General features: G+C 45.3%; 2 protein-coding genes across 5 annotated transcripts in view; both read left to right on the top strand.

Annotated features, from left to right (window-relative positions):
- The window catches only part of SPRED2 (sprouty related EVH1 domain containing 2), a 162,143-nt gene extending 154,355 nt beyond the window's left edge, over positions 1 to 7,788 (top strand). For 3 of the 4 annotated variants that reach the window (XM_068132070.2, XM_068132068.2, XM_068132071.2), the window contains one exon: positions 2,139 to 7,788. In XM_068132070.2, coding sequence (XP_067988171.1) covers positions 2,139 to 2,792 — 654 coding nt within the window. In that variant the 3' untranslated portion in view covers positions 2,793 to 7,788. The remainder of the gene's footprint in view (positions 1 to 2,138) is intronic. The other variant, XM_068132069.2, reaches the window with a different exon arrangement.
- A 20,086-nt stretch (positions 7,789 to 27,874) lies between these two features.
- Positions 27,875 to 49,674, top strand: AP2S1 (adaptor related protein complex 2 subunit sigma 1). Its single transcript, XM_068132072.2, has 5 exons — positions 27,875 to 28,024; positions 29,463 to 29,612; positions 46,077 to 46,190; positions 46,296 to 46,355; positions 48,229 to 49,674. The coding sequence occupies exons 1-5, from the start codon at positions 28,022 to 28,024 to the stop codon at positions 48,328 to 48,330; spliced, it is 429 nt and encodes a 142-aa protein (XP_067988173.1). The 5' UTR covers positions 27,875 to 28,021; the 3' UTR covers positions 48,331 to 49,674.
- The last annotated feature ends 22,415 nt before the right edge of the window (positions 49,675 to 72,089 follow it).

Here is a 72,089-nt window from a genome sequence, read left to right on the forward strand (position 1 = left end):
AATGTTATGCGGGAGTCCAAACCTGAGAATGCTGGAGACCAAAGCTGAAATTGGGAAAACTAAATAGCCTATTTTACTCCTGGAGATCCCAGGATTACCCACCCAAAATATCTTTGCGATCGGTTCAGCAGTTTTTACGGTACCTTCGAACGGACAGACGGACGGACATTTGGTGAATTATAGTAAGATAATCTAAAGTAATTGTTATTCCTGGATTTAATCTTGAGTCATTGTTCTCATCATCAATGTACAATATCATTCTCTTGACAGAAGACTAATGTAGCTGAAGCAATCACTTGAGAAGGGTTATTTAATGGGTGGTTTGCCGTTTCCTTCCCAACTGTCAGTCATGGGAGGAATTTGTAATTTGATGGGGGTGCCGGTGTTAACTCGCCTACTCTTCACGAAATACACTGTGCGACCCTTAATGACGATTGACCAGTGCAGAGCACACATTGTTGAATTGCCTTGAATGCGAAACACCAAGCTGAGCGTTTATAGCTGGGTCGGAGTCAAACCCAGGCAAGACGACCCAAAGGTGAGTATAAATACCTCTGGGCCATCCTGCCAGCGTAGACTTATACATTTTTTAGGACATCTCATCTTGATTATCGAAGACATTAACTCATAGAATTGGTTGTGATGTCTGGATATATCGTCCGGTTGTCCGTAAGTCTGTCCCTTGACGTTTTTGCAATTTTTGCTGCTCCTCCCTTATCAATCAGCTGATTGTTCTGAAACTTGACCAATGAACACAAGATAGTAGCCCGCACAATCGCTCAGGCTTCGAATTTTCGATTTTGGATCATGCGGGCTCCAATGGGGGGAGGGGGCTACCCCACAAAGGCTCCCTAAATGATCATGGGGGGTGGGGGGGACTACCCCCCAAAATTTGGATCGCTACTTCTCCTTATTTACCAACCGATTGCTCCGAAACCTGATACAGTTCTTATACTCGATGGCCTGCGCAATGATCCAGGCTTCGATTTTTCGATTTCGGACCAAGGCGGGATTGGGGGTGAGAGGGTGTTAAGGGGGGGTGGGGGTCGGTTGGTTATGACCTGAAACTTCGGGTCCCCACTTGTTCCTTATTTATGAACTGATTGCTCTGAAACCCAATTGAGCTCTTCCACTCGATGGTCCACAGGATCGCTCAGTCTTATATATATTTTTTTGGACCAGGGGGACTCTCAGGGGATCAGGGGATCCCCCCAATCAGTAGAGGTCTGAACTACAACCACAAGAGATGACCGTCAGCCCTCTTGGGTCTATTTGATTTAATATTTTGGCATCCCAAGATGACGAATATGCAGTGAGTGTGGGGGATGTTTTTGCTTGTTTGTTTATTAATTTTTTAAAGAGTGATTTAGCGCTGATGGTAGAACCTTGTACATTCATCATTTGCAAGTTTTAACATTTATTCCAGGTACAGGGAAGAGCTTCAACATAAATGACACACAGGACAAAGGCATCAGTAAACATCAGTGTACTTTAACATGGATTGCAAAGTCATTTGTCGAGAATGATGTCAATTATATACTATTCTTGCAAATACACATGGGATTTGAACCTGGGTTCCCAATATCATGATCAATTTGTTCCATTGGGAATACTACACTGGCCAACCCAAACATTATTAGATAATGGGGGATGGGATCATTTTGAGGTGACTGTCGACCTTTGTGTTTGGATTGATAAGCTTTAATTTTGCTGTCGATCAGTTTATCAGGCTTGTGGACTTCACGTTCTGATCTACCAAAGACACTTTACCAACTTTCTCTTGGACAAAGGCTCTGGTGGGGGACGGTGGAGTGTGGGAGGGTATACGATGGGCCTAGGAAGGAGGCTTGCTGTCGTATCGACTGTTGCTCTTGCACATCCTTGATTGTACATTTACTTGATTGTACTCTTCACTGTCATCATTGTTGGCTCTGGAGTCATGTGATGTGATGACCGAGGGCATCGCGTTGCACTAATTCCCGGTTGTTATTCCCCTATGATCAGTGTATACACTTGTACCTTTCTTTTCAATTCATTAATCAACACATTTGCAAAGACTCCACGTGCACGAATACATGTCTTATTATTGTGAAGGTAACAGCATTTTTATGTTGATCGTAATTTTTATTGTCACACAGAAGGTCGTGAGTTTTGAAGAGCATGTGGAGCGTATGAATCCTCTTGAAGAACGGTGGCTGCGACGTGGCTATGAAGACTATCGGCACACGGCGCCTTGTAGGCAGGAACTCGAAACCGACGATGGAGGCTCCTACGGTGACTTTGAGAAGACGCAGGACCACAGCTCAGGACCTGCGCACGGCACGGTAGTCAAAAAGCACGAGTATACGTACCCTTACGCAACACGGCAAGAAGACAAGGACGACCTGAGTGGACGGTCAAGACACCATTCACCGAGTCCTGAGGATTCGGTACCCCTGCCTCGTACGCGCTGTGTTTACTGCGGGGAGCTTTTCGACCCAGTGCGACCAGGCCGCCGCAGGCGCTGCTCAGACGCACCTGACCCTGTGTATCGGTGCATCGAGCGTGCGAGCTGCATTTTGTGCGCAGAAACTGTCCTGTACCATTGCATGTCAGATCCCGAGGGCGAGTATACGGACCCTTGCTCGTGTGACGGTGGCGAGGCGGGCGACGGGCGAGCCTGCCAGCGTTGGTTTGTGCTGGCCGCACTTTCCCTCATAGCACCCTGTATGTGTTGCTACCTCCCACTACGCGCCTGCTATAGCTGTGGGGTACGTTGTGGATGCTGTGGTGGCTTACACAAGGCCATGTGAAAGGGTACCAAGAAAAGGTGAACTGGGGCTTTTTAACCCTCCTCTGACTCTTGCACATCGTTCCTAGGCAAGTGGAACATTGTATTATCTTTGTTATCTCTTGTATTTGTTTGCTTTCAGTTATTTTCTTGCATCTGTTTTACAATTTGTTCATGTCTTCATCCAGTAACATATAGTAATGTTATTTCATAGCGTATGCACAGTGGAGCTCTGACAAAACGACCTCCTCCAAGTCGGGATACATTTGTTGTTTAAATACTTTGATTACAGTGTTGGAAAGTTCTCAAGCTCAACCACAGTACTACCTGACAAGGTTACGAACATGCTAATTGCAAGTATCGAGGGTCACAGTGTGTTTTTACATCTAACACAACTGCCTTTTCTGTATCAGCTCATTTAATTTGCAATTTGCTCAATTCAAACTGAAACAAAAGTTAAACAATGTGACATTAGTAATATGGTCGGAATACGATGACGTAAAACTAATGGAGGGTTACCCCAAAAGGAATGGCTCTTTTGACATAATCACGTGGTTTCGGATAAAACCGAAGTCTGTGTGTTTGTTTGCACATTCTGCTACTTCCTTGTTATTGCCATTAAATTTCGATAGGTGGCAGCACCGAGACGGTTCAAAATGGCCGTGAGGCTCGCATTTAGACGCTCACCATTTAGCCCTTTCAACGATTGCCTTTTACACCGCAGAACGACATTTGAGGACGAGGACACCTTTCACTACTGTTTTTGTAACACTAATAAATCATTCCATCAAGTTATGTACCCTCACTTCTCCCTGGCACAGATGCAGAGAGAAAGAATGGAACTTTGCAAAAGGAATGACATCGTATTCCTATTGCATATACTCATCTGTACAAGTTTTTTGAAATGAAAATCAAAGCTGTTTAGCAAAAAAAATGCATCGAGAGTTGGGGTGCAAGCATCACGATCGCGGTTGTGGTGTCGGCATCACGTTTATATTTCCTCGGGAAAGTGGGTACCTTCCGAACGGAATTCCCAGGTGATATGTGGAAAAGAAAACACTTAATACCTGCTAAACCCGAGCTCGTTTAGATGCCTCATCCTCTGGCACTTGCTTTACGTTCATCCGATAACTTGTACGTATTTTGATCGGTAAGCCGGCGTAACGTGGAATTGCAGGTACGGACCTAACGTGTACATGCGCCATAATATGCATTGTATTTATTTTGTATTTCCATTTATTTATTTTGCTTATTTGTGTATTTATTATGCGATTTACGTTTTGATTTTGCATTATTTGACGATGTACTGTATATTGGTTTGTTTTTGTTTGTTTTTTTGATGTAGGTACTGATCGGATGAAAACTGTCATGGTTCGTGTCTTGTCCAACATCGAGGATTTACTTTTTCTTTCGATTTTTTAATTGTATTGATCTTTCCACAAGTAACACTTGCACCGATGAGTATAAACGATGGGAATATGATGTCATATTTTTGGACACTCGTCGTGATGGAAAGGTAGCCGTCTAATTGTGGGTATCGTTAAAAGTAGTTCCACTACATTGTTGCCCTTGAGTTGTCTTCTTTTGAACCTTGAGGTTTGCGAATTGTAAATGTTTCCATCTCAAGAAAGCACTGAATATGACACCTGCCCACCCAACCCGTACCCATCTCCCACCATCATTGGTACCACACCTTCACGCTGATGCAAAGTTCAACTCGGCACTTTAGAAATGCCATCGTTTCCCCGATTCCTCCCGAGTAATCTTTGCAGGTGAACACCACGGCAGTTATTCTTCATTTCCACCTTGGCTACCTCCTCGGGCATCGTGCACGTGCTTGCCAAACTGTGGAAATATTTTTTGGAAAAGCCCATTTTGTACGTCCTCACTTGCTTTGAAAGCAGAGCTCAACGTGGTTAAGAAATCGGTATTTTTGAACAGTATAAAGAATCTGTTGAAGACGCTAGGTAGGTGCGGGAAGGCGTCTTCTCGAGGCAGCTAACGTCCAGGATCACCTTTTCAAACCTGTTAAAACGAGGCACACGTTCTGCTTCCTTAATGTAAATAAAGAATGCACTGATTTTGTTCAAATTGCTCATGAATTTGCAAAAACATCATTTTAGACGCAAATTTAATCAACAAATGCTTTAGTTTTGAGCTCGTGGTTGTCGGCCCATGCGTTTTGAGTTTTTGTTTTTAATTGTCTGACTCATTGTCTATTTTGTCTTTTTTTGTAATCTTTCCATAGTTTATGTAGCATTTGTGGCTACATACCATGGTTTTCCTTCTGGTGCTGCTAATACATTCTGCATTCATTCTTTATGAACTTTGACCTTAGAAGTGCTACGCATTTTGTGTAACTTTTCTACATCCACGATGTTATATTTTCGGATTATTTTTTTTAAGGTCAGGTGTTATTTCTTGCCGTTCTTGCGAGTCTTCTTGTGAAATCCAATCGAGCAAGTCTGTACAAGTGCTGGGAGCAAATAGGGTAATTTCATCCTTTTTATATTTTTCCACCTTGACTTGGGCAGCTACAGGTGATGAAGTGATTCAAAGTGTCCGGACCATCCCCTGCCGTCCTGCTTCAGGATGCCCCCGGTGCTTGGGCGGGGGTTTCGTGGGCAAATGGGACCAATTGTAACCACGTCCAAAACGTCCATGTAATTGCCGTGGATCGAGTGCATGCCGGAGCGTTCTGAAATTATCGTTTCGCCGGCAGGGTATTCCCTCAATTATTGCTTAGTTACACCGGTTAATGAAATATGGCATTATTACCTCCGCCACCAAAGTCCGGAGGTTATGTTTTCACCCCTGTCTGTCTGTCTGTCTGTCTGTCCGTTTGTGAAGAAAATATCTCAGAAAGTTATGGACGGATTCGGACGAAATTTGGCAGAGATGTAGCGTATGTCACAAGGACGAAATGATTAGATTTTGGTGAATATCCGGATTCGGATTTGGCTACTAGAATTTTTAAAAATTAATTCTTCACCATTGGGAGATCGGGCCAAAAACGATACATAGCAGGATATCTCAAAAAGTTGTGCATGGATTTGGACGAAATTTGGTGGAGAGGTTGGGTGTCTGACAAAGACGATTCGATTCAATATTGGTGAAGATTCGGATCCAGCTAGTATAATTTTAAAAAGTGATTCTTCACCATTGATTGATATGGCCAACCAGGCGGAGGTATGCTCTTTACCGAGTGCCGTTCTAGTTTTGGAGTTTGGTTTTTGTTTTTCTACCAAAAGCCTATACCGTCTCGCTATTAAGATTATGTTTCGATCATCTGGTATTGTACTAAAACCAAAACTGTGGTGGAAAACAAATGAGTTTTCTCGTGTCGACGCATTGCCTCCTTAAAATATATATAAATAGAGGGATATTTTAAGATAATGTTTTGTCATGTGTTCTAGCTAATCAATAAAGCACGACGAAATTGGTTCAATAGCAACTGATCATTTCCAAATGTTCTCCTTTTCGATCTGTTTTGTAATCTCGGCATTTTTTGTGACTCCTGTTTCTAGTATGGACTCGAGATGTTTTGCCATTCAGTAATTGCAACAGCTGAACGTTCTGGCTAATGTCTCGTCTTGATAAAGTTATAAATTGCTAATTGTAACGTCGGTCTTGATTTGACTGATGAACACGTGTTATTCTGGTACTATATGAGGGTTCTCTGTTTGATGCTAACCCCATGGATCGGCCTTGCGATCGATTGACTCAAACACATGATTTGTCGTCGTCGTTTTACTTTTTTGCATCTTGGAACTTTTACGTTTACATATGTGCTGGAGGAAAGAGTCCATCTATATATTGGTATGAAAAGGGGATGCAATTGTGAAAGGGCGTAACAATTTGTCAAGTTTCGTGCACAATATGTGGATAACCCCAACAGTTGATGATCCATGTTGAAAGCCTTTGGGGGCACCATCTGTGGATCTTGGCATCTGGAATTACAGTTATTGGTGAAATTGTCGACATTTCTGCTTTTACCTGTCATTCGGTAAAACAAGTGCAACAACCTTCGACGCTATTTAACCGATCAATTTTCAGAAAGGATCAATCTCGCGGCCATATTTTACAAACTATGCCAATTCCTTTGCATATTTCTTCTAAATGTCAAATGTAACTTCTTTCAACCTCTAACAATCGCACTCTAAACCCGGTTTAATGCTCTGAGCATTACTGGCTCATTCTTTTTATTCTTCATTGTTGAGTCTTTCTCACCCTTTCTGATGTCAGGTACATTAAAAAAAAAAAAAATACTCATCGCATATTTATATATTGGATTTTTTGAACTGCAGATGTTTTGTACACGAGCCGTGACACGTGTCTTTTATCCATGATTTTGTCCCGCCGTACTGAGGAGGTAATTAAACAAGATGCAGTTTGCATCTCCGAGTATAATATTATCACGCCATTCCAGCATTTTTGGTCGGTATTCTTGAGCGTTTATTTTCAAAGTCCGCTGACATTTTGATCATGTAATCGTCACATGACGAGCGATGCACGTTTGTATAATTCAAGGTATATTTTTGTATCGAGTTCAAGTCGTTTCTTTTCATTGCTCGTAAGAAATGGTGACCAACATCCGCGGTGGAAATCTGGGAGTGGACAACCCTAAAACGAATTTTGTGCATGATCAAAAGTACAAGCACAATAAGTATTTGAGTAATAGTACGTGACATATATGTAGCTTTTGTACAATGCATCCCATTTTTGTCTCGTGTCCATAACGGTTGTACATACGATCGTTGAACCTGTGTCTGTCCATGCAAGCTGCTTTTGGATACAGATGTGTCCACACATTAGCTTTATGGTGCTGTATGCAAATCCGTATTAAGGAATACAATATCCTTTTGCCATGGATCAAGCAAATTCTCCATTTTCTATTTTAATTGTAAATTTGTTTATTTCGTATGATCTGTGATTGTAAAACTGTTTCTTTGTATAAAACGTGTAAAGGTACATGTAGCGTAGTTGTGCAAACATTAAACGCTTATTTACTATCCGAATGTGGGTTGTTTTGTTTTATTTATTTTCTATTCTCTTCAGTAATATCGACGAGAAACATGGACATAGATCTGCTGCGGGATGGAGGAAGTTAGAAGACACCGATGGTACAACATTTATTTGAATTACAAGAACATCGGGAGACGATGGAAAATTTAACATTCTAATTCTGATGTACGGATACCATACTCTGTTACAGAGCGTCGGTGCTGGCGAGGCAGTTTGTTGCTTTGGTTTATGCTGGGTGGTTTGCAATTGCCTTCCCATGAATCACCCTGCCTGTTATGCTTCTTCTTCATTCATATGCAGCACAAGGCTGTGGGGCAGCATCATGAGCTGAGGGTGTGGCTGTGCTAACTTCCTTTCCTCTTCCCCTCTCTTCCATGACTTCCCTATACTCCCTTTACACTCTCTTCAATCCCTTTACCCTTTACACTCTCTTCTACACTCTCTTCAATCCCACTCCTCCCTCCAGGTCTTTAAAAGAGGTGTTCACCACCATCTCTTATGAGGCAGTGTTCTGGGCCCTGTGCTTTTTCTGGTCTTCATCAATGATCTCCACCTCAATGGTCTTCATCAATGATCTTCCCCCATCCAAAACCTTGATCTTTTCTACCACCGTTAACTCACCCCAGCTCCACTTTTTTGAAATACCAACTTCTTTCCTGGAAGTCCTAGCAGTGTCCATGTGTTTTATACCTCTCCCAACCCCCGCCCCTTCCCATGCTTCCTCTCCCCCCACCCCCCTTCCCATGCCTCCTCCTCCCCCAGCCTTCTCCCTCCCACAGATCTCCTGATGTCCCTGTTCTCTTCTGTTGTACTTGTGTGCTTCCCTCTCTCTCCCCATCTTGTCTCCTGCTCCCTTTATCATATGTTTTATGTCAGTTTTTTTTTTTATGTCAGCTCTTACACGAGCCTCGATCTTTTATACAACAACAACAACAAAAAAAAAAAAGAGACTCATATCGAGCTTCATTCTACTCTCTCATATCGAGCTTTCCTTCCGACCGCTCTATCTCCGTAATCGTTGCTGGTTCAATATCCCCCTCCTTCCCTATCAACAGCGTTGTCCCGCATGGTTTGTCTCGCCTCTAACACTCTAACCTTCTTTTTTATCAATCACCTTCTTTCTTCTACAAATAACCAAATACACTCGTATTCTGATGACTCGACGTTACATTCCTCCATGTTTTCCCATCTGCCCCATCTTCCCTCACTCGATCTACATGTCGTTTCATCATAGCCACCTCTTTAAATTCGGATTTGGACAACATTTCCGAGTGGGGCAATTCCCAGGTTAAATTCAATGCTTCTAAAACTCGATTCCTTCCAATCTCTCTAAAACTCCTCTCAACTCTCCAATCTACTTTGAAACTTCACAATTATGTTCCCCATGTCTGCATGCTAAAACTCCCTTTTGGAATTTGCGATAGCTCACATGGAATGGCAGCGGTAAATATTTGAACGAAAATATTTTTATAATTATATCTCTTGAACCGCTTCATTGATCGACGTGAAACTTTATAATATAGTAGAAGTCTTGAATTGGAACAAGTGTGCAACAATTTCAAGATCATTGGATGTACAGTCTGGATGCCAGCAGTTGTTATTATGTGAAGAAGAAGAAACTCTGCATGAGCTTTTCATGCCGTGTAACTGACTGGCAATGCGATTTTTCAGGTTTATTTTCTTTCAAAATCACTAAATTCAGCTTTCGAATCTGCTAGTCACTAAGGTAGTTGAATACTCGACCACCTGCAAACCCGGCGAAAATCGGATAAAATTTGGTCGAGTTACCTCAGATCGAGAGTGGAGAATTAATTAATTATCACACTGTACACGACATGCAGGTAGCACACGGAGCGACCTCATGGGCTCATTTCAACCTCAAATTAAATTCTGATTTCAGATTTGGCAGTCGCTGGGGTATACTTACACTCGACGAACACAGATTTGGCAAAATTCCGACTATTTTTGACGAAAAGATGCCACTATAGCATTTTATATAGAGGACCCCCAAGTGAGTGTGTGTGTGTGTGTGTGTGTGTGTGTATGGGTATATGTGTGTGTGGGGATATGTGTGTGTGTGTGTGGGGATATGTGTGTGTGTGGGGATGTGTGTGTATGGGAATGTGTGTGTGTGTGTGTGTGTGTGTGTGTATGTATGGGGATGTGTGTGTATGGGGATGTGTGTGTGTGTGTGTGTGTGTATGGGGATGTGTGTGTGTGTGTGTGTGTGTGTGTGTGTGTGTGTGTGGATGTGTGTGTGTATGGGGATATGTGTGTGTGTGTATGGGGATGTGTGTGTGTGTATGGGGATGTGTGTGCGTGTGTGTGTGTATGGGGATGTTTGTATATGGGGATGTGTGTGTATGGGGATGTGTGTGTGTGTATGGGGATGTGTGTGTGTATGGGGATGTGTATGTGTGTGTGTGTGTATGGGGATGTGTATGTGTGTGTGTGGGGGGGGGGGGAGGGATGTGTGTGTATGGGGATGTGTGTGTGTGTGTGTGTGTGTGTGTGGGGATGTGTGTGTTTGTGTGTGTGCGTGTATGGGGATGTTTGTGTATGGGGATGTGTGTGTATGGGGATGTGTGTGTGTGTATGGGGATGTGTGTGTGTATGGGGATGTGTATGTGTGTGTGTGTGTATGGGGATGTTTGTGTGTATGGGGATGTGTATGTGTGTGTGTGTGTGTGTATGGGGATGTGTGTGTGTATGGGGATGTGTATGTGTGTGTGTGTGGGGGGGATGTGTGTGTGTGTGTGTATGGGGATATGTGTGTGTGTGTGTGTGTGTGTATGGGGATGTGTGTGTGTGTGTGTGTGTGTGTGTGTGTGTGTATGGGGATGTGTGTGTGCGTGTATGGGGATGTGTGTGTGTGTGTGTGTATGGGGATGTGTGTGTATGGGGATGTGTGTGTGCACGTGAGAAAAAAGTAATAATGTGAAAGTGGAGTTGTATGAAATTGGGGAGGCGGAGGAAACCGGTCATCACTGCCAGCAGTTATAAAGTGGCAGTTCTAGATTTATTTGAAGGTTAGGTGAAAGCAGATTTGAGTCAAAAGAGAAAGGTTGAAAGAAGATTGTGAAGGAGTATGGTGAATACTTCACGAACAGAATGGGGATGGAATGGTGAAATCGTGGGATGGGAGGGGCAAGACAACAAGTGCTTGTTGTCGGGTGGGGGGGGGGGGGGGGGGAGGGAGAAGGAATTTATATGTTTTATTTATTTGTATTTAAGACATTAAGCATAGGGTATAAAGTTGTGAGGAGGTGTGCGGTGAAAATAAAAAGAACTGAAGGTAGTATCGAGAAAGGACGATCGTGGACCCCGAACGACTAATGAGGGAGCTGGTTCGACATCAAAAAACATGGTATGAACAATCCGACGAACACTCACAAATTGGCACGAATTTTAAAACAAAACCGAACTGGAAGCTCACAGTGACATAAACAGCAAAATTAGCAGTATAAAATCGACAAAAGCTGTTGGAAGAACTTAGCTTTGAAGATACCAGAGGAGTCTAAAAATGGCACGGACAGAATTGAATCCAAAGTAATCCGACATGTCAACTCTCCCAATCTGACCTCACAACTCGACCCGCTTGAATTTCGCTGCAAAGTTTCCTCTCTTTCTCTTTTCTGCAGATATGATTTCAGTTTCTGCTCCCAATAACTTGCTGCGTGTGTATCTCTGCCATTAGTAAGACCACGGAACTCGACAAGCCACAGCATCACATCGCATGATTATTGTGTGGCCATTGGAAACTCAAGGGTGGAACGTTATGATGTTTGTTTCTTCCCCTCCACTGCCAAACTCTGGAACCCTTTACCTTCCCATGTCTTTCCAAAAACGTACGACCTTCCCCTTTTCAAAAAGCAGATTTTTTACTTCCTCAAAAACTCAGGCTAACAACATTCTCTCTTTCTTCACTTTTCGTCATGAAAGTACCACGTACCACCTCTCCCTTATATGAGCATGAAACGTCTTCTACCACCTCCCACCATTTGAATAGGCGTGTGACTGTGGAGCGTGGTTTGAAAGTTTTTACCCAACAATCATCGTTTTTCTTTCTGGGTCCTTTTTCCACTCTTTGACCTGGTTTCGGAAGGAGAAAAGGCGATTTCTTTTATTTCTCGATTGATCTTCAGACAGAGCAAAATCTGTTTCGAAAGTGAGATATGTGCTCTTCATCTTGGTAGTCAATAAAATTCTTACAACTTAATCTTTAGGACATACTTAACAACATTTTGTCTGTTCACTCTTGTAAAAGTGCCATTCCTGAGAGTAAATTAGCCTCAAAGATTTGATTTGAACAACATGATTTGGGATGGGTTGGGTTTTCCCCCATGCACGATCAGAAATTTGCTCCCAGATCAATTCGCCCCATTCATTTTACAATGACATTGCGCCCCAAACACGATAGACCGAAAAGACAAAATAAATCCAATGTGTCCCAAATAAGGTGCAAATGTAATTTTATGGTGGGAAATATCAACAAGTTTTGCTGAATTAAAACCACAATAAAATCTTTAAACTGAAGTCTGCTGTTCACATCTCTTCCATGATGGATACAATTGTGTTTAATATTATAAATCTGTTTGATAAAGGGTCTGTTGAGTGAAAACTGCCTGAAATATTGGCCATCCCTGTTTTAGTATCGGATACACGGCCCCAAACATGCATACAAGTCCAAAGTTTAAAATAAACATTGGGGCAAAACCCCTGGCGCTCACTTGGTAGATTAAACAGTATACTGCACTGACTAAAGGTATTTTAAACCAATTTCAATGGTTGCTAGAAGACAGTGCAGCATGTGGAATCATATTAACATAATCATAAGACTTTAAACAAACAAAGAAGAAAATACCTATTTTGGGGGGCAACCCCCCCTTAGACCCCAAAGGGGTAGATTTTTTTTCCATGCCGTGAACAAACTTTGGTACATCACGGGTGGTGAAGGTTGTGGTCAAGTTTCATCGAAATAGTTTGTGTAGTTTCTGAGAAGAAAGCAAATACCTATTTTGTGGGGTCAAACCAGGACCCTTCATAGACCCCTTTAGACTTCGATTTTCTTAGTGCCGTGAACAAACTTTGGTACATCATGGAGGATGAAGGTTGTGCTCAAGTTTCATCGAAATAGTGTGTAGTTTCAGAGGAAAAAGCAAATTCCTATTTTGGGGGGTCAAACCTGGATCCACTTTGACCCTGGTAACCCCCCTTAGGCCCCAATTTTTTTTTAATGCCGTGAACAAACTTTAGTCACAACACAACAAATATTTGTGCCGAATTTGGTCACAATCCCATCAGTGGTTTCGGAGAAGAAGTTTCAAGTGTTTACGGACTGACGGATTGACTGATGGACTGACGGACGGATGACGCGCCATCACATAAGCTCCCCTGAACTTCATTCCAGGTGAGCTAAAATTATGAAAGGTGTATAATTGGTAGTCATGGTAACATGTCCATCCCCTCCCTTTTTCTACGTCCCTGCATGTATCTGTACATGTAATTCATGGTTGTGCGATGATTTTAACTCGGTATAATACAAAATAAACCACAGAGTTCATAGAACACCTCACCACACGCAGTCTTGACAAAAAAAGCACATGGGAGGGGTCTGCAAGGGGAAAATTTGATTGGTTGACATGATGTAAAATGCCGTAATTTTTTGTCCAAGTACTGCTAAATGGAAGTTTTGGAAGTGCCAAAAAGGCCATTTGTATTCTACAGTTTCTCAAGTTTATATTTCATTTTTAATAAAATTAAGATTTTAAAGGTTCTGTGAAAAAACTTTTTTCGGAACTTTACTGCTGTTGATGCAACAATGTCTTTTCAGAACTTTATGTAATACATTACATTAGTTATTCTTGCCCGTTGTTTGTGTCCTTTTTGACACCCTTAAAAACAGCAAGTTTCCTGTTAGGAATGATTTTCAATTTTGTTTGACTGCCAGACAGAGACAGTAAAAAATATTACCGTACCTTGCTCCTCTCTGCGCATGCCGTCCAATTTGCGAAATTCAGAGCCAAAGTAGTGATAAATTACAGGTTAGTGTTCCAATTTATGTTCCTATTCATGTTCAAAATTTACTATTCAATTTAAATTAAGTTGTTCATCGATCATAAACTGATGTTTACAAACAAAGTGAACCAGTTGCTTAACCATCAGGCATGCGGAGTAATCGGTTTAATAATCGACTGTGTCGCCTATATGCCTCCGCATAGTCCCACAACGGGTAGATGCCATCGCTCTGCATATGTATGGGTAGGGGATCACGTTTGTGAAGTTTCGTGTTGATCGGATAAGGTTCGTTTTTCTATCCAAGATGGCTGCCAAACCACGTGACCTATGACATCTTCATTTTCAGGCATGTGGGGTAATCGGTTTAATAATAAAAATCGCCACTCCTCTCCGTCCCTCTGCTGGCCGTTGGGGAATTCACCCTCTTCCGCCCGTGCTGTTGGAGTCGACTGGACTCTCATCCACCAGATGTGCAGAGCCATCTTCCATTTAAACCACATGGCTGCAGATCGTTACCCTGGTAAGGGGGGCTGACAGGTACTACACCTTGCCCACAGGTAACTTGGTGTTATGCAATGCAGGGGCATCCATCTCCCTGAGATATCAGAAGACACCCGCATACCCTAATTAGAACCCTTTAAACACGGTGGATTAGAAAGGTTCTTTTTTGACGGAATAAAGGATGAAAGGACATAGCCAAATATGGAAGCGCCTTCTCCGCTTAAAAAAAGAAGAAGGATGCTTGAAAGAACATTTTGAATAAAACAAAAGAAAGGAGGAACTGCATGAACTATTTTAAGGAGACTAAATTTGAATTATGTTAATAAAAAAATAATTTCTTCATAACTTCTTTTTTAAATAATGAATCTTTCTCTATACCAGTGCTCTACGATTAGGGTTCAAAATTACAGGTGCATGTTGTTACCCTGCACTCACAAAGTGAAAAGTGGGGTTAAGAGCTCGGTCAAGTTCAGGCGTATCTGCATGTTTTAAATTCATTTTCTAGGCATCCGTTGGTTTGATTGACACGACATTTTCATCATAGTATGCGTCTACTCACGTCCAATTTTGCAGTGATAATTATGACATCATAGATCACGTGGTGCGGCCACCATCTTGGAAAACCGAAAAAATTGGACCTCTATATTTCTCTGAAACCGCTCCATGGAAGAGATTGGAACATGGCTCATTGTAAGGAACTCTGCATGGGGAATAAAGTTTTAACAATGACGCCTTCATTATGACGTCATAATTTGACAAGTACAACGCTTAGTCCGATCAGTTTGAAATTTGAGTGTGATCTACGCAACATTATATTGGAGAATGTAAATTTGTGACACCATCAGTCATGTGATCGGGCAGCCATTTTAGATAAAAGGGAAAAAAAACTATTGAAAAACAAGTTGGCTCGCATCAAGACCAAGTACACGGGGTAATATTTTTATGAATACCATCTAGTTTCATTATTGTAACCGAGGCACATGTTTCAAGATACAATTATCTCTTGTGACTGGCTCTGGCAAAAGCAGACACTTGGGGGCATTTCTCTTTCTTTTTTTTCTTTCTTTTTTTTCTTTTTTTTTGTAAACAAGATCGAGGCTCGTGAAAGAGCGAACATTAATCACACAGAAAGACAAACAGACACACAAAACAAATAACATCGGGAGCGGTAGACAAGATGGGGAGAGAGGGGGAAGGACACAAACACAACATTTGAGAGCAGGGACCGAGAGACATGGAGACATCGAGAGAACTGTGGGAGGGAGAGGGCTTTGGGGGGGAGGCATGGGAAGGGGGGGGGGGGTGGGAGAGGTATAAAACATATGGACACTGCCAAGACTTCCAGGAAAGAAGTTGGAATTTCAAACAAGGTGGATCTGGGGTGAATTAGTGGGGGTAGAAAAGATCAAGGTTTTGGATGGGGGAAGATAAGAGATGGTGGTGAACAGCTGTTTTGAAGACCTGGAGGGAGGAGTGTGATTGAAGTGAGTGTGGGAGTTTGTTCCAGAGGCGGGAGAAAAGAGGAATGAAAGAGTGAAGGTGAGCAGAGAGCCGAGATTTCGGCAGTTTAACCATCAGAGGGTGGCTGGCAGATCTTGTGCGACCTGTAGGAATATTTGGGGGACAGCACAGAGAGAGCTGGGGGAGCAAGGCCGGAGAGGAGTCGGTAGAAGACAGAAAGACCACCTACCTGCCTGCGGTGAGTGAGTGAAAGGCCCTCAGAGATAGCTTCATCGCGGGAGATTCCAATGATTCTGAAAGCTTTGGATTCAACAGCGTGAAGCCGAGCCAGGTGTGAAGCAGGAGCACCAGCCCATAGGGGAGAACAGTATTCCATTGAGCTGCGGATGAAAGCCTTGTATGTGGTGAGGAGCTCAGGTGTGCCTCGGAAGGACTTCGCACGACGGAGGATGCCCAGTCGGCGACTGGCTTTGGAGGCCAGCTTGGAAATGTGGTTTTCCCAAGAAAGATCATGGCAGATGGTGAGACCCAAAAGCTTGAGCGACAGAACTTCTTGGAGAGGATTGTTGAGAAGGTAGATGGGAGGGTTGTCCAGTCGATCTTTTCGGAGAGACATAGTAAGAGTGTGAGATTTGTCAGGATTGAAAGACATGTTCCACATGTTTGACCAGTCTGTGATTTTGTCCAGGTCTTCAGAGAGTGAGGAGGCTGCAGACTGCCGATCTGAGGGAAGGGGAATGGAGCGGCAGAGAGTGGAGTCATCAGCAAAGAGATACAGAGGATTTTCCAGAGAGTCGGAGAGATCATTGATAAAGACCAGAAAAAGCACAGGGCCCAGCACACTGCCTTGGGGAACTCCAGCCTGAACGGGAAGGGGAGATGAGAGAAATCCATTCAGGGCCACACGTTGACTACGACCAGAGAGGAAGTCCGCAAGCCATGCATGGAGATTTCCATGGAAATCTCTCATGATTTCCATGGAAATGGAAATCAATCTCTCATTTCCATGGAAATCTTTTCTCTTAGCGAGAAAAAGCCGAAGAGAGTCAAAATATGACCACAGGGACCAAATTGAGATTTATTTATGGATAGAAAGAGCAACTTCTCTAGATTATTATGCACCAAAACATTTTTCCAAGAAACAACAGAAAAGTTGTGAAATTCGACGAACAATCTAAAATGTCGTTCTCAAAATGTGCTCAGAAAGTCACGATTCCTCGGTCAAAAAGACACGGAGATCGCGAAATTTCGATGTTTTACTACGAGCCATACATCGTAATTCGAAGGAGATCCCGGACATACATGTTTGGGTATGAATGAAGAGCTCCACGTGTGCACATTCTTTGTGCGTATGAACTGTATTGTGAACTTTGAACCTAATTATCTCCATCGCTTAAATGAAAATATAATTGTCATTAAAATACCATAACTTCGTTAATTTTCATCCAATTAACATAATGTATATATCAAATGAAAGAGAAAAGGTTGGGGAATCAGATGATATCAAAATCTCAATTTGGATTTTTGCCTCCAAGTGTCTGCTTTTGCTACAGCCAGTCACATTTATGTTACAATTCAAACAGCCTTGAACCTATATACAACCTCAGGCCACCTGTCCAGCCAATGGGTGTAAAGCAGTAGGGTGGAGTCAGGGCCGCTGAAAACCAAGCCATGCATAATATGTGATATTTTCTAAGTCAAATAGGACATATCTCCGTGAAATTGTTTCCAAACGCGCAGAAACTCAAACTTGTTTTGTAACTTATCATAATGAACCTATGAACCAAGTTTCAGTTGAATATGTTAAAGGGTAAGGGCGGGGAGTATGAAAAACCACAGGTGGAATGGCCAGATAGCCAGAGGAAACCTATAGTCCCCTCCAGTGAAACCGGTAGGACCAGGCTGAACAGTTTACGTTTTGTATCCCACTGATAGGCTGGATCTGGATCCGGATGTTCACCAATATCTAATTGGCTTACTTTTCTCACCTGTCCAACTCTGACCAAGTTTCGTCCGAATGCATCCAAAACCTTTTGAGATATCGTGCCATATATCGTTTTTGGCCCTATCTCTCAATGGTGAAGAATCACTTAAAATATGATCGTATCCAGATCTTCACTAAAATCTAATCAATTAGTCCTTGCCACACACCCTACCTGTCCACCAAGTTCCGTCCGAAACCGTCCATAACTCTTTTGAGATACCTGCTCACACAGATAGGGCTGAAAACATAACCTCCGTCCACCTTCGGTGGTGGAGGTAATGACATCCTTTTCCCCTTTCAATTTGCAAGTCTAAATGAGAAATGGAATATCCAAAACAATACGTTTACAATTCTGTGCAAATCATAAATGAGTGTTACTCAAGACACCTTAATAAGCAAACTGTGGATGACAATTTGTGGATTTACTACTTTTTTTTTCTTCCAAACACACGTATACCCACAGTTATCACAACGTTACAAATCCCACCCCAGTTACATGATTTGCAGTGAAGAAATTTTGTGTGGGGTATGATGTTCTATGAACTCTCTCGCTTGTATTCAATTTACAATAAAACTTTGTTTAACTTATTTAGATTTAAAAACCAACGAGAAAGCATCTCAAAATGCAAAGGCCTTCTGCGTCTGCTTTGTACTTGAGGTTTTTTATTTTATTTTTGTATACAAGATCGAGGCTCGTGTAAGAGCTAACATTAATGACAAAAGAAACAAAAAACAAACGGACACATAAGATGAAATAAAGGGAACGGGAGACAAGATGGGGAGAGGGGGAAGCACACAAGTACAACATTTGAGAGCAGGGACAACGGGAGATCTGTGGGAGGGGGAGGAGGCGTGGGAGAGGTAAAAAAAAACACATGGACACAGCTAGGACTTCCAGGGAAAGAAGTCGGAATTTCAGAAAAGTGGATCAGGGGTGAATTAACAGGGGTGGAATGTTCATCAGCTTTGTAAATGCTTTGTAAATTAGTAAAAGCTTCATCGGCTTTGTAAACTACATAGCCAAGTTTGTGCCCAACCTATCAGTAGAATGCGAACCTTCACGGACGCTGACTTTGAAGGAGGCTCGTTGGTTCTGGGGCACAGACCAACAAGCTGCTTATGCTCGGACCAACCACTTGGTGATGACAACTCCAGTCCTGAGATACTATGATGTAAAGGAAGCAATATTATGGTGCAGTATGATGCTCGTGACACAGGGCTTGGAGCCACACGAATGCAAAAAGGCCAACTCGTCGCTTCCGAGCTCTCATGCAAACAGAGAGGCGAAATGCACAAATCGAAAAGGACAGCCCCAGAAATCGTTTTTGCAAGAGAGCATTTAAAGCAATACTTATTTGCCATTTGTTGAGACCGACCATTCGCTGTTGCAGAGCGTATTCTTGAAACAACTACTTACCACTCCGAAGCGATTACAGAGGATGACGCTGAGGCTGCAGAGATACCATCTCTACATCAAATACAAGAGAGGTAGTGAGATGCACATTGCAGACATGTTGTCTGGAGAATCCACCTCCCCATCCCTTGCAAATCATCCAAAAAGCAAGCTTGGAGTACGAAATCTTCAGGATCCAACATGAGATAATTCAGATAAAACCTGGAGAAGTATGAGAGACAGACAAGTTCACCAAGTGACACACCGAGCAGGATGAGACTCCACAAGCATTGCAGAAGGCAGCCACGTCAGGATGGCCTGAGCAGAAGGATACCTGTGCCTTCACAACCACAGGTATTTTATATATATTGTTGTGGATATGAGAATGTTTTTTTTATTTTTTTGTTGTGGTAAAATGTTGTTGTAAAAGGTTGTTGTAAAATATCACCCCTCCTCCCTCCGTTGTGGTTGTATAAAGGTCAAAGGGCGTTCCCGTAGTTAGTCCATAAAAACATACATGCAGGACACGATATATCTTTTCTTTTGACAGTTATATCCATATTATGTGTATTAGCGTAAGGCTGTGTCTTCCATTAATTGAAATACTCCATTGCACCAGTGAAAGAGATAGATTCCCCTCCATTCCCCCCTTTCCGTCAATTGCAATTCGAAGCGCCTTCCGCATTTTGGTCGGTTTTTCCCTTCATCCGCCATTGACCACGAGGCAGGGTTGGGGGAAGGAAGGCGTTTCCCCACCTCGTCAGAGAGGGGAGGAGTGAGCCAGCCCCACTCGACCAACCATGAGCCAGGGGTTTGGCTGGAGAGGGTGGAGGAAGAACTTTTGGGGGAGGTTCGCCAAGGTTGAGGGGCGGGGCCTATATAACCCACAGCGCGACGCTCCCCCCAGTGAGTCGAGCTTGGAAGCAGAAACGGAGATGCACTTTTGAGCCGAGACAAGGAGGGTCACAAAGAGCTGAGTTGGTCGTCAGTGGTTGCGTTCAGTGATTGCGTTGAGGGGTTGCGTTGGAGACGGAGTGGTTGGACCAAACAAAAGAAGAGAGGAGAGAACCCGTCACGCCAGACCCCCCACCAGCGCGTCGGCTCTGACCGTGATCCGACCCGTGATCCGACCCGTGATCCCACGCACACGACAGGATCGGTGGCATCAGCGGCCGTCGAGGTCCAGCCCGACGTCCCGTGCAGGATCAAGCTCCAGCCAGCTCCGTGCCATCCTCCCCCTCCAGCCACGCACCTCCTTCCAGCCAATCCACTCTGCAATTCCCCGTGTGAGTCGTCTTTGTTTGTTCTGTCCTGGGGTTAATTAAGTCTGTATAACGATAAGCTAGTACTTCCCTGTGTCACCTGCGTCTTATGTGCTTGTAAATAAACGTCACTGCTTTCTTTTTGCTTGTGTGTAAATAGTAAATAAATGTAGTAGTATTTCAAACCTTTCTTGGCCTTCGTTTTCCTCTTTACATTGCGTCGCTTTTGTCTTTTCCCTCATTGAGCGGCTAGGGTGCGATACGGCCAAAGTTCTGGGTGAATTCGGTTGAGTCAGGGATCCTGTAACGGTCGCGGAAATACCAAACCGCTCGGTAACTAACATCTTAATCCGCGATCGGTAACAATATATATGTATACTAGCTGAATGCACCTGGCGTTGCCCGGGTTCTTTTTGAATGAATTTACTACTATAATTCGGCTTTTACTCGCGGCCGTAGAAGATTGACTACTATAATTCAGCTCAGTTTATAATTGTGAAATGGGCCCAGCCCGGCCGATGCAGCCTGGACCGGCCTCGCCACCTAGTCTATAACCTTCCCGGGGCCCGTCCCGACATTTTTTTGTTTTAGAGGTTTCCTCCTATCTTTCACCGTTCAGGAGATTAGCGCGTGCAGACAAACAAACAAACAAACAAACAAACAAAAACTTTCTTTTATATATATAATAATTTAGAAGATAGAAGAAGAAGATAGATAAGATATAATTCATTCACAGGTATATATATATATATATATATATAATGCATTCACAGTCATCTCATCTCGATTCTCGAAGATATGAACTTATAAAATGGGTCGTGATGTCCAGATATCTGTCGGTCCGTTAACTTTTTGATATTTTTGCTACTCCTCCCTTATCACCCGCCTGATTGTTCTGAAACTTTATTCAATTCAAAAACCTATCATAACCTGTCAACTTGACATATGAATACAAGACAGTAGCCCATACAGTTGCTCGGGCTTCAATATTTGATTTCGGATCATGAGGAAACTTACCCCCTGAAACTTCAGATCCATACTCGGCCCTTATTTACCAACCAATTGCTCTGGAACCCAATACAGCCCTTCTACTCAATGTCTGCAAGATCACTCAGTCTTAGGTATTTCGATTTCAGATCAGGGTACTCCCAGGGGCGGTTCCCCCAAATCAGCAGAGGTCTGAACAACAACCTCAAGAGATGACCGTCAGCCCACTCAGGGGCGGGGCGGGGGGGGGGGGACGAGGGGGATGAGGGAGGTTCCAATTTAAACTCACTCTGTGCATTGACAAGCTCTAGACATGACCTTCCCATTGGTGTTAAAAAGCAAGTAAAGCAGATACAGTGTCTCGCTCTTGGATGTCTGCCTGTATGTTGGTAATGACGGCATCGGCTTTCCAATTGAAGACGTCCATCAAATATATCGTCGATCCTGTCAAGTTTACACGAGGTCATCCTGCAAGGTTCAAAGTCCATTCACTGACAATGATGATTGTTGAAGTCGGGTATAACATGCCTTGCACGGGCCCACATCATCTGGGGTTTGCAGTACTGGCTGTAAGATATCAACTTTTTGGGCGACTTGATCAGAATGATTTTTTCCAAGTATTTTTGGCTTCTTTTCGAAGCTTTGTGAGCTATTTTGTGTTATAATCTTCCAATTGAAAACCTATCATAACCTTGATATTTTGTTGCATAAATGTAGTCAATTTTAGACGTATTGATTGAGTAATTCGGCTATATTGTGGGTGTTTTTTCTTTGATGGCAAAGGGGATGTTGGAATGAGTATTTATTTACATGCTGCGTCTATATTTGTTTGGACATTAATGTGCGCTTGTGTTGCCATCCATTGTGCGCATGGGGTGACACCAGCAGCTTGGTGCTTATGGCGGAATAAACGATGACTGTTGTTACGTGCTCCTCCCTGACCCCCTGGTCACGGTGTACCTCCGAGCCCCGAGAGGAGCCACGACAGAAAAATATGTTATTCTGTGTCAGAAATCAATAGGGAAACCACACCACTGGTTATCAACAAACAAATATTATATTAAAAATCACACAAGAATAACGGTACAATAATAATAGCAATCAAAAGTACAATCAACACATCTTATGATGGTACCATCAGCTAGGATAAGATAATTCACTGTGCTCCAAGTGAGTGAAAAAAGAACATTCCCCAATGTCTCTATGGCTCAAAGGTGATCCCCTCCAGCGAGCGTCAGAGCGATATCGAATCGAAACCCGAACCCCGTTCAGATGACGGGCCCAGTCACTCCGCCAAAACAGCACAGAGGCGTAGGCGGCCGAAGCGGCGCAAAGAGTCACGTGGTCCAAAACTGCGTAAGGCAAACTCACGTAGGAATGGGAAATCCAAAGGCGCCCTCCAGGTATGAACGTTCACGGTTCACCGTCGGCGAACTGCAAATTAATCTTCAAACTCCGCGTTGCACACACACATCCCAGATAGACGTCTGAATGGTGAAAAAAGCTGATGCGAAGCAAAGACCTTTTGCGATGACCAAAGCGCAAGTGTCAAAATGGCCGACGGCTCGTACTTGAGTCACAACGACCCGGCAATGATTCTTCAGAATCCCAACGCCAAACCTGACCACACAGGTTTATCAATCCCAGCGATAACACCTATCGCAGGAATTCCTTTCAAGGAAACTCAAAGTTCACTCGTGACTTTGGTTCGACAACGCTCGCTCCGGAGCTTGAAGCGACCAGCTTCTTGTCCGACTTTTTGCCCCGCCTTCTTTTCTTCTCCTTCCGCTTCGTCTTCCGGCTCCCGATCCGGCTTCCTGTCTCTTTTTAACATTAACGCTTTTATCCTTTGCAAACAGTTCATGAACAATAAACCTTTTGAAGACAATAATAGTACATAGAATCAGAAATATTTCAAGTGGATGAAAACCACAACACCTGAAGTGACGAATCCGTAACACTGTCCTCGCCATGGTTCGTTGACTTCTTGTATGTTCTTTATGGACAACCCACAAATGGAAACATAACATCGTGTACCAATAGTGAGTGCTTTTCTTCCCTGAAAATGTCTGCTGCTCTTTTTCTGCTCCAATCGGCTCAGCTGATCATGTGCTTGTTAAAGTGGACATCTCTCTGACCATTCTCAGGGAGCCTCCTCAGCGTCGACGAGTCTGCAATTTCACTCAGGCCAACTGGCACGGTCTTCAAGCAGCCATCAATCATCTGGACTGGTCTCCCATCTCTACCACCTCTGACATCAACTCATCCTGGGAATTCTTCCAAAGTAAATTGCTCTCTCTCATGCACAGATTTATCCCATCTCGTCTTCAGTTGTCATACCCTTCCTCCCGTCCATGGTACATGGAATCTTGTGGTGAGGCTGTTGCCCAGAAACAACTTGCCTTCGTCTCCTGGAAAGCAAATCCAACGGAAGGAAATCTGATTTCCTTTCACAAAGCCCGAAACAAGTGTGTGTCCACCCTCAGGAGAGCCAGGAAACAGTATCTCTCCGTTCTCAAGACCGAACTCTCTTATCTGTCTCCCTCTTCTAAATCCTGGTGGCATCTGGTCAAATCTGTTTCTGGTGTTTGTTCCCCCTCCATCCCCTCCCTTATCTCAAACGGCTACACAGCTGACTCTGCACGTGAAAAAGCTGAATGCCTCAACTCTGTGTTTGCCTCTAAATCTTGTGTCCCAAACCCATCCCTCTCTGTACCCACCATACCCAGTCGTACCCAGCTGCTCCTGGACTCTGTGTCCTTTCCTCCTGACAAGGTGGAAAAGTTTCTGTCAAACCTCGACTCTGATTCTGCAACTGGACCTGACGGCATCAGCCCACGGGTCCTAAAATCCTGTTCTTCCGCTCTTTCACTCCCTCTCTCTCTGTTCTCTTCACCCTCTCTTTTGTTCAAGGTCAACTGCCATCTGCTTGGAAATTAGCCAACATCACCGCTTTACACAAAAAATGTGCAAAAACAGATCCTAGCAACTACAGACCAATCAGCCTTCTCCCAATTATCAGCAAAGTCATGGAATCCATCATTGTTTCAGACATGAAATCTTTCCTCTTCTCCAATGGCTTGATCTCTGATCATCAACTTGGTTTCAGACCAGGTCACTACTCTGGACATGCTGCTTCTGCTGTCTCAACAATGGATGGAGGTCCTCAATGCCAAACAGGAAATTAGAGCTGTCTCCCTCGACATATCACGTGCCTTCGATACGGTCTGGCACCCCGCTCTGCTCACCAAACTCTCCTCCTTTGGTATTCATGGAAATCTCCACGCATGGCTGGCGGGCTTCCTCTCTAGTCGTAGTCAACGTGTGGCCCTGAATGGGGTTCTCTCATCTCCTCTTCCTGTTCAGGCTGGAGTTCCCCAAGGCAGTGTTCTGGGCCCTGTGCTTTTTCTGGTCTTCATCAATGATCTCTCCGACTCTTGAAAATCCTCTCTATCTCTTTGCTGATGACTCTACTCTCTGCCGCTCCATTACTCATCCCTCAGATCGGCAGTCTGCAGCCTCCTCACTCTCTGCAGACCTGGACAAAATCACTGACTGGGCAAACAAGTGGAACATGTCTTTCAATCCTGACAAATCTCACACTCTTACGATGTCTCTCCGAAAAAACCGACTTGACAACCCTCTCATCCACTTTCTGAATAATCCTCTCCAAGAAGTTCTGTCACTCAAGCTTTTGGGTCTCACTATCTGCCATGATCTTTCCTGGGAAAACCACATTTCAAATCTGGCCTCCAAAGCCAGTCGCCGACTGGGCATCCTCCGTCGTGCGAAGTCCTTCCTTGGCACACCTGAGCTCCTCACCACATACAAGGCTTTCATCCGCAGCTCAATGGAATACTGCTCTCCTCTCTGGGCTGGTGCTCCTGCCTCACACCTAGCTCGTCTTCATGCTGTTGAAACCAAAGCATTCAGAATCATTGGAATCTCCTGTGATGAAGCTACCTCTGAGGGCCTTTCACTTGCTCACCGCAGGCAGGTTGGTGGTCTTTCTGTCTTCTACCGACTCCTCTCCGGCCTTGCTCCTCCAGCTCTCTCTGGGCTCTGTCCCCCAAATATTCCTGAAGGTCGCACAAGATCTGCCTGCAACCCTCTTATGGTTAAACTGCCAAAATGAAGACTCTCTGCTCACCTTCACTCTTTCATTCCTCTTTTCTCCCGCTTCTGGAACAAACTCCCCCACTCCCTTCAATCCCACTCCTCCCTCCAGGTCTTTAAAACAGCTGTTTACCACCATCTCTTATCTTCCCCCATCCAAAACCTTGATCTTTTCTACCCCCACTAATTTCACCCCAAATCCTCTTTTTTGAAATACCAACTTCTTTCCTGGAAGTCCTTGGTGTCCTTGTGTTTATACTTCTCCCACCCCCCCACCTTCCCACGCCACCTCCCCCCAAGCCCTCTCCCTCCCACACATTCCCGATGTCCCTCACAAATGTTGTGTTTGTGTGCTTCCCCTTCTCTCCCCATCTTGTCTACCGCTCCCCTTTTTATATACTTTGGTTGTTTGTCTGTTTGATTTGTTTGTGTGATAAATGTTAGCTCTTTCACGAGCCTCGATTATGTATACAAAAAAACAAAAAAACAAAAAAACATGTTTCATTTCGTTTTCTCAACTAGTAGGTTTTTGAAGAATCGTATTTCCATGAGGTTATTGTAAAGTGTTTGATGGATACTCAATGTAGCTTTGAAAATGAACCAAATGTCTAAAACGTCAGCATTTCGAGACAAATGTTCTACATATTTGGTCAACTTTACAAAATACATGAAATATTCGATAATTGTACACCGCTCCTTTCTTCTGCCATCTCCAGATGCTGCATGACGTCATCGGCAGGCACCGAAGGGGGCCCGGCAATGACGCGCGCTGAAATGAAGAACTCAGTTTTCACTCAGATTTCTTGTTTGTTTGTTTGTTTGTCGAGGCGATATTTCATCCATCCTTTGAGCAAGGAAGCTGAAATTTCGGCAAAATCGCGAGCAAGTGCTTTGGCAAAAACGTATTTTTGTTTCTTGATTAATCTATTAATTGATAAATTACTTAATTATTACCGATTAATTAAGTACTTTTTTTTTTCTTTTTCTCATCTGGTCAATATCTCAGGCACCTTTTGAGCTACTGTATGAAGGTGATACTTGGCACAACAATGACCGAGTGATTTGGCTGTAAAGGGTATTTTTGATTTATTGATTAATCAATTAATCGATGAATTATTTAATTATTCGATTAATGAGTTAATTTTTTAAAAAAATTTGAAGTTGCAGATTTGGATGAAACGGTGGTGATTTAGGTATTTTATTAGCCGATTGATTAATTATTCAATTATTTCACCATTATTATTTATTTGTTTTCATTATTAATCACTTATTTATTTACTTTCTCATCTGGGCAATATCGCAGGCACCTTTTGAGCTCAGAAGCTGATATTTGGACATGACAGTGACCAAGTGATATGGCTCTAAAGGATATTTTTGGTTTATTGATCAATCAATTGATCTATTTAATATTTATTGATTAATCAATTAATTATTGTTTTTTCAATAAATTACTTATTTAATTAATTTTCAGTTTCGAATGAAACACTGGTGGTTGAGGTATGCTATTAGCCAATTGATTAAGAAATTATTTTATGATTATTGATTATTGCTTTTTTACGCAATTAATCAATCAATTATTGTACACCTCTCCCTCTCTGACAATCTCTATGTGCCGTGGTGGAGGATATTTATTTATTTGGCATGGGGGCGGTGCACTTTGAATGTATCTGTACTTGTTTACGTTTCTTTTGCAAGTCCTGTAGCGTTAGGTAGCTGTTAAGAATTAAGATGACAAAGACTGGTTGAATTTTGTGTCGGTAATAATTTTCCTTAGCGGTCTTAAACAGTACATGGCGGCCATGATAGTATTGTTTGCTGCATTGCTTCCAGTGCGTGGTTGAGCCACTGATCTCTATAATAACTTATTATAGAGATCAGTGGGTTGAGCCGTTTTATTACACAATTTCATTCCATAAAGTGCAGGAAACCTTTGTCAATTAGTGGAGTATATGGTACGATTTACATAATTTTCAGTCATATTGGTTTCGTCATGTTTCGTACAAATTATAGGCCTATTTTTGATTTATTACACGTTAAACTTCCTTATGAGTATATGTGATTGTTTATTGTAATAATTTGAATTAGTTCCTTTTTTTCTCTTTCGTATCAAATAATTACCAACTGAAATGTTCAGCATTCCAGGTATAATACGTGAACATTATTTGAGGTGTATAGATTAGCTAGTCATGTAAATTTTCTCCCAATTAGTTAATATCCTTGCAATCTTGAAATAAGGTGAAAATAATACAACAATCTTAAATTAGCTGCATTTTAGTGTATCTCTAAAAGTGTACTCCGAAACAACGCAAAGTCAAACAATCCACCTTCGTTGGCGCAGGTAACTATTACTTCCGGGAACACACGCACAGAGGAAGAAGACGAAGAGGAAGAAGAATCCCCGTGCGGAAGGAAGACGTGGGGTTTTTTGGGGGGGGTTTATTTAGGTGGCGGCGTTGCTCTCTTTCTATGCTTCGTGGGGTTCTTACTTCAATATATCGTGCACAATGGTAAGCTTGTTTGTGTGTATTCCTCGCTGCGTTATTTTTATTGAACATCGCACGATGTGAATGCAGACATTTGAAATTTTTCGTTGCTTCATCCGTCGGATAGCAGCGGCTGTGGAGGCCCACGACTGTGGTAAACGGGATTGCTTGTGTTGTGCAATGTGAGGTTTACAATGCACATACTTGTTAAAACGTAAAGGATTCCGTCTTGCCGTACGTTGTTGTCCTCGAAGTGTGCCGTCCTTCGGATATACGTTAAGCCGGGCGTCCTTTCTGCCGGCATTAGACAGATCAGTTGTTAAACGTTAACATACTCCACGGTGGTGTCTTTTGATGATGAGTAGGCGAGTTATTGCCGGCACTCGAACAACTTGCAAAATATTCCCGTCTTGACTACTACCACTGGGTCTTCCCATGAAGGTGCTTTGGCATCATGGATCCTTCCTTTTGGCAGAGCACCAGAGACGGACAGACTAGTGTGTTGGAGCCATGACCAATGACATGAGTTACACCAGGGCCAGGACTTGCTGCTAAGTCGTGACCAACAAGGAGCACCTGCCACTCCTACACCCTGTTGAGGCCTTCACTAATGGGGAAATAATATATCACAGTAAAAAATGAACTTCTGTGAGATTTGCATTTTAATTGTATTAATCCTACATTTATAGAGGTGTTATTTGAATATAATCCGTCATGGGACAGTTTGCAAGCATCTTCATCGACTGCGACTATTAGATGGAAGTTTAATTTTAAGTTTAACAACGCTTCTTATTCTCTTCTTCTTCTTCGCTTCTTCTTCTATGCTTCTTCTTCTTCCTCTAATCTTCGCTTCTTTTTCTTCCACCTTATTGTGTGGTTGGTGGGGGGCGGTTTTGTCCCAAGTGTTTTGTGAACCGGCTGGCCAGGCCTGACCGACGTTTGACTAAGGTCAGGGCTGCAATCGTTCAAGTTGCTGGTAATAGCTCGCCTACCCTACACGAAGTAGACCGTGATGTCCTTAATATCCACCACCTAATGCCAGCAGACAGGATGCCAAGTTTAACATCCATCCGAGGGACGGCGTGCACACACATTGAATCGTCCTGCCTGTGAAACACCGGGATGATAGTTTATAGTTGGGTTGGGATTCAAACCCCGGATAGACAGCTTCGAGGTGAGTCTGCATTGTATACCTCATGTTAGTCCTTGATTTCTTTAAAGTGAATTCTCTGAAGAAGATTCTTCATGTTGTAATTTTTCGATGTCCAGAATCAGGGAAATTTATAATAAAATATCAGCGTTTTTCTTTCCTTTAGACTTGGCGTATAGCCAACCCACGCTCCCCCCCTCCACACTCTTCTTACCTCCTCTCTCCTCTTACCTCCTCTCTCCTCTTACCTCCTCTCTCTCTCTCCCCCCCTTCCCCCCCACCCCTCCATCCCACCATCACCTACCCCTCCAGATTCGATTCATCCTGATCCAGAACCGGGCAGGAAAGACAAGGCTGGCAAAGTGGTACATGCAGTTCGATGATGATGAGAAACAGAAGCTCATTGAAGAGGTCCATGCAGTGGTCACAGTTCGAGATGCAAAACACACAAACTTTGTGGAGGTAAAAATTATTATATCGCCAACATTTGTATTTTTGGTGTTTATTTGAATAGTGTATTGCCTTTTAGTGCGAATTTAATCCCTCACTGCTGCGACTTGCGTTTGATTGGTTTAGATATGCTAAAGACGTTCTTTCTTTTTAATAACACTTTTGTAAGGTACAACGTAACTTTAAAATGTTGTGTATATATTTTGCTGTTACTTATTAAAATTCGATTTTTCAGACTTTAATGAAAGGAGAGTGAATATACTTTGTAAATATGTTTGGGGTCTTTCATTGATTAAAGGTGATGATGGAACTTGGTCCTCTGGTTCAAAATTAATTGCAGATTAAGAATGGGTTTATTATTCAGTTAAACCAACCTGTGGACTAATAAGCCGTCTTGGGATAAGAGGTGATCTTGTTGAAGGTTTGTGGCTTTCTTTATGAGGCGTTTGTGACCTCGATCTGCAGTTCTCCTTCACCACAATCTCTTCTTTCTGGTGGATGCTTCTCTGCAGTAGTAAATAGCCCAGTGTTCTTAAATTCCTACTTCATCTTGGCCATCTTCGAGGGAACAGAGCTTTACCAGCTGCCACTCTCTTAGCACTTGAGCAACAACAGTAGGAAACGGGCATCAGGAGATCTGTGGAAGGGAAAGGGTTGGGTTGGGGTACACAGGATAAAAAAGATGGACACACTACAAGATGGACAATAAATCGGACACGACAATGACTTTCAGGAAAGAAAACGGAATTTGAAGGAGGTGTATAAACAGGGGTAGAAAAGACCAAGGTTTTGGATGGGGGAAGATATGAGATGGTGGTGAACAGCTGTTTTGAAGACCTGGAGGGAGGATCGGGATTGAAAAGAATATTGGAGTTTGTTCCAGAGGCGGGAGAAAAGAGGAGTGAAAGAGTGCAGATGAGCAGAGAGTCTTGATTTTGGGTTGCTGACAGATCTTGTGCGATCTGAAGGAATATTTGGGGGACAGAGCTGGGGAAGCTAGGCCAGAGAGGAGTTGGTAGAAGACAGAAAGACCACCAACCTGCCTGCGGCAAGAGAGAGAGAAAGGCCTTCAGAGCTCTGTGCAGGCCAGGCAAGTTCTTCCACACCGATCTTAACAAACCATTTCTGTATGGACCTCGCTTTGTGCACGTGGGCATTGTCATGCTGAAACAGAAAAGGGCCTTCCCCAAACTGTTGCCACAAAGTTGGAAACACACAATCGTCTGGAATATCATTGTATACTGTAGCGTTAAGATTTCCCTTCACTGGAACTAAGGGGCCTAGTCCGAACCATGAAAAACTGCCCCAAACCATTATTCCCCCTCCACCAAACTTTACAGTTAGCACTATGCATTCGGGCAGGTAGTGTTCTCCTAGCACCCACCAAACCCAGATTCGTCCGTCGGACTGCCAGTTGGTGAAGCGTGATTCATCACTCCAGATAACGCGTTCCCACTCTTCCAGAGTCTAATGGTGGTGAGCTCTACACCACTCCAGCCAATGCTTGGCATTGTGCATGGTGATCTTAGCCTTGTGTGCGGCTGCTCGGCCATGGAAACCCATTTCATGAAGCTCCCGACGAACAGTTGTTGTGCTGACGTTGCTTCCAGATGCAGTTTGGAACTCTGTAGTGAGTGTTGCAACTGAGGACAGACAATTTTTACATGCTTCAGCACTCAGCAGTTCTGTTCTGTGAGCTTCTGTGGCCTACCACTTTGCGGCTGAGCTGTTGTTGCTCCTAGACGTTTCCACTTCACAATTCCAGCACTTACAGTTGATCTGGGCAGCTCCAGCAGGGCAGAAATTTGAAGAACTGACTTGTTGGAAAGGTGCCATCCTATGACGGTGCCATGTTGAAAGTCACTGAGCTCTTCAGTTCGGCCCATTCTACTGCCTATGTTTGTCTATGGAGATTGCATGGCTGTGTGCTTGATTATATATACCTGTCAGAAATGGGTGTGGCTGAAACAGCCAAATCCACTAATTAGAAGGGGGTGTCCACATACTTTTGGTCATGTGTATTAAATGGCATAAAGGATAGTGAGTTTACACCTTGGGCTCGGTGAAAATTGTGCTTTATGCTGTCAACTTGCATTCCATGTACAGAAAAGCCCGACTCACGGATTCACAATCCGCGAAACCCTGTTACTCACGGGTTTTAGGTGTATACTGTTCCTACTTAAACTCTGAACAGTTAAAATGACAACTATTCCCGGGATCAAGACACGCTTTGGGGTTACGCAAGATCAAAGCCAAACAAAGTTCATTTTTGATAAAATAGTAATAAAATAAACGATAACGCCACTCTAGAGCGCATACTCCTGCGGTGGGTGGCCGCTGTTGAGCCCTATCTTCCAATGGTAAAAAATCCTTCAAAAAATTCCTGGATCCGGAATAATATCCTGAGCTTCACCAAAAACAAATCAATTCTTCCTTATCCCAAGGGCAATCATCCCACCAACTTTCATCCAAATCCGTTCAGAACTTTTCCAGATACTGTATCTTGTTCACAAACACACGAACACACACATACATACATACATACATACATACATACATACATACATACATACATACATACACACATGGACGGACACAATCGAATGCATTACTCCCTGGTGGGAGTAACTATTGCAGCTATAGATAAATTATAGATAAAACACTTCCAGCAAGAGTGAGCTAACCTTTTGGAATTGTTTACATGCAGTATTTTTTATTTGTAAGCAGTTTTATTACTCCCTCTAGGGAGTAGTGTGTGTGTGTGTGTGTGTGTGTGTGTGTGTGTGTGTGTGTGTGTGTGTGTGTGTGTGTGTGTGTGTGTGTGTGTGTGTGTGTGTGTGTGTGTGTGTGTGTGTGTGTGTGTGTGTGTGTGTGTGTGTGTGTGTGTGTGTGTGTGTGTGTGTGTGTGTGTGTGTGTGTGTGTGTGTACACAAGATATCTGGAAAAGTTCTGAACGGAATTGGATGAAAGTTGGTGGGGTGATTGCCCTTGGGATAAGGAAGAATTGATTAGTTTTTGGTGAAGCTCAGGATATTATTCCAGATCCAGGAATTTTTTTGGGAATTTTTTGGGTTTGTGAACAAGATATCTGGTTGAATCTGTAATAATGTGAATCAGTGTTATTACCTTCACAAAAGCGGAAGGTTATGTTTTGATCGCTGTGTATTTATTTGTATGTCTGTGTGTGTGTATGTTAATCGCATAACTCAAAAAGTATTCAACCGAATTGCATGAAATTTGGTGGGATGATTGGTTATTATACGGGACACATTTGATTAGATTTTGGGAAACAGATTTGCTCAAATTCTGACTATTTTTAACTCGATCGTATTTCACTCAAAGTTATGAGCGACTGAAGAAGAAGATGTCCATCCAGGACGTCATCACTATAACGCGATCTCCCGCGATCATTTCAACCTCAAAAAAAATTATAATTGCAGATTTGACAATAGATGAGGCATATTAACAAACGAATGAAACAGATTTGCTCAAATTCTGATTTTTAAAAATCGATCGCATTTCACATAAAGTTTGAGGTACTAAAGAAGAAGAAGATTCGTTTAGCTTCTCAGATAAAATAAATAATTCTGTCTGCAATTTCAGGTTAATTACCTTCGCAAAAGCGGAAGGTTATGTTTTGATCGCTGTGTATTTATTTGTATGTCTGTGTGTGTGTGTGTGTATGTTATTCGCATAACTCAAAAAGTATTCAACCGATTCGCATGAAATTTGGTGGGATGATAGGTTATTATCCGGGAACCATTTGATTAGATTTTGGAATCGATCGGGTCAAAGGTCAAGGTCAAGGTCATGAAAAGGTCAAAATCGTCTTTTTACCATAGCGCGGTCAATTTGTGTCCAATTTGTATGAAACTAATGCCAAAATGTTCAGAATTCAATGCCCAATCTTGTGATATGCGACATGACACTCTGACGTCATAACCCTTGTTAGCGGTTGGGGGCCAAAGGTCAGGGGGGTCACACCCTTGCAAAATGTGCGGTTTTTTAAAAATCATAACGCGGTCAATTCGGATCCAAATTGGATGAAAGTAGATGTGTCATTCTTATGTGTCATGATGTTTTCGACTGTTGGTGCAATTTGAAGAGATGAAAAACAGAACATATATATATATATGCATATTTTACAGTTGTAAGGATGCATGTAATAAACTTGGATTAGCAGCCGTAAACATGGTTCTTTCCGTGCAAATCAACGGGACTATGGCACAGTGACAACGAATCAGCGCCGAGGCGACCATCGGGTTCCCACCTACTATAAATAGTTTATTTATAGACAGACGGACAAGTGGGCGGGTCGATACAGAGCTACTGTGGACTATGGTACCAGGAGAGGCGTATTTCACAACTAATGCTTGGTTTTATCAATAGTACATGAACTTTAATCGCGTGTTTTGCAACTGTCGTGTCATGTCCTTTAGGTAATCTAGAATATACTGTGGGTGAGTTGACACCAGATAATTTGAAAGCTGATTTTATTATAGGCTACCTCTAACACAAAAACGTATATTTTGTTCTAAGCTATGATTACAACAGCAACTAGCTGATGTCATACGTTCTAAATATAGCAGATACAGCTACAATAGTATATTCTGAAAATAACACAATCCTCTGATATGATACATCTCTATTGTGCAACATGCTGACGTCATACTTTCTAAAAATAGCACAGCAAGCCAATGTAATATTTTTCACTTGCTCAACCAGCTGATGTCGTGATTTCTAGAAAAAAATAGCACAATCTGAATCAGCTGATGTAATTTCTCTGTCCCAACCAGCTGATGTCGTCATTTCTAAAAATAGCACAATCGGATTAATGTGTCATACTTGTCTATTGCACAACCAGATAATGTCATGCTTTCTAACAATAGCACAATCATCGGACATGAAACGTAGTCTATTGCAACATGCTGATGTCACACTTATTTACAAAATGATGACATCATTTAGTGGAATTACAGGGTTGACATTTTATATGGAATATATATTTTGGTGTTCTGGCTTCTATCAAGTCACAAAAATAAAGTATAATAAAATTAAAGTTCTGATCATCGAAGCTAGTAACCAACAAACACAAAATAATGTAAATTTATGTGAATCAACTTTTAATTCATAAAAATATCCATATTACAAAATTACAAATATATTACTGATTTAATGTAAACCTTGTACATCTGTATGTATCTTGAATTGTGCAATGTTCATGCTCTGTCAGCAGATTTTTGGCTACATGCTGACATCATACTATCTAAAAGTAGCAATCTAAAAGTAGCACATCCAGCTGACGTAATATTTTTCTCTTGCTCAACGAGCTGATGTCGTAATTTTTAAAAATAGCACAATCAGCTGATGTAATATTTTTCTCTCTCCCAACCAGCTGATGTCGTCATTTCTAAAAATAGCACAATCACATTAAAATTTCATACATATTGTACTTGTCTATTGCACAACCAGATGATGTCATGCTTTCTAAACAATTATATTTAGAGCACAATCATCGGACATGCAACTTATCTATTGCAACATGCTGATGTCACACGTATTTACAAAAGGATGACATCATTTGGTGCAATTACGTATCTCAATTGTGCAATGTGCATGCTCTGTCAGCAGATTTTTTTTGTATAAATAGGTTTACTGAAGTATCATTTTCAATATTGCAGCCAGCTTTGGGTCTGTACATTCAACCGGAACTTGAAGAACAATATGCCTCGATCCAGATCAAGAAGCCATGAGCAAAAACGAAAAGACCAGAGGGAAAATATGCGGGCTCGGCATGAACAGGAATCAACAGTGGAAACTGCTCGACGTCGCGCATCACTCAGGGAATCGGCCCAGAGACACAGAGAACGAGAGTCTTTCGAAGAAACTGAACGACGTCAAGCAGATAACACGGAATCAACACAGATACACAGAGAAGGCGAGTCTTTAGAAGATACTGAACGACGTCGTGCAGCTAACAAGGAATCGACCCAGAGAGACAGAGAAGGGGAGTCTTTGGAAGATACTGAACGACGTCGTGCAGCTGACAAGGAATCGACCCAGAGAGACAGAGAAGGGGAGTCTTTGGAAGATACTGAACGACGTCGCGCCACACTACGAGAAAGGGCGCGTAGTCGACGAGAAGAGGAAATCCCAGAACAGACAGACAGACGCAGGATTTCAATGAGGGAGCAAATGCAAAAAAACATTGCAGCCGAGACGCAAGAACAGACGGATACTCGCAGGACTTCGATGAGAATACGAATGCAGAAAACCATTCAAGTCGAGACGCCTGAACAGACAGATACACGCAGGGCTTCAAATAGAGACTCCACCACACGATCTCGCAAAATGGAGGCTTCTGCTATACCTACTGTTGTACAATGTGCCGCAAACTTCAGAGCCAAGATCCAAGAGGGCCCCATTTATATATGCTGCTCCTGCCATCGCCTCATGTACAGGAGATCTGTTGTCCAAATGAACAATGAAAAGTACAACAGTGCACTGATAAAACAGATCATGGAACATGGTGGTGCCTTGGAAACCAATGGAAAGTTGTGGCTCTGTACAACGTGCCACAGAACACTGAAGCGAGGAGAAATCCCGACTCAGTCGTGGGCCAACGGGTTAGCACTTGACGATGTCCCGCCTGAGATGAGTGACCTCCGGCCACTGGAAGTACGACTCATCAGCCAAAGGATTCCCTTCATGAAGCTTGTATCCCTGCCGAAAGGTGGCCAGAAATGCATTCACGGCAGTGCGGTGAATGTGCCATCAAAACTTGACACAGTGACAACACTTCTTCCACGATTGCCGCAGGACGCAGAAGTTGTTCCACTGAAACTCAAACGCAAGCTCGCGTACAAAGGCCACTACATGCACGAATATGTACGTCCTAAGAAGATCATGGCGGCTCTAAAGTGGCTTCAGCTCAACAATCCACTGTACAAGGACATCACACTTTGTATGGATTGGGAGGCAATATGGGAACAGGATGAATCAGATCTGTGGGAAGCCATGACTCTCAATGAAGGAGCACCCCGGGAAGCCAACGTACAATCACCGATGTCATCATCACTGGTAATTCAAAATAATTATCAGGGTCTACAACACCTAGCAAGATCGCGACATCTTGATGTCGTCAACGTACCGGCGGATGGGAACTGCTTCTTTCATGCCGTCTCTGTATCCCTTCAAGCATCAGGCGTTCAGTCAACAAGTGCATCTGATTTGAGGGCCCAACTAGTACACTTCCTTGAAGACTCCACCTCGTCTCGTACCTATGCTGGTTTCGTTCCCAGGAATTCTCAAGGACTAACTCCAAGTCAACAAGAATCTCCAAACCGCAGGATGACCAGATATGTTACAGCACTTCGCGGTGGAGAATGGGCCGATAACATCGCAGTGCAGGCTATTGCTCAAATGCTCAACATCAACATCCGGGTGCTCAACACCATCACCCCAGACTGGATGCACGACATTCACCCGACAGGCACACGAAGCGACAACACCATCACATTGGGTCTCATTGGAGAACAACACTACGTAGCTCTTGAAAACTCCACCAACCACCAGGAAACACCAAGCAACAGCCCCAGGAGCACACACGAAGAGCAACAAGATGACGTCGCATCGGAACCGGACGACAGACTGCGAAGGATTCCCTACGATACTCTCCTCCAAGAAGAAGGAAATGCAGACAAAACTTACTCCGTGGCTCCAGCAGAAAATCTAAAACCCTGTGCCTTTCTGCTTGATGAGTTATTCGAAGAACTCGCCAATCCGTCAAAGTATCCACATGGCAGTGGTGGACTTTCCGCGAAAAGACCCAAGAGCATCACTCCAAGGAAGTACTTCAATCAAAGACTACTGGATGCCGATGGACGCTTTGCCAAGGACATCGATTATTTGCTTGCTGCACAGTACACAGTGGAATCCAAGCAAATACTGGATGATCTGCAAATATCGATGAGACAAACACACGGAATGAGCTTCCAGAACCGCCCAATCAACGCCGGTTTGTTGAAGTCATCTGACAATGTACAAGCAATGATCCGCACAGACACAGCATTCAGGTTTCTGAAAAACGTACGTGGATCACCTGCATACTGGAAAACGACGCTACTGGATTTGCTAGGCATGGTGCGGCAACTCGGCACTCCCACTTGGTTCCTGACACTCTCAGCAGCGGACATGCAATGGCCTGAGGTCATCCAGAGCATAGCCAGGCAGTACGGGACCAAACTCAGTGATGACGATGTGAAGAACATGAGCTGGGAGGACAAATGCAAATGGCTCAGAAACAACCCAGTCACAGCGGCCAGACAATTTCAACACAGACTCGAGACTTTCTTTAAGGAGTTCATAGGCTCAAAGAGCAATCCCATTGGACAGCTTGAGGACTTCATGATCCGCGTGGAATTCCAAGCTCGTGGGTCGCCACATGCGCACACGATCCTGTGGATAAAAGACGCCCCAAAGATCGGAGTCAACACGGATGAAGAAGTCTCTGCGTTTATTGACCGCTACCAATCCTGCTCCCTACCTGAAGATGATGACGATCTACATGAGCTCGTCACGTCTCTCCAAAGCCACACCCACTCGCGCACCTGCAGAAAAGGCCAAAACTGTCGGTTCAGGTTTCCTCATCCACCGAGCCAAACCACACTCATCGCCAAGCCACCAACAGAAGAAGATCCTGTTCTCGCAGCACGCCAGATCAGCGAGAAGCAAGAGGTTCTTCTGAAAGTGAAACGGGAATTAGAAAGTCCTGAGTGTCCTCGGGACATCACACTTCCGGATTTGCTGCAGAGAGCCGAGGTTGATCAGCTCCAATATGAAGAAGCGGTGAAAGTGGCCAAGACAGGAAAACAGATCATTCTGAAGCGTCAACCACGTGAGGCATGGGTCAACCAATACAATCCGGACATCCTCCATACATGGAGAGCAAACATGGATCTCCAGCTCATCCTTGATCCGTATTCCTGCATCATGTACGTGACGAGCTATATGCTGAAAAGTGAGAGAGCTATGGGAGAACTACTCAGAGCAGTCGTAGACGAATGTCGAGGGGAAGAGATCAAGTCAAGACTTCGAAAAGTGGGTTCAGCTTTCCTGCACAACCGAGAGGTCAGCGCTCAGGAAGCTGCATACAGACTTCTTTCTCTGCCACTGAAGAAAGCCAGTCGAACAGTCGTTTTCGTCAACACTTCCCCAAAGGAGAAACGAGTGGCAATGCTTAAACCGCGGGCTCAACTGATGGACATGGACGATGACTCAGAAAGCATCTACTGCACATCTCTTCTCGACAGGTATTCAGCTCGGCCACAAACTCTGGAGGACATGTCGCTGGCTGAGTTTGCAGCAAATTATACCACTACGACCGCTGGTAATGCTGCAGAGGGACATGACCATCAACCACAAGTCTTGTCTGATGATGAAGCTGAAGAGGACGATGAACCACGAGGTGCAGCTACCACGAAAATCCAATTAACAAACGGATTGGGACAGATGCACAGACGAAGAAAACCCTGCATCATCAGATTCCACCAAGAAAAAGCCGAGGGAGAAGCCAAGTACCGCAACCTCCTCATGCTATACCAACCTTGGCGGAATGAGGAAACCGACATCAAGGGAAATTGCGCGTCATTCCTGGAGAAGTATCAACAAGTCCAGGCTCTTGTCCGAAACAACGAGCAGAAATTCACCCACAATGCCGGGGAAATTGACCAAGCACTGCAGGACCTTCACGAGTTTGGTCCCCCTGAACACGCTTGGGACGCCATGGCACCGAACGCACTACACGAAGAAGCACAACAGGAAGAGGAGGGCGCAGTGAATGACAGATTTTTGGAGCAACCAGACATGGCAGAGAATATCGATTTGGGCCCCGAAGCACGCTCCAACAACTCGGAATTTCATGCTCGTTTCAATGCAGAACTTGGGAAGACACTCATGACACCTCAACAATACAGATAAATGATGAGAACCTTGAATGTCCAACAAATGGAAGTCATCAAGGTGCACCGCAAGTGGTGCAAGGACATGATACGCGCTCTGAAGTCTGATGGACCAGTTCCCGTCTACAGGTTATTTCTCAGTGGACCGGGAGGTGTCGGGAAGAGCCACTTGATCAAACTGGTGCACCACGAGACAATGAGATTACTGAAACCCTTGTCGGGGTACTTTGAGCCTGACGAGCTGCCCGTTATCCTCACTGCTTTCACAGGAACGGCTGCATTCGGCATCGAGGGAATGACACTGCACTCTGCCTTCAGCTTTGCTTGTGGACCACGCAGCAAGAGAGAATACATGCCTGCGAGTAGCGAGAAACTCAACTCCCTCAGATCGCGCCTCGGGAAGCTCAAATTGCTCATAATAGACGAGGTGTCCATGGTTGGAGCAGATCTGCTCTATCACATCCACCGGCGACTACAGGACATCACAGGGCAATCAGATCCCGACTCCCGTTTTGGAAACGTCAGCATCCTTGCCGTCGGGGACCTTTTTCAGCTGCAACCAGTGGGTCAGAATCATGTCTTTGGTCTTCCTTCTGATTGCTACGCCAGGTTACATGGATCCCTTTGGGAAGAAAACTTCTCTGTCATCGAGTTGACTGAGAGCATGAGGCAGAAGGACGACAAGCAATTTGCTGACCTGCTCATGAGGGCCAGAAAAGCTACCTGCACAGAGGACGACATCAAGCTACTGAAGACTCGAGTCGTCACTTCATCTGACAACACCTACCCTGCTGATGCCCTACACGTCTTTAAGACCAACAAAGAAGTCGACATCCATAACTTGTCACACATCAAGAAATCACAATCACACATCCATGAGATCAAGGCCATTGACAAGCGTAAGGATGTCCACACAGGCCAGCTTACCGTGGTGATGCCATCTAAAGCATCCGACACTGGAGGACTGCGAGAAGTTGTCGTGGTCACAATGGGGGCACGGGTCATGGTCACTGTCAACATCAACGTGTCCGACGGCCTGGCCAACGGTGTTTGTGGAACTGTCGTTGGGATTGAGACCACAGGAAATCAGGTGATCGTCATCCTTGTCAAGTTTGACAGTCTTCGAGTCGGAAAAGATGCCATCGCCCAGAGTCAATACAAGCAACAGTATCCTGACGCAGTTCCGATTATGAGGCAGGATGTCCAGTTCTTCACAGGAAGAGGACGACAATCCGTGGAGGCCAGACGAACACAGTTTCCACTCACACTTGCCTGGGCCTGTACCATCCACAAAGTCCAAGGAAAAACGCTGGAGCAAGTTGTAGTTGCCATGGAAGGGAGAGGGAAATTTATGCCAGGACAGGCATACGTCGCCATGAGCCGTGTACGATCTTTGCAAGGACTGTTCTTTCTCGGGTTCGATGCAAGTCACATCCGCATCAACCCAGTCGTTCAACAAGAAATGGATCGTCTGAACAACGCTGCAAAAAAGAATCACCCCTTGCCGCATTACCAAGCTGATAACAGATGCGTCAAAATCAGTTTTCTGAACGTCCGATCTTATCTCGAGCACTTTGATGACATGAGGAACGATCCAGCTATCAGAAAGATGGATGTGCTCTGTTTTGCTGAGACATTTTTGCATGACGGCCAACGACTAGGACCGGAACAAATGCTCAAGCAGGACGTTCAATGCTTTCGAGCTGAGAGGCCCCTCGACCACGGGATTCACAGAGGAGGCATTATGATTCAGGCTCCACAGGAGATGACTCCAGCGAGTTTGGACACACCATCCACAGCACTGGAGTACACAGGAATCGCCCTCCACGCCCACCGAAGGACAATCAACATCGTGACCGTGTACAGGCCTCCATCACAGGGTCCTAGGATATTCAAAGACCGTCTTCAACAACTGATGACCACACTGAACACAGAAAACCTGACGGTCCTCCTCGGAGATTTCAATTTTGACTTGCTGGACACCCCTGACCATGACATCCTCCAGCTGATGGCTCACCACGGGTTTCGCCAGTGTGTGACCGGACCAACGACTGACCAAGGATCGCTACTGGACCACGTCTACGTCAACCAGCCAGTCACTGTACATGTGGATGTCGTGGACACATATTATTCAGACCACGATATCATTTGCGTCTCTCTGCAAATGTGACTTTTCACCTATGATGAGATGTATTCCTACTTTTAGTTCTTTTATATTATACACAATTATCACTAGTTCATGTATGACTGCATACAGTTAGGTCAATTGGAATACTACGTTCTATTTTAGGCTGATGTATTGTTAGTAACATATAGTTCATGTATTGTTTTTCAATAGGAGTATGCATGTTTACATTATGCTGTAACTTTTCTCCAATTGTTCTCAATTGCAAAACAAGAATTTCAAAAGTAATACAAATTAAAGGTATTAATTCTCATTCATTTTTTTATGGATGTTACACAATTTAATGGTAATGTTCAGGGAACTTGTTTCACGAACGTCCGGCTTTGGACATGTATAGTTATGTACTTGTCAGAAAAATATAATAAAATACATATCAACAGAACAACCATTTCTCTGTCTCATATTTTTGCAGCACTTCGCAGCACATAGAGTCCAAATGTTATCAAGTACCACCACATGGATGTGATTACAATATCAAACTTTTGGCGGGATAGAATGGTTTAATTTGAAACAAATCTTCCCGCATGACAACGTAGGTGTGGCTTTGCTACACAGATCTTGTAGTCTTTTATTTTGGCAACAAAAGTAGCTGCGGCGAAGGTATGCGCTCTACCGAGTGCCCGTTCTAGTTAAACTTTAAAAATGTTCCATATTCACTAGCCCCCGTGAACCTAACCCTCTTTTTCCCATTGAAACAAAAACCCCTGCCATTTGTGAATTCGCGATTCGTGGCAGTATTGAACAACGTTCCCTGGTGAATGTCGGGACTTTATGTACGGTACATGCTTAAAAATAGGACCACTGGATCTGGAGCTTATCTGGTCCCTGTCCTAATGTTGTAACCCAAATGTTGTAGCATTCTGACTGTTGGGTCTGTAGAAGGAATTTGTGCGATTTTTTTTTTTTTTTTTTTTTTTTTCAAAATAATTGACTAAGTCGGCCATTTTGACACTCCTCCGGTCACGTGATCAGCATCGCCTCCCCAATTTAACATCGGGAACCTGTCCTAATGTTGTAACCCAAATTTTGAAGCTTTCTGAATTGTGTCAGAAGAAGATTTTTGAAGGAATTTATTAACTCCGCCATTTTGACCCACTTAATCATGTGACCAGAACGAGCTTTGCAATCCCTGGTGCACGATGATGATGCCTTTCTCTGGAATTCCGATTCCAGATAATAATAATAACAAGCATTCTGAGTATTGCGCTGCAATACATGTCCCCGACCAAAGTTCAAAGTGCCATAACTTTGTCAAAAATGATCGAATATGCAAATTTATGCACGGTTGATGCTGGTTTTCAAACTTGATCTGAGGTATGCTGAGACACGTGTGTCACGCCTCGCCTCGTTGATGAGCTCCGTGGAGCGGCCTGCACGTATTGCACTGTGTGAATTATATAAATTATTACCAACTCACGGTCTGAGGTACTAGCGATTCAAGAGATGTCCATTTTCTTATGGCACATTGGAGAAGCCAAAGCGAGGTTTCTTCTTCCTCAGCTTGTCACAACTCTGTCAAATGCGATAGAGTTAAAAAAAGTCAGAATTTGACCAAATCTGTATTATTCGTTTGTTAATATACCTCAGCTATTGACAAATCTTAAATTAGAATTTTATTTGAGGTTAAAATGACCGCGACAGGTCGTGTCCAACGATGCTTTCAGTCTGTACATGTGATAAATAATTAAATCCGCACACTTGATGCCTCTTCTTCTTCACGCAATAACAACTTCTAGTTTCCAGACCGTACATCCAATCATCTTGAAATTTTGCACACTTGTTGCTCTTCATGACTTCTACTATAGTATGAAGTTTCACGTCGATCAATAAAGCGATTCAAGAGATATCCATTTTAAAAATATTTTCGTTTAATTAACGATATCTGCCAAACCACGTGAGCTATCGCAAATTCCAAAAGGACATTTTAGTAGACTGACATGCGGAACAGATCTGTGAAGTTTCCCCTCGATTGGATCAAAAATGAGGGAGGGGCTCGGTTTTAAAGGTTCATGCTTAAAAACGTCATAACTCTGAAACCATGTGACGCATGACGTCATGCTCGCTGACTTTTTTGTTCGGCATGGGTATGCGATTCTGCCTGCAAAGTTTGTCCTCGATCTGTTTAGCCGTTGCAGAGAAAAAGGGGTTTTCGTGTTTTCACGAAAAACAATATGGCGCCCGAACCACGTGACCTGTGACGTCATAATTACCATTAAAATATTCTCCAGACCGAGTCCCTCCTATGGTGAAAATTTGATCTCAATCGGTCCAATTATTGCAGAGAAAATCTTTTTTAAAGGAAATTAAAACTTAAAATGGCACTGAGTTAAGGATCATCAGAATTATCAGAATTCCCAAAGTTCAAAGTGCCATAACTTTGTCAAAAATGATCGAAACGTCGTGAAGTTCGAACTTGATCTGTAACTTATTATGAGGAAACCATGTGCAAAGTTTGAAATCATTAGCATTAAGCGTTTAGAAAAAACGTCCGGAAAACTGTTCTTTGCGTGACGGACTGACAGACTGACGGACGGAGGGACGGCGTGCAAACCTATAGTCCCCTCCGGTGTACACCGGTAGGGGACTACTAATAATAATAATAATAGTCTTATATAGCCCCATCAAGCAGAGTAAACTACCCTCATGGCGCTTTACATTATCATGCGAACGCACACACACCGCGCACACACACACAAACATACACACACAGACACACCTTCACTCTTGCCCTATTCCTCTCCCTCCCCATTCAAAACCCACAGATGTGTACTCCCCCACCTCCTCCCCTCCCTCCCCCGCACATGTACACAGACATACTCTCGATCTCTGTCCCACCTCAAACCAAAGGGAAAACAGGACTTAGACTTTGAAAGACTTGTGAAACAGATAGGTTTTGAGGGAGGTTTTAAAGGCAGGAAGAGAGTCAACATGTCGAACAAAGGAAGGCAAGTCATTCCAGAGCAGAGGTGCAGCAAAGGAAAAGGAAAAGATAAGCTAAAAATGGAGGAGGTACACGCATTAAGGAGTAAAAATGTTTTTAAGTTTCTTTGAAAATCCCCCAAAAAATTGTTTTGATATCAATTAATATCCTGAATGATAAAAAGTAAGATTGACCTGATTGCTGTCATACACAGGCGAAAGTACACGTGTCTCTGAGCATGTGTGGCGTTGTGAGAACGGCCCTCTAATAAAAGACTACCTGCCTTGAGTGACTGCCTTACGCTTTGCACTAGCATTGGTTTCTTTCGACAGGATTTGCTCTCATGCAATGCAATCAATAGGAACCGCTTTTATAGGCCATTTTTCCCCACAGAGCGGGGGTTGGCCTTTTTTGGGCACCTTGGTCCCCTTTTTGAAGCAATGTTTTATGGCCGGATGCCCTTGCGACACGCAGGGAATTACCAGTGAACTGTTACTCAATTTGCCGGCCTCGGAAGGATGACGAGCTGAGTCAACCCCCCTGACGTTAATTCAGCGATCGACCGGATTCAAACCCAGGATCCCAGGATCCAAAGCCGGCACCCTAACCGCTTAGCCAACACCAGGCTGCAATGCAATCAATAATTAATTATTATTTATTTATTGGTTCCTTTCTAGAAAAAAGTTTTCCCGGTGACTGGTAATTGACTGAATAAGTATGTGATGTGTGAGACGAAATAGATGTCGTATGAATCAAATCTAGGCCTAAACAAAAATATAGCGAAGTCAATGGGGCAACATCGCAAAGAGTTGAAAGATGGCAAAAAGTCTCGGAAGTCAGCGATTCAAACCCGGCGGCGTCATACCAAATACTTTAGAGTTTATAATGGTGTTGTGCTGCTTCCTTGTTGGATGTTCAGCATTTCAAAGATTAAGAGCATGGACAATCTCCATCGGTTGGAATCCATGGGGAGGTGGAAATTCTTCCTTCGGAAATGCCCCGGTGAGTGTGGTGAGAAAAGCGGTGGCATTGTTGTCACGTTGCTGGTACAGAGAGTGCCCCAGGAAGTGACGGCACTTCCCCCAAGCTCAGTGGCTGTGTTTGTCTTGTCTAACAGTCCTGTGTGCATGCGTGTGTGTGTCATCTCCACCACGAGCCTCAGTTCACGTAAAAAGATTTTTAAAATGTTTACATGTATAAAAAATAGTCACTTTTTATGTATTACCCCTGCCTCTTATTCATGTATTTAATTATTGAATAAATCTTAGATTTTTTTTATTTATTTTTTATTTTGACAGATTTTGACAATTATAAGGTTCACAGCAGGGAGCTGCTGCACGGCAAGGACATCAGGAGATATAATTGTACTATTGCATGGACATTATTGACACGGCACATTTTCTACCTTACAGTTTCGCAACTTCAAGATAGTTTATCGCCGCTATGCTGGACTCTACTTCTGTATCTGTGTCGATGTAAACGACAACAACCTTGCCTACCTGGAAGCCATTCACAACTTTGTGGAGGTAAGAAAGTGTTGAATGTTCTGTAAATGCCCTCTTCAATGAAAGGAAAGTAATTGTTTATTCAAAAACTTTATTTTTAATTTTCCTTCTTTTGGGTTGATGCAGGTTTTGAATGAATATTTCCACAATGTGTGTGAGCTGGACTTGGTGTTTAACTTCTACAAGGTAATTGTTTGTTTGCTTCTGTCATCTTTTGTCAAGACAATGTTTTGTTAACTCTAAGTACGACCAGGAAACAAAGGGTGCTTTGAACGACCATTTCTTCCTGTCACATGATGATTAAGCTTAGCTCTGCAAGTTTCTCTGTGCACTGCGATAAAGCAAAACATGTCGTTCTCAACCTTGTCGTGTGATGCATAATTGGTGTTTTATTCAAATCTTTTACGGTTGCTGGCTGTGAAAATAAATGGTAAAAAGTTATGAACCGACCATGAAGCGTTAAAGACTAGAAGGTGCATGGAACACGTTGCCCCACGCAGTATTGACAAAAAGGACGTGGGAAAGGTTACCCTGTCCCCTTTTTGTCACCATCAAGGGGTATCCGTGCGCAATCAGGATCCTGGGTTCGAATCCCGGTCGATTGCTGAATTAACGCCAGGGGGTTGACAGCCGAGGTGGGCAAATTGAGTACCAGTTCACTGGTAATTCCCTGTGTTGCAAGAGGCGACTAACAGGGTTGGCGGCAGGAAGAGCATCCGGCCATAAAACATTGCTTCAAAAAAAGGGGACCAGGGGGTCCGAAAAAGGCCAACCCCTGCTCTGCAGGGAAAAATGGCCTCTAAAGGTGGTTCAATCAAACCTGCCAACTCTTTTCTGAGAAACTGCTGATTTTGGAACAGCGTTTGAGACAATGGTGCAACAAACCTCTTTATTTTCTGACGACTCCACCATCTGCCGTGACGTCCCTTATCCTTCAGACAGGCAGGCTGCAGCCTCTTCCCTCTCTTTAGATCCTGAAAAAAGGTCACAAGCTGGTCAAACACTTGGAATATGTCTTTCAATCCTGACAAATCTTACACTCTATCTCTTTCTGAAAGAACCATACAGCAAAACCTCCTCTATACATTCTTAACAATACTATTTAAGAAGCTCAGTCATTCAAACTCTTGGATTTCCCTATCAGCTTTGATCTTTTTGGGCAAAGCTAGCCGTCAATTTGATATCCTCCGTCATCACGCAAAGTCCTTCCTTGGCACACCTGAACTCCTATCCACTCCCAAGGCCTTTGTCCACAGCTTGGGGTTCTGCTCTCCCTTCTGCGCTGGCTCCCCTGTCTCACAATTTGCTCAGCTTGATGCTGTGGAAAGCAAGGCCTTCAAGCTCATTGTAGTCTCCCTCGATGAAGAGGAGGCCATTGTCCTATCATTTTCCCATCTCAGACATGTCAGTGGTCTCTTTCTTCTTCGGCCTCTTTTTCTGGTATTGCACTATCTGTCTTCTATGTGCTTTGTCCTCTACGCTTTCTCTCCCCCCCCCACGACCCTAATTTTCTACAGGACATACGTGGTCCACCAGTAACCCACTATTAACTAAACTCTCAGGTCTCAAATTATCCATCTGTGCGCATGTGTAAAATAAAAATACGAATATCATCACCTTTAAAGCTAATGTTATGCCACCTTTGTAAACTAGTGTTTTCCTCTGACTATTGCTCCTGTGTCCTGTTTACCCTTTGCTTGTGCATGCATGTATGTATTTACCCCCACTGTACATGTGCAGGTGTAGGAAGAGACTCCATACAATGTTTCCAAATTCAGAGGCAAAGTACATACTGCTGACCTGTTGGTTTATGGAAGTGCAAAGAAGCCGATTTTTGTTCTACAATGTTCAAAATATGAAATGATATTGAAGTTCCTTGATCATAGAGTTAGACACACAGACAGGGTGAACTAGTTTACCTCCTGCTTTGCGCTATGTACACGGGGTTAAAAATGCAGTTTATTTTGCAGTCAATTTGCTTGAACTGTTGAACTTTGTGCACCCTTGCTGTAACTGTACTTTGATATTAACCGTTTACGTTGTGCTCCGTCATATGCAGGTGTACACTGTGGTGGACGAGATGTTCCTAGCAGGGGAAATCCGTGAGACGAGTCAGACCAAAGTGTTGAAGCAGCTGCTAATGCTCCAATCTTTGGAATGAGCTCCGTCACTCCTCATCACCCCCCTCCCTCCAGTTACGTACACCATACACATTTCTGCTGTGGAAGCGGCATTTGAAAGGTCACTCTGTCTGAACGGTCGCAAACCCAACCCAGATTGTTAAGGTGCATACAGGGGTCACCCGCAATCATGACCTCCATGTGCGTGTTCACTGGGTTTAACATTCAAACTTCCTTTTGTCAAATGTCTCCAAACTTGCACCTCAAGCATCTACGATGTAGTGGCAATTTGATTCTGCACAACAGTATGTGTTTTTTTGATTCGTTGATTATGAGGCCTCGTGACTTAAATTATTATCAAACATTTTCTCAAAGAAATAACTTTTGCCAGTTAAATCGAATGTATACGAGTTATAAGTGAAGTTCCTCGAACTCGGCCAAAACGGTTTGCTCCCCGATGATTGATAGAGTAATATCGCTACAAGCTTGTCATCGTTCCTCTCCCGATAGCCTCGTTTATCAAAGCGGAGGAATTCCTCCGTACGAACGAACGTGTTTATGGTATATAATTTTGGCTTTGGGCACTTAAAGAGGAGTGTACCGATCGTACGCTGAACTTCCTTAGATTTGAGAGAGCAGAGCAGCATGGTTCGTTGTGATAACGAGGTTTACATTGTCCCAACTTCCTGGTTATGTGTGATGTAGCAGTTCTGCCTCGTGTCGTATATCTGATTAACCCTCGACCTCGCCCCGTTCGTTCCCCCCACCCTCGCATATATCCGGTATTTTGATTTGAAACGCCACTGCCCCTGCTTGTCTCTAATTACCTAAGTTTTTTTCACTTGATGCCATTTCAAGAAGCCATATATCTATCTACTGCCCCCTCCTCGTCCCCTTCCTCTCCCGCCTCGTTATGATCTTCACATAATGAGGTTGTGTGCCCGTAAGCGATGACGTTTACGGGTGTTTGAACTGGAAAGCCGTTTATTTTAATTTTTCTTTTTGATCCGTTCACATTGAAGAGGTAACATGATGCTCATGCTGTGGTTGTGACCGTCCTATGGCATTGGGCGCTGTTACTTTTCCGTTTACGTTCTGGCACTATATTACAGTTGATATATCTCTATTCTCTAAATCATTCCGTGATTTGTTGCTGATTTTTCTTGTAAATATTTATTGAAGCAATGTCGAGATTTTTTTTCTTCTTGTTTTTACACCTGAAAGTGTTTTCCTTTGTCATAAGCTAATCATTCATCCAAATTGGTGATTATGTGTATTTATAAAAATTCCCACTCGGCTGTATGAATTGGCAAAAAAACAGGTGGATTATCTTTCCTCGTCCTACAATCGTCACTATAAATAAAACCCATTTGTGATCCTTGCAAGATGGTTTACTTGTGGATTTATGGTTTCGCTGGTTGTCCTCACACTTTTTTGAAAAGAACGGAAGGATGTTGTAATCGGCTCTGTCTGTCACACTATCTCCTCCGAGGTGCAGGAATTCACAAACTTGCGTCGTTGTGATCGCCACATTGCAAGAAGGTGTGGGAGCAGTATCGTTTTTGGCACCGCCTCCTGAGGTGGGGTCAAAATGCAAAATAACGAAAAATGTAATTACAGGCACATTTTAAACTTTTTAAAAATGAAGCTTTGAAGATACAATCAACATTGAAGGATTCATGAAATACGTAATGATGTTTTATGGAATTGACCCTCAGGTTCGTGCTATAAAGGGGGTGGGGACTTGGGTCTTGGGTCAAAACATAAAAAAACCTTTTAACAAAATTTGATAATGGGTCATTCTTGGTGGAACTTTTTTTTTCCATCTTCTAACGTTACTTTAGGTGAGAAGCATGGAGGTTTGCGATGGTGCATCATTGGATTCACTCTAATTCCTGTTTACTATCCCGTCCACCAGAGGGCGGTACTTCCTTAAGAGTGCAAGTTCTTGTCGTTGAGGCGTTGAGGCTTAGCCAGATAGTATCATAAAGACCAAGTAATTGGGATCTAGTCATCGTTTTCATTTCTGGTGTTAATTTGTAAGAAACCAAGATAAAAAATGCTGTTTGCCAGAGTGGACTATGGGGCCATCTATCCCAATTAAGGTGGAATTTTGACCCTCGCCACCACTGCGTGTCATATATACCCCTCCCCTCTTCGATGATCCCATATATCTTTCTGTTCCCCTCATCTCTTTCCTACAATCAATCCTAACAGTTGAATAAAAGAAAAGGATGTACCTTTTAACTTCCTGGATGTTAAAATTTATTATGACCAGATTATTCGTCCTTTGGGGATGGATGATCAATACATTTTGTGCCCCAGGAGACATTGACTCAAAGTTTCACATTACTAGCATTTGTGCACATCTAGCCTCGTCCAAGGCACCACCACCCAAGATGCTTCCACTTGGCATGCGTTCGTCATGTTTAATTCACTCGCGGCCAGCCCCGCACAAAAGCCATTTGCACGGCTCGGTTTCCAGGCGCGTTGCCGAGGTGTCCAACAGGAGAAGTCTGAAGGCGAAGGATAAATATATGGAGCACATCGACTTTCGGTTCGTTCTAAAGGGTGTAATTGTCCCCCTGCGAGCAAGCTCACACAGGAGCATCTCCATCAATATGGATCGTGGGGCGATGGTTGTTATAGGGGAAGAGGTGTGTTTGTGTGTGTTTGGTTGAGGGGGTCAATGTGGTGCTAGGAGGTGGATTTGGTATGGTATGGTTCAGGAAGTGGATTTGTAATGAGATTTTTGAGACAAGTGTGTCGTGTATATTTCAGCTTGCACTTAAGTTTTGCCAAGTTTCCTAACCAAGGTCTTTCTGCTTTTTACGGCCTTTCTCTGGCTGTGTGAATTAGAAAGGTTTCTTTTGTTGGATAAAATCTCCAGTTTTTGGAGGAATAGTTTGGGGGGTCGGGTCGGGACAAAGAACTGTTTAAACTCCTTGTTATACCTTCCAAGGCCCAGGTCTGGCTGTTCTGCCGTTTGACGTTGATCGTTTCATTGTTATGGAGTTGTACATTATTTGTTCCAATTTGTTTCCAAAGGTTCGGTTTCCATTGAACTCACAATTAAGCCTTTGCTATTGCACAGAACCTGATGCTTTAGTGGATTATTGAATGGAAATCGAATGACCCCTTCACAATGAAGTTCATGCGGAACACAAATAAGTCAGGAAAGTCTTGGATAATTGTAAATATATAATTAAACAGACTTAGCTGGCGTCTTGATTTCCCCCCCCCCCTCCCCCCTTCCACATGGACTAATATTTAATTGCTGATGTGACTGCATTGTCTTAGCGTCAGGAAGGGCATCCGGCCATAAAAACATTGCCTCAAACAGGGAACCATGATTGTCATGGGGCCCGCAAGGCTAACCCCTGCTCTAGCGGGGAAAATGGCCTTAAAACGATCATTCATTCATATTTCACTGCATTGTCTTAGCCCGCAGGAAATGGAACTTTGGGCTGTCAGGTGTAGAAATGGACTTGACCGGTGTAATCTCACCTCTCCTTCATCGGCTACAATTATTACTCCCACGTTCTTGGAGGAATGGTCGGGGGAACTTTTGGCCAGGCCTGACGTTCAACTAAGGTTGGAATGGAATTTATAATCTGTTCCTGGTGCTGGCAAGCTTGGTGTTTCCTTCATGGTTAAGGTGGTTGGCTTGAGATCTTAGGGTCCTGAGTTTGAGCCCCCGTCAACCATTGAATTAACACCAGGTGGGTTGACTCAGCCTGTCATTAGTGTGCGCCATCCCCCTTGGATTGCTGTTAAACGGACGTCCCGTCCCGCCTGTCAGCATTAGTTGGTGGATGTTAAAGATCCCACGGTATTATTAGGAAAGAGTAGGTGAGTTATTACCTGCACCTTCAACAAAATTTCTGCTACTTTCATTTGAGGGTAAGCCTTGGCCCGTTTGTGAAAGACTGGTCACAAACGTTCCCCACCTGACCCGACAAGAAGGTGTGAGTAATTGGGGGCATATCAAGTAGTAGTACTAGTAGTAGTTTAGTACCCACACCAAATTTTCTTGAGGGCACTAGGATTCAAACATGTGGACTGGTGACACAAGTAGAGTAGATCAAGCTCAGTGAGGATCCATTACCTCATCCATGAAGGTCATGAGCCAACGGGGTTGTTGTACAGCCTGAGACAGTACTCTCGACCAGGTCCGCGCCACGGAGACAACCGATCTATCTCCCAGGAGCGAGACAGATCCGACACATTCAAGATGGTGCAGCCCGACTTTCGTGAAGCCAGGGCCACGAGAGAGGAGACCGAGACAAGAGGGAATGGGCTGGTCCATGGGGACCGATCAAGTGCTCCGACAGTGGCCACTCTCCCTCGACGACTCCAGCCAGTGGGGAAGATTTCATATCTACAAACTTGGCATTTAATATGGAATATTTTTTTTGTGGGGGTGAACTTACATTTCAAGATGACTTAGAACCAAAAGTTCATTGGAATTATGTTGAAATTATTCTAGATTTTGTTAATGTGACCTTTAAAAGAAACAAAAACCACATTTGACATTTCGAAGCAAATTAATTGATCCATGAAAGTGATGTAAACTGATATCGAACTCAATTCACGGACAGTACTGTGTTAAACTTCTGTACGTTTTCCAGAAGTATCTCTTTACTTTGCACATTAGCCAAAAAAAATTTCAACAAAAACAAAAGCTAAATTATGACTGGGATTATGGACAGTAAAATTACAGTTCAGTACTTCGTGTAGCCCCCACGAGCATTCAGGAGAGCATGTACACGTCGAGACATGCTGTTCACGAGATTTCCCAAGGTTTGGACAGGAATCGCTTGCCATGCAGTGACAATAGTCTGCTGCAATTCACGCACAGAGGCAGGCTGCTGGTCCAAGTTGTCGATTTGATGCGTTTATTCTGCCCACAAGTTCTCTATCGGATTCATATCCGGGGACGTGGCAGGCCACTGCATATGCTCTACACCACGGTCAGCAAGAAAGTGTTGGATCATGCGAGCACGATGAGGCCATGCATTGTCATCTTGGAAGACAAAGTTTCCTCGAAAGGCTGCACGAGCAAATGGAAGCAATGTTTCTTCCAGAATAGCCCTGTACTTAAACTGGTTCAGGTTTCCATTCAGAACAACCAGGTCAGTTTTGCCCCCTGCATGAAAAGCAGCCCAAACCGTCACCCCACCACCTCCAGCTTGGACTCTTGGCACTATACAATCTTCGTTGTGGGCTTCATGCACTTGTCTGCGCACTCGGACGCGGCCATCTTGACAATAGACCAGAAATCTAGACTCGTCACTGAAGGGAAGGGGTGGGGCGGAAAGGAAGGGGTAGGGGGGAAAGGGAGGGGCATGGGGGAGGGGGTGGGGAAGGGGTAGGGCAGAAAGGAAGGGGTAGGGTGGAAAGGGAGGAGCATGGGGGAAAGGGAGGGGGGAGGGGGAAGGGGTAGGGTGGAAAGGAAGGGGTAGGGGGGAAAGGGAGGGGCATGGGGGAAAGGGAGGGGGAGGGGGAGGGGAGGGGTAAGGGGAGAGGGTAGGGGGAAGGGTAGGGTGGAGGGGGAAGGGTAGGGGGAGCGGGAGGGAGGGGGAGGAGGGAAGGGGAGGGGAGGGATATAGATGGTTACTGGCAATTGATCACATCCACAAATGATGGAATCCACACAATTTATGTACTTTACATAACGTTAATAGGAATACATGGCCGTGTAGATGGGAAATCCAGTTTGTTTGAAATAAATCACAAATATCAGATGAAAGTGAAAAAACACCTATGTGGTGTGAATGGCAATGTTCCTCGCTGAAATGTGAAAAAACTGAATTACGTGCGAATGCATAACTGTGAGATTATGGCGGAAAAGTTGGAACATCAGGTGATCGCTCTGAGCGAATCAGCGCGCTGCTCTGTGACCAGCTGAGAATCCGTGTATAATGTTCCTCGCTGAAATGCGCTGAGGTAAATATGAATAAAAAATTCGATATATTTTCACTTTTACGTTTTGGCTAACTCGCTCGCGAACCTGACGAAGATCCTGAGCAAGGATCGCTACGTTATGCTAACGCTACGTTAGCTACGATACGTTCGCTACATTATGGCTAAAAATATGTATCTAAAGATGAAAGAAAAAAAAACCTATGTGGTGTGAATGGCAATGTTCCTCGCTGAAATGTGAAACAGCTGAATTACGTGCGAACGCATAACTGTAAGATTATGGCGGCAAAGTTGGAACATCATGTGATCGCTCTGAGCGAATCAGCGCGCTGCTCTGCCATTCCGGTCATAATATTCCTCGCTGAAATGCGCTGAGGTAAAAATATGGTTTAAAAATATTATGAAATAAATTTTTAGGTCGACCATGTTCGTACCAGGCTCAATGGCCATGTTTGTGCCAAATATCAAGTTCGTGAGCCTCTCTGTTTAGGAGTCTATCGGTAACCACACACACACACACACACACACACACACACACACACACACACACACACACACACACACACACACACACAAACTGTGTTTTATGTATATATATATATATATATATATATATATATATATATATATATATATATATATATATTGTTGCGGATATGGGATTTGGCCTCCATCCATATCCGCTTGTAAATATTCCCCTATTTCCCCAATACTCCCCAACTATCCCCAATCCCCCATTCCCTAGTCCCATTGTCTGTAAACAACACTCTGTAGAACCGACCTTCCCCTTTTTCCCCCATTAAATGTCGTGCCCAGGTTCACCGCATCTCACGTAGACAACTATAGGACATCTTGCTAGTTATTCTTAGTCTATGTCAGTTAAGGACTCGTTTCCATTAATTCTGACTCTTCGTTGCACCAGAATGTGATTGTATGGCACCAGTAGTAAGTTTAGGACCTCCCCATACCTCCTCCCATCTTCCTCATGAAACTACAACAACAACAACAACTACAACAACAGCGCGCGGGGAGTGTGCGTCCTCACTCCGGCTTGGTTAGCCGCCATTGCCCATGTGCTCGACGGGGTTACCAAATAGGGGCTCCCTGTCAGCTCCTCGTCAAGGGCGGAGCCCGGTAACCCCCCGCACCCAATAAGAAGCGGCGGGCCGATTCCATCTGGGGCGGAGCTAACGGGCCGAGGGCGTGTCACTCCCCGCTGGATATACGCAGCCACTTACCGGACGTGACGTCAGATGCGCCCCCAGCTTGGAGAGAGAAGTCGCCACCTCCGAGCGCTGAGAGACCTCCCTGCATCTTTTGGACCGCGCTTTATCCTGTCCCTGAGCCAAGGTGCACCTTGTGCTATCCATCGACTACCTGCCCTTCCTTGCCATCAATCCCTGTGTGAGTCAGTCTTGTCCCGTTTATCTGTGGTCTGTCGGGGCTAATATAAGACCGTATTTAAGTGCCCACCTTCCTATGCTGTACCTCTTGTCAGTGTAATCTAAACGTTCTGCATACAAATATTATAACCTCCTCCGGAGGTCTTGAGAACTGTACCCCTGGTGTCGTGTCATCTAATCCCAGCCGTTGTGTCCTTTCCTTAATTGATTTAGCATAGCGCGATTTGGCCAACGTTCGAGTGGAATCGGGTAAACTGTGCAGACGCGGTCATACCAAACCGCTCGGTAAACTAACATCCAAAACCGCGTCTGTAACATTTGGTGTCGAGGAGTTGGATTCGGACCTGGGACTAAATTTGTTAGGCCCAAATTTTGGAACACCAATTGTACCATTAGGGTAACAATTGGTGGCGGGAAGTGGGATTCGATCCGGAGCGCGTTTCACGCGCTCGAAATTATAACAGCGAAATTTGATTGTGTTTTACAAAAAAAATGAAAACCCGAATTTTGAAAGTCGCGCTATGGCAGACCAAGACGGCTGGGTTCCGGTAGAGGAGAGTGAGGCAGGGTCGATCCAGGACCAAAATGAGGGACATGAGGAGAGCGAAGCAGTGAGGGTAGCAGACGCACAAAATGGCGCCTCGCACATGGCCACGGCGACCGCGCCCGCGACCGTGGTAGCGCCGCTGGTGGATTCGAACCTTTTCCTCCTGCAAATGAGGGCCCTTATGGAACAAATGGGGAACCGGATGGATGCTCAGAGTGAGCGATTGGAGGGCCAAATGGGGGTAATGGGAAACCAAATGGGGGTAATGGGGAACCGGATGGTAGCTCAGGGTGAGCGATTGGAGGGCCAAATGGGGGTAATGAGGGATGAAGCGAGGGGTACCGGTGAGGGGTTAGACAAGAAATTTGGGAAGTTAGACAATAATTTTGAGGAGTTAGACAAGAAATTTGGGAAGTTAGACAATAATTTTGAGGAGTTAGACAAGAAATTTGGGAAGTTAGACAATAATTTTGAGGGGTTAGACAACGGGATAAAAGAGGTGAGAAATGGGTTAATGGGGGTAGAAAACAGAATGGCCGCTCAAGAGAATCAAATGGAAGGGATGCAAAAGGGGTTAGAGGGGTTAGAAAACAGGATGGAAGGCAAATTGAGGGACATGAGGGACCAAGCGGAAAGGGAAGTTAAACAAATGGGGCAGCAGATAGAGGGGGTCAGAATGGGGGTAGAAACCAAACTGGATGCTCACAGGGAGGAAATGGAGCAGATGAGGGTGGCATCTGGGCAGGAGATGCAAGTGATGGGAGAAGAGATCAGAAGAGGGGTGAGTGAGGAGGTCGGAGGAGTGCGCGAGGAGGTGAGGCACTGTAAGGAGCACATGGAGAAGGAGGTGAGAAAGGGGACTGTAAAGTTACAAGGGGGCATCGAGGACCTGACGCAGGAGGTGGAACAGCTGACGGAGGGACAAAAAGGACTAACGGAGCAGGTTCAAAGGAACACTGCGGTATTAGGAGGTTTAAAAGCGACACAGAAAGAACTAAAAGACGACTTGATAGCGACGAAGAGGGAATGTCAGATGGTACGTGAGGGACTGACAACGAGGTTGGACGAGGTGATAGAGGTAATGGAGACGACGGACCGGCAGGTGAGGACGCACATGGAAACGGTCAAGGTAGCCTTGGAGGACGAGCTTGAGGAGACGTACCGGGGAATAAAAGAGGTGAAGCAGAAATTAGAAGAAGTGGAAGAAGGGGTGAGCGAAATTAAGAAGCGACGGAGAGGGGATAAGAAAGGGATAAAAGAGGAGATAAAAGAATTGGTCCAAAGTCTGTGTTCGGATCGTGGTGATGTGCTCATTAACCGGATGAGGGATTCGCAGGTGATGGAGGAGAAGCGAAGAGGAAGAGGACCCGGTGTAAGTGGTGACCAATATGGTCGTGCGTATGATGCGCCAGGTGATTTAAGGAGCTTGGGGGTCGAGATGGACCCGGGTGTTCGTGAGAGGCCGTTGGTGAAGTGTGCGACAGGTCTGGTATGCGAAAAAGGAGGTGTGCGAGAAAGTCCGACTCTGGGGTGTGTGAGGAAAAAGTGCGTGCCAAGGAGTGAGGGTGAGTGCGCTGGCAAGAGTGGTGGTGAGGGTGCTGGCGAGAGTGAGTCGGTCGTAGCGCGTGTGCGAGGGAGCACATGGGAGCGCGTAGTGAGGAGTGTTACGGAGGGTGTAAAGGGAGAATGCACGCCTGTGGTGAGTGTTACAGAGGATGTAACGGGAGAGGGTGTGCGAGAAAGGTGTGTAACGGACAGGTGCATGAGGAAAGAGTGCGCTGTCGAGAGTAAGGGTGAGTGCGCTGTCAAGAGTGGAGGTGAGAGTAGTAAAAGTGACACGGAGCGTGAGTTGGTTGTGACAGGTGAGAAAGGAAGCACACCTGGAATGGTAGAGCGTGAGTGGGAATGCACGCTGGAATTGGTAGTGAGGCACGTGGTAGGGTGTGCGAATGAGAGCACACCTGTGATTGTCACAGAGGAGGTGACCGAGGAGGGGGCGCGAAGAGGTGTGTTGGTGAGGTGTGCGACCAACGAATGTGTGCCAAAGTGTTCGGTGGTCAGGTGTGTGACCAAGGCTGTGAGTGGAATGAGGGTACCTGGGTGTGTAAGGAAAGGTACGAGGAGCATGGGAACGGCTGGATGTGTGAGCAAGGAACGGGCTGCGGGGTGTAAGCATGCAGGTGAAGCATCGACGTTAAACGGGTTAGCGGTTAGAGCGACTTTTAGCCGAATCGGGCCCTCGGTGCGTGCTGGGCCTCGCTTTGAACGGCCGCGTCCGTGCTCCACTAGGCGGAGCGGGCGGCTGGATAGGAAGGGTCGTCATGGCGACCACCTTTTGTTGAGGCATTCCGGCAGGTCGAGATCGAGCCATGGGATGGCTCCGTGCCGAGAAGGTGCGTGGGATCTCGGCCCGGGTAAACCTCCTTCCCTGCACCGAGTGCCGGACGCATCCAGCCGCTGGCACAGAACAACCCGCATTCATGGCTTGGCTTTACGAAGCCGGGCTTTGGACAGGAATTGGCGCACCGAGAGGCATTAGTGAGTAGACTGTGTGATGAGGATAGTGTTTTGGCCCCAAAATTAGAGAAAAACAAAATTTGATGATTGGCAAAGGAGTGGCAGTAATGATTGGCAGATGATGAGTAGTGATTGGCAAATTTTTGAATTGGTTGGAATTTGGACGAGCAAAATTTATAGTGAGAGACCCCCGATGTGGTGGGATGGCAAATCCACCATCCTTCCCATGTGGGGCAAATGCGCAATAGCTTATGGGGTGTATGGCAGTGAAAACTAGCCCGGGTGGGTTAGGATATGGTGTGTAGGGATCTAGCGAAGATGACATTAGGTAACGTTAAGGTTAGTTAGTGACTGATACCTGTAGTGGGGACGCAGGTAGATTAGGGTGGATGATAATGACGAGGGAGCGCAATAGTTAAAAGGGACGACTGGGAAGCGCAAGTTTCAGAGGGGAGTAGTTAGAAGAGATGATGCCGTGTGTGTGAGGATTGAACAGGTGTGATTGAACAGGTGTGATTGCACAGGTGTGCAACTGGACAGGTGTGTGGAGCAGTGTGTGAGTAGTGAGTGTGTGGATCAGCGCGAATTCGCTTGGGGAGAGAAGGGTGCAGGTGGCACCAGGTGTGAGAGCACAGGTGTGCAAGTACAGGTGTGTGGAATACATGGAGCAGAGAATGAGTGGTGTGGAGAGAGTTGGAGTAAGTGGTACGGAGTGGTGTGCATGGTGCGAAGGTGTGGATGGGGGAAGAGTGGACCCCTTTCACGAGTACCCGGGGCGGGTAGTGTAAGTGTTAGGTAGAGGGTATAGGTAAATTGTGGTTGGATATTGGCATTTGTGGTGCGGTTGCAGAATGGTATTGTGGATGGGTGCATTAGTGTTGTGGAAATGGCTGGGCGTGTAGCCTGTTAGTGTGTGTAGTTGGTTGGGCACTCCACCACTGTGAGGATGTCGGCCAGGTGAGGCCGCAGGTGGGCTCTGGGAGCCGTTAGTGTCAGTGGGGCCCGAGGATCCGGAGGACGGACCCGGGTAGCCCAGTGCCAGAGAGGGCACTGAGTGGGGAGAGCGCCAGAGGGCCTTCCCCAGGTAGTTAGGTTAGGGTAAGGAGCAGGTAAGCTCGGAGGCAACTGCAGTGGTGGAGGTGTGCAGGTGGGTAGACCGGCTAGGAGAGCTACACGTCGCAGCCCAGAAATTGTGCGAGGGCACCGAGAGATGAATCGGGGGAGTGAGGCCCCAAATTGAAAAGCACTACAGTTTGGTCAATGGGAATTGGTTTTTAGAACCCATAGTGTAAGAGGGCCAATGGTTTGGCAGGAGAAAGACCCCGGGTTAATGTAAAGTTGCTAAAGTCATTTAGGAAATAGTTAGGATTGATGAACCTGTCGCACCATACGCAGCCACTTACCTGTGGTGATGATGACTCCACACCTGTGTTTCCTTGTTTTGAGTTGCAGGAAATGAGAATTGCTGTTGGATTTGTGAGACGCATCACGACGTGGATGAGACATTGGGGTGATTCCATCTCTCCCTCCTTAGGAGGGACTGATGATGAATTGGTGATGGCAAATTTTGATGTTGAGTTGGAGATGGCAAATTTGATTGGTTAGGAGGGAGAGAAGACTAATTTGGTTTATGGGAGGAACGGGGAAGACAGTAGGGACGTTTGATGATTGGTAAAGTAGATGTTTATGGGTAGTGTTGTGTTTTGTGGATACAGTAAGGGGTAAGGGAGGGGCCATGTAGGTTACCTGGTGGGGGGGGGGGGCGTACGGTAGGAACGTACCTGTCTCACCTGGTTCCCATGTGCCCCCAGTGTGCATTACCTTGTATTGCGTGCACTTTTGCGCCCTTACCACCTTACTCACTTGTCTTCTTCTTTTGTCTCCCACCTCCGAGGATCTGGCTTTGGGGCAGAGAGAAAGGAGAGAGAGGTGCTGGCTCCGCAGTTGTGGGCCTGCACTTTCGCTGCTTGCTGCCGGGATCGATACACCATATGGACCGCAATTTTTGTGGCCGCCCACCATGGACCGCAGTTCTCTTGCGGGCAAGCACCACCTGTGGATGGACCTATGGGTCAACGTGGCACCTATGCCATACAGGTGAACCACTTTTAGTTGGCCCCCTGACGGCCACAATACAGAAATGGACGCGGTTGGCGCCTTTCTTTATTTTTAAAGAAGCAAGAAGGCCAAATGCACCACACGAAGGCAAGACCAGCGGCAGAACATCGGCCGGCTGCGACACCACCGGTGATTTATGAACGCTTTATTGGTGCACCGGATGGTGCTGACTGTGTTATGTTATGGGGTGGTGCTTTTGGTGCTTGGATGGGGTGCTCTGCACATTATTAAAGGCCGTAAGGCCACAGAGCACTCGTGGGTTGGTGTATCGATGCTGGCATGCGTGCTCTCTCTATGCATAACATCTGCATGTGTTCCTCCAAAAACAGGTCCTGGATCGTAGTGTAAATATCAGTGTAGTCTTGTGTAAATAATGCTCCCTACCGGCTGTATGTTTAGTTTGAGGATTCTTTCCGCGATTCGGTTATCCTGTGGGTGTGTTTCTGAGAGGAGAAGGGTGCAACGTCGCAGGGGGACATATTTACTCATTTGTGAACATCTGTAAAACTGTCGCACTCAGGGTAGAGTTAATAGTAGAGGGAACTACATCTGAGTGCCACACTAAAGTAGGTAAAAATTTATCGGGTCGGGACGCCCCGAGGGTAGAGAAGGGTGCAATGTTGCGGATATGGGATTTGGCCTCCATCCATATCCGCTTGTAAATATTCCCCTATTTCCCCAATACTCCCCAACTATCCCCAATCCCCCATTCCCTAGTCCCATTGTCTGTAAACAACACTCTGTAGAACCGACCTTCCCCTTTTTCCCCCATTAAATGTCGTGCCCAGGTTCACCGCATCTCACGTAGACAACTATAGGACATCTTGCTAGTTATTCTTAGTCTATGTCAGTTAAGGACTCGTTTCCATTAATTCTGACTCTTCGTTGCACCAGAATGTGATTGTATGGCACCAGTAGTAAGTTTAGGACCTTCCCATACCTCCTCCCATCTTCCTCATGAAACTACAACAACAACAACAACTACAACAACAGCGCGCGGGGAGTGTGCGTCCTCACTCCGGCTTGGTTAGCCGCCATTGCCCATGTGCTCGACGGGGTTACCAAATAGGGGCTCCCTGTCAGCTCCTCGTCAAGGGCGGAGCCCGGTAACCCCCCGCACCCAATAAGAAGCGGCGGGCCGATTCCATCTGGGGCGGAGCTAACGGGCCGAGGGCGTGTCACTCCCCGCTGGATATACGCAGCCACTTACCGGACGTGACGTCAGATGCGCCCCCAGCTTGGAGAGAGAAGTCGCCACCTCCGAGCGCTGAGAGACCTCCCTGCATCTTTTGGACCGCGCTTTATCCTGTCCCTGAGCCAAGGTGCACCTTGTGCTATCCATCGACTACCTGCCCTTCCTTGCCATCAATCCCTGTGTGAGTCAGTCTTGTCCCGTTTATCTGTGGTCTGTCGGGGCTAATATAAGACCGTATTTAAGTGCCCACCTTCCTATGCTGTACCTCTTGTCAGTGTAATCTAAACGTTCTGCATACAAATATTATAACCTCCTCCGGAGGTCTTGAGAACTGTACCCCTGGTGTCGTGTCATCTAATCCCAGCCGTTGTGTCCTTTCCTTAATTGATTTAGCATAGCGCGATTTGGCCAACGTTCGAGTGGAATCGGGTAAACTGTGCAGACGCGGTCATACCAAACCGCTCGGTAAACTAACATCCAAAACCGCGTCTGTAACAATATATATATATATATATATATATATATATATATATATATATATATATATATATATATATATATATTATATATATATATATATATAGATATATATATATATACTATATTATACATACATACATATATTGGAACGGATTTGGGAAACCGTGCACTTTGTGTAATTGATTGTAAATATACCCCCTTGTAAATAATGTAATGATTCTTTGTAAATACCTCCATTTGTGTAAAGGTCAAGGGTCGTCCCCTAGTTAGTCCACCGCACCACGTAGCAAATCCTAGGATCTCTCAATAGTTATTTCTTTTTTATGTGTATCAGGTAAGTCCATGTCTCCAATAGTTGACTTTGCGTTGCATCGAATCAAATAAGTAGATCCCTTTTCAATTGCCTCAAAACGCTATTGCCAACAGCATTCGCCTACATCTCCAACAGCATTCGCCTCCATTGCACACGTGGTCAGCTCGAAGAAGAAGGACGTTGCCCGCCCATCGTCATCAGAAGGTGGAGCCAAGAAAGCCCTTGCCGACCAACCAAGAATGAGTGGGTTTGGCTTGAGAGGGCGGAGAAAGAAAGATCGAGCAGGTTCGTGAAGGTTCCAGGGCGTGGCTATATAACCCGTTGCGCAAAGCCCCCACCGGAGAGAGGTCTGACGAGTCCTGTGGAGAGGTGAGCTGGAGTTTTGAGGGAGGTGCTTGCGCAAGTGGCGGTTCTGCTGAGAGAGCTTCGGAGACGCATGAGAAAGAGAGCGCAGGAGGCGGAGGACGCCTGAGAAAGCTGCCGGTGTGAAGCCGAATACGTCGAGCTGCCGCCCTGCTCGCTTCCAGCCCGGAGCGGACCTGTTTGCTGTGCCCTGCCAAACCTTTCAGCCCTGTGGTCCCACCTTTTCATCCCTCCAGTCATTCCTGCCTACAATTCCCCATTCGTGTGAGTCTGCCCGTCGTCTGTCCTTTGTGTTGTCTGGGATATAAGTAAGCCTGTATAAGCTAAGGATTGCTCTGTGTATCTGCTTCTTCCTCTTCCCTGTAAATTACTTCGTTCTTCTTTTCTTCCTCTTTGGGTTTTGTGTAAATAATTAATAAATCCCTTATTCTTTCTTTACCTTTGGTTTCTTCTTTCTCATCCAATCACTTTAGTGATTTCTCCATTGAGTTCCTGTGGTGCGATTTCGGCCAATGCTTATGAATCGGGTTATTCTTTGTTAACGGCCCGTGCCGCAGTTCGCTCGCTCGGCGCAATCAATCAATTACGCTGCGGCACGGGCGGGAGCATTTTCCTCGCTGACGGCCGGTGGTAATATTTAGGTATTAAGACTAATTGGGCTTACGACCCTACGTACCATCGGCCATCAGTGACGTCATACTTCCAGGACCGGCGGAGACCGCCAGCTTAACAGGACAAGGGGATTAACCCCCCTTGCTAACGGGAGTGCCGTCCCCCGGATTCCACCACTATATATATATATATATATATATATATATCTATATATATTATCTATATCTATATATTATATATATATATTATATAATATATATATATATAATATAATAATATATATATATATATATTGTTACGGACACGACTTATTAAGATGTTATGCTGGGCCGAGCGGAATGGCCGCCGTGTTCGCACAGTTTACCCGATTACACTCGAACGTTGGCCAAATCGCGCTATGCTAAATCAATTAAGGAAAGGACACAATGGCTGGGATTAAATGACACGACACCAGGGGTACAGTTCTCAAGACCTCCGGAGGAGGATATAATATTGGGTATGTAGAACGTTTAGATTACATGGCACAAGAGGTACAGCACAGAAAGGTGGGCACTTAGACACGGTCTTATCTTAGCCCCCGACAGACCACAGACAAACGGGACAAGACTGACACACACAGGGATTGATGGCAAGGAAGGGCAGGTAGTCGATGGCTCAAGGTGCACCTTGGCTCAGGGGCAGAATCGACCCGGTCCGGTCCAGAGAGGCGGGAGGTATCTCTCAGTGCTAGGAGGTGGCGTCCTTTCTTCTTCGTAGCTGAGGCGCATCTGACGTCACCTCCGTCTTCCTGCGCATGTCCAGCGGGGAGTGACACGCCCTCGGCTCGTTAGCTCCGCCCCAGATGGAATCGGTCCGCCGCTTCTTATTGGGTGCGGGGGTTACCGGGCTCCGCCCTTGACGAGGAGCTGACAGTGAGCCCCTTTGTGGTAACCCCGTCGGAGCACATGGTCAATGGCGGCTAACCAAGCCGGAGTGAGGACGCGCACTCCCCGCGCCGCTGTTGTTGTTGTTGGTGTTGTTGTTTCGTGAGGAAGAGATGTGGGGAGGTATTGGGAGGTCCTAAACTTACTACTGGTGCCATACAATCACATTCTGGTGCAACGAAGAGTCAGAATTAATGGAAACGAGTCCTTAACTGACATAGACTAAGAATAACTAGCAAGATGTCCTATAGTTGTCTACGTGAGATGCGGTGAACCTGGGCACGACATTTAATGGGGGAAAAAGGGGAAGGTCGGGGCTACAGAGTGTTGTTTACAGACAATGGGACTAGGGAATGGGGGATTGGGGATAGTTGGGGAGTATTGGGGAAATAGGGGAATATTTACAAGCGGATATGGATGGAGGCCAAATCCCATATCCGCAACATTGCACCCTTCTCTACCTCGGGGCGTCCCGACCCGATAAATTTTTACCTACGTTAGTGTGGCACTCAGATGTAGTTCCCTCTACTATTAACTCAACCCTGAGTGCGACAGTTTTACAGATGTTTACAAATGAGTAAATATGTCCCCCTGCGACGTTGCACCCTTCTCCTCACAGAAACACACCCACAGGATAACCGAATCGCGGAAAGAATCCTCAAACTAAACATACAGCCGGTAGGGAGCATTATTTACACAAGACTACACTGATATTTACACTACGATCCAGGACTTGTTTTTGGAGGAACACATGCAGATGTTATGCATAGAGAGAGAGCACGCATGCCAGCATCGATACACCAACCCACGAGTGCTCTGTGGCCCTACGGCCTTTAATAATGTGCAGAGCACCCCATCCAAGCACCAAAAGCACCACCCCATACATACAGTCAGCACCATCCGGTGCACCAATAAAGTGTTCAACGTCACCGGTGGTGTCGCAGCCGGCCGATGTTCTGCCGCTGGTCTTGCCTTCATGTGGTGCACTTGGCCTTCTTGCTTCTTTAAAAATAAAGAAAGGCGCCAACCGCGTCCATTTCTGTATTGTGGCCGTCAGGGGGCCAACTAAAAGTGGTTCACCTGTATGGCATAGGTGCCACGTTGACCCATAGGTCCATCAACGGGTGGTGCTTGGCCGCAAAAGAACTGCGGTCCATGGTGGGCGGCCACAAACATTGCGGTCCATATGGTGTATCGATCCAGGCAGCAAGCAGCGAAAGTACAGGCCCACAACTGCGGAGCCAGCACCTCTCTCTCCTCTCTCTCTGCCCCAAAGCCAGATCCTCGGAGGTGGGAGACAAAAGAAGCAGACAAGTGAGTAAGGTGGTAAGGGCGCAAAAGTGCACGCAATACAAGGTGTTGCACACTGGGGGCACATGGGAACCAGGTGAGACAGGTACGTTCCTACCGTACGCCCCCCCCCCCCCCCACCAGGTAACCTACATTGCCCCTCCCTTACCCCTTACTGTATCCACAAAACACAGCACTACCCATAAACATCTACTTTACAAATCAACAAACGTCCCTACTGTCTTCCCCGTTCCTCCCATAAACCAAATTCGTCTTCTCTCCCTCCTAACCAATCAAATTTGCCATTTCCAACTCTCATCACAATTTGCCATCTCCAACTCAACATCAAAATTTGCCATCACCAATTCATCATCAGTCCCTCCTAAGGAGGGAGAGATGGAATCACCCCAATGTCTCATCCACGTCGTGATGCGTCTCACCAATCCAACCAGCAATTCTTATTTCCTGCAACACAGAACAAGGAAACACAGGTGTGGAGTCATCATCATCACCGGTAAGTGGCTGCGTATGGTGCGACAGGTTCATCAATCCTAACTATTTCCTAAATGACTTTAACAACTTTACATTACCCGGGGTCTTTCTCCTGCCAAACCATTGGCCCTCTTACACTATGGGTTCTAAAAACCAATTCCCATTGACCAAACTGTGGTGCTTTTCAATTTGGGGTCTCACTCCCCCGATTCATCTCCCGGTGCCTTCGCACAATTTCTGGGCTGCGACGTGTAGCTCTCCCAGCAGGTCTACCCACCTGCACACCTCCACCACTGCAGTTGCCTCCGAGCTTACCTGCTCCTTACCCTAACCTAACTACCTGGGGAAGGCCCTCTGGCGCTCTCCCCACTCGGTGCCCTCTCTGGCACTGGGCTACCCGGGTCCGTCCTCCGGATCCTCGGGCCCCACTGACACTAACGGCTCCCAGAGCCCACCTGCGACCTCACCTGGCCGACATCCTCACAGTGGTGGAGTGCCCAACCAACTACACACACTAACAGGCTACACGCCCAGCCATTTCCACAACACTAATGCACCCATCCACAATACCATTCTGCAACCGCACCACAAATGCCAATATCCAACCACAATTTACCTATACCCTCTACCTAACACTTACACTACCCGCCCCGGGTACTCGTGAAAGGGGTCCACTCTTCCCCCATCCACACCTTCGCACCATGCACACCACTCCGTACCACTTACTCCATGTATTCCACACACCTGTACTTGCACACCTGTGCTCTCACACCTGGTGCCACCTGCACCCTTCTCTCCCCAAGCGCATTCGCGCTGATCCACAACACTCACTACTCATACACTGCTCCACACACCTGTCCAGTTCTCACACAGCATCATCTGAACTACCTGTTACCCTGCTAACTTAGTGCTCCCCGTCTTCCCTTTAAACTAAGCACATACCACGTCATTATCATCCACACTAAACTACCTGCGTCCCCACTACAGGTATCAGTCACTAACTAAACTTAACGTTACCTAATGTCATCTTCGCTAGATCCCTAACAATATAACCTAACCCACCCGGGCTAGTTTTCACTGCCATATACCCCATAATCTATTGCGCATTTGCCCCACGTTTGTGGGGGATGACAGAGTTGCCATCCCACCACATTGGGCATCTCCCACTACCAATTTTGCACATCAAATTTCAACAAATTAAAAATTTGCCAATCACTGCCCATCATCTGCCAATCATTACTGCCAATCCTTTGCCAATCATCAAATTTTTTTTTTCTTTTTCTAATTTTGGGTCCAAAACACTAACCTCGTCATTACAGTCTACTTACTAATGCCTCTCGGTGCGCCAATTTACTTCTAAAGCTCGGCTGCGTACAGCCAAGCCATGAATGCGGGTTGTTCTGTGCCAGCGGCGGGATGCGTCCCGCATTCGGGGCAGGGGCGGGGGCTTACCCGGCCCGAGACCCCACGCACCATCTCGGCACGGAGCCATCCCATGGCCCGATCTCGACCTGCCGGCACGTCTCAACAGAAAGTGGTCGCCATGACGACCCTTCCTATCGGGCTGCCCGCTCCGCCTAGTGGAGCCCGGACGCGGCCGTTCCACGCGAGGCCCAGCGTGGATCGCGCACGGCGGTCCTTTCGAACCCGCCGTGGCTCGGATCCCCGCTGGTTCTCGCGGCACGCGAAGCCCGGCACGCACCGAGGGCCCGCTTCGGCTAAAAGTCGACCCAACCTCTAACCCGGTTACCGTCGATGCGTCACCTGGATGCTTACATGCATACGCTACCCCTTTCTTGCTCATACATGCAGCCGTTTCCATGCTCCTCGTCGTACCTTTTCTTACACACCTCGGTACACTCATTCCACTCACAGCCTTGATCACACACCTGACCACTGAACACTTTGGCACACATTTGTCGCTCGCACACCTCACCAACACACCTCTTCGCGCCCCCTCCTCGGTCACCTCCTCTGTGACAATCACAGGTGTGCTCTCACTCGCACACCCAACCACGTGCCTCACTACCAATTCCAGCGTGCATTCCCACTCACGCTCTACCATTCCAGGTGTGCATCCTTCCATTCCAGGTGTACATCCTCGCTCACCTGTCACAACCAACTCACGCTCCTTGTCCTCTCACTACTCTCACCTCCACTCTCGGTCGCGCACTCACCCTTACTCTCGACAGCGCACTCTTTCCTCATGCACCTGTCCGTTACACACCTTTCTCGCGCACACTCTTCCGCACACTCTCCCGTCACACCCTCTGTAACACTCACCACACCGCGCTTCCATGTGCTCCCTCGCACACGCGCTACGACCGACTCACTCTCGCCAGCACCTTCACTCCTTGGCACGCACTTTTTCCTCACACACCCCAGAGTCGGACTTTCTCGCACACCTCCTTTTTCGCACACCAGACCTGTCGCACACTTCGCCAACGGCCTCTCACGAACACCCGGGTCCATCTCGACCCCCAAGCTCATTAAATCACCTGGCACATCATACGCACGACCATATTGGTCACCACTTACACTGGGTCCTCTTTCTCTTCGCTTCTCCTCCATCACCTGCGAATCCCTCATCCGGTTAATGAGCACATCATCACGATCCGAAGACAGACTTCGGACCAATTCTTTTATCTCCTCTTTTATCTCTTCCTTATCCCCTCTCCGTCGCTTCTTAATTTCGCTCACCCCTTCTTCCACTTCTTCTAATTTCTGCTTCACCTCTTTTATTCCCCGGTACGTCTCCTCAAGCTCGTCCTCCAAGGCTACCTTGACCGTTTCCATGTGCGTCCTCACCTGCCGGTCCTTCGTCTCCATTACCTCTGTCACCTCGTCCAACCTCGTTGTCAGTCCCTCACGTACCATCTGACATTCCCTCTTCGTCGCTATCAAGTCGTCTTTTAGTTCTTTCTGTGTCGCTTTTAACCCTCCTAATACCGCAGTGTTCCTTTGAACCTGCTCCGTTAGTCCTTTTTGTCCCTCCGTCAGCTGTTCCACCTCCTGCGTCAGGTCCTCTATGCCCCCTTGTAACTTTACAGTCCCCTTTCTCACCTCCTTCTCCATGTGCTCCTTACAGTGCCTCACCTCCTCGCGCACTCCTCCGACCTCCTCACCCACTCCTCTTCTGATCTCCTCTCCCATCACTTGCATCTCCTGCCCAGATGCCACCCTCATCTGCTCCATTTCCTCCCTGTGAGCATCCAGTTTAGTTTCTACCCCCATTCTGACCCCCTCTATCTGCTGCCCCATTTGTTTAACTTCCCTTTCCGGTTGGTCCCTCATGTCCCTCAATTTGCCTTCCATACTGTTTTCTAACCCCTCTAACCCATTTTTCACTCCCTCTATCTGATTCTCCTGGGCAGCCATTCTATTTTCCACCCCCATTAACCCATGTTTCACCCCTTATATCCCATTGTCTAACCCCTCTAATTTCTTGTCTAATCCCTCACCGGTACCCCTCGCTTCGTCCCTCATTACCCCCATTTGGCCTTCCAATCGCTCACCCTGAGCATCCATCCGGTTCCCCATTACCCCCATTTCGTCCCTCATTGCCCCCATACTGTTTTTCATTTCTTCATTATTCTTGTCCATAAGGGCCTTCATTTGCATAAGAAAAAGGTTCAAATCCACCGGTGGCGCTACTACGGTCGCGGGCGCGGTCGCCGTGGCTATGTGCGAGGCGCCATTTTGCGCGCCCGCAACCTCGTGCGCGACGACGCCATTTTGCGACCCTGCTACCCTCACTGCTTCGCTCTCCTCATGTCCCTCAATTTGGTCCTGGATCGACCCTGCCTCACTCTCCTCTACCGGAACCCAGCCGTCTTGGTCTGCCATAGCGCGACTTTCAAAATTCGGGTTTTTTTTTTTTTTTTGTAAAACACAATTAAATTTCGCCGTTATAATTTCGAGCGCGTGAAACGCGCTCCGGGACCGATCCCACTTCCCGACACCAATTGTTACGAACACGACTTATTAAGATGTTATGCTGGGCCGAGCGGAATGGCCGCCGTGTTCGCACAGTTTACCCGATTACACTCGAACGTTGGCCAAATCGCGCTATGCTAAATCAATTAAGGAAAGGACACAACGGCTGGGATTAAATGACACGACACCAGGGGTACAGTTCTCAAGACCTCCGGAGGAGGATATAATATTGGGTATGCAGAACGTTTAGATTACACGGCACAATAGGTACAGCACAGAAAGGTGGGCACTTAGACACGGTCTTATCTTAGCCCCGACAGACCACAGACAAACGGGACAAGACTGACTCACACAGGGATTGATGGCAAGGAAGGGCAGGTAGTCGATGGCTCAAGGTGCACCTTGGCTCAGGGGCAGAATCGACCCGGTCCGGTCCAGAGAGGCGGGAGGTATCTCTCAGCGCTAGGAGGTGGCGTCCTTTCTTCTTCGTAGCTGAGGCGCATCTGACGTCACCTCCGTCTTCCTGCGCATGTCCAGCGTGGAGTGACACGCCCTCGGCTCGTTAGCTCCGCCCCAGATGGAATCGGTCCACCGCTTCTTATTGGGTGCGGGGGGTTACCGGGCTCCGCCCTTGACGAGGAGCTGACAGTGAGCCCCTTTGTGGTAACCCCGTCGGAGCACATGGTCAATGGCGGCTAACCAAGCCGGAGTGAGGACGCGCACTCCCCGCGCCGCTGTTGTTGTTGTTGGTGTTGTTGTTTCGTGAGGAAGAGATGCGGGGAGGTATTGGGAGGTCCTAAACTTACTACTGGTGCCATACAATCACATTCTGGTGCAACGAAGAGTCAGAATTAATGGAAACGAGTCCTTAACTGACATAGACTAAGAATAACTAGCAAGATGTCCTATAGTTGTCTACGTGAGATGCGGTGAACCTGGGCACGACATTTAATGGGGGAAAAAGGGGAAGGTCGGGGCTACAGAGTGTTGTTTACAGACAATGGGACTAGGGAATGGGGGATTGGGGATAGTTGGGGAGTATTGGGGAAATAGGGGAATATTTACAAGCGGATATGGATGGAGGCCAAATCCCATATCCGCAACAATATATATATATATATATATATATATATATACATATATATATATATATATATATATATATATATATATATATATATATATATATATATATATATATATATATATATATATATATTGTTGTGGATATGAGGATTGTGTTTTTTTTATTGTGTTTTTTATTACTAGGGCATGCCCGTACTATATATATATATCTAAAATTATATCCCCCCCCTCTATTTACATGAAATGGTTTGGTCCAAAGCGAACGGCTTGCGAGTGGTGACAATCCCCCCCCTCTATTTACATGAAATGGTTCGGTCCAAAGCGAACGGCTTCCGGAGTTTGGTAAAGAAATCGCCATCGCGTACACAAACGCGCAGGAAAGCGAATGAATCGCAAATTCGTTTTTATTAGTTTTAAAACATCGTTTAACGCCAACATAGCGCCAACATAGTTTGCAAACGTGAAATAAATGAATACGCTCTCAAATGTGCCATCCGAGGCAGAGTGTGTCCGCCACGTTCGGCACACGCGATCGTTCGCTGCTCTCTGATTGGTTGAATCGTTTTTTGGACATAGCTCGGTAAGTAATTGTCCGATTAA

The sequence above is a fragment of the Myxine glutinosa genome, chromosome 12 (assembly GCF_964187855.1).
Source record: "Myxine glutinosa chromosome 12, kmMyxGlut1.1, whole genome shotgun sequence".
NCBI classification, from domain to species: domain Eukaryota; kingdom Metazoa; phylum Chordata; class Myxini; order Myxiniformes; family Myxinidae; genus Myxine; species Myxine glutinosa.

Bases quoted from the DNA above. Each gene is read 5' to 3' on its own strand.
- AP2S1 (XM_068132072.2), top strand. The intron at 46,191-46,295 runs GTAAGAAAGTGT...GGGTTGATGCAG, and splicing joins CCATTCACAACTTTGTGGAG to GTTTTGAATGAATATTTCCA. The intron at 46,356-48,228 runs GTAATTGTTTGT...CGTCATATGCAG, and splicing joins TGGTGTTTAACTTCTACAAG to GTGTACACTGTGGTGGACGA.